The sequence below is a fragment of the Suncus etruscus genome, chromosome 12, assembly GCF_024139225.1.
Source record: "Suncus etruscus isolate mSunEtr1 chromosome 12, mSunEtr1.pri.cur, whole genome shotgun sequence".
Classification (NCBI taxonomy): domain Eukaryota; kingdom Metazoa; phylum Chordata; class Mammalia; order Eulipotyphla; family Soricidae; genus Suncus; species Suncus etruscus.
This window is the reverse complement of record NC_064859.1, coordinates 76,319,109-76,391,197: the sequence shown is the minus strand read 5'-3', so window position 1 is coordinate 76,391,197 and position 72,089 is coordinate 76,319,109. Positions and strand designations below refer to the sequence as shown.

At 43.8% G+C, this 72,089-nt stretch overlaps 1 protein-coding gene across 1 annotated transcript; it reads left to right on the top strand.

The window, feature by feature from the left end:
* The first annotated feature begins 29,009 nt into the window (after positions 1 to 29,009).
* On the top strand, positions 29,010 to 51,573 carry E2F6 (E2F transcription factor 6). The gene is made up of 7 exons (XM_049784659.1): positions 29,010 to 29,474; positions 39,740 to 39,794; positions 44,313 to 44,529; positions 47,250 to 47,405; positions 48,277 to 48,391; positions 50,658 to 50,808; positions 51,494 to 51,573. Exons 1-7 carry the CDS (start codon positions 29,010 to 29,012, stop codon positions 51,541 to 51,543), a joined length of 1,209 nt encoding a protein of 402 aa, XP_049640616.1. The 3' UTR covers positions 51,544 to 51,573.
* Positions 51,574 to 72,089: the final 20,516 nt, after the last annotated feature.

Here is a 72,089-nt window from a genome sequence, read left to right as displayed (position 1 = left end):
TTTCTTACTCAGCTATCAAGTGGGGGGACAGAAAGTTACATTGCTGTTCCTCACCATTGGCTCCACAGGGATAAATCATTCTGGGAATTTGCGAGCTTTCTACAATATTATCGGGGATTAGAAGGATGAGTCCCAGAGCCACGTCTGAACTGTTCCTTTTCACCTGTGGATATGGCCTTTATAAATAGACACAGAGGGGTTAAAATCCCAGCAAGACCTCTTCATTCTCTTCCATGATGATCAAATCATTGAGAGACCTCAACCCCTAGCCCCAAGTACAAAAACACTAACCTACAAAACCAGCAATAAAGTGTAGTTCTGCCTCGTGGATAAATCTCTGGGCTCACGTAAGTGATGACAGCCAGATGTACGAGCCAGGAGTAGAAGCCAAGATGAACATAACTTAAAAGCAACATCTCTGAAAATGAGTTTCAGATATTTAGATCTGTGATATCATAAGCAAATGTTACAGACCCAATGCCCAACACAAACCAGTCAACAAACTTATGGTGAGGGCTGGAGAGAGAGCACAGAGGTCAGGGGCATCTGTCTTGCAATGTTCAAAGACCCAAGCTCAATTCCCAACATGGATCCCCAAGGACTGACAGAGCAAAAAATTGAACTGGAGCAGCATCGGATCACCAAGGCAACACTGAACCATCCAGTCTGGATGAGCAAGTACCATTGGGAGTGGCCCCCAGGCACAGGAGGCACCCCCAAATTCACATGGGGAGGGCTTCTTCCCAAGAGGTCACAGAGTGACCCAGCACAGCTGCCATAAAAACTTCAAGAGATATGGATAAGAGAAATTGAACCAGTTTTATGGGAAAGCAGCAAGTGCCAGATCCCAGGGACAGGCTGAAGGTGATAATGCGACAGTAATGGGCTATAGCTCTTCATGTGAGATACGGATCAAGTGTTGGATTACTGGGTCCTACCCTACTCAGTATTAATTCTCCACCCTAGGTTGTGATCTGGTGATTGAATCACTGGGTCCTACCCTACTTAGTATTCTTTCTCTCACTTAACTTCCAAATGTGGTTTCTCCCTTCCGAATAAGTGCTTCCAGTTTTCCAGTTGCATGAAAATGCTCTTTTGTTTCCGGACTTTCCACTGAGCTTCCTGCTTTTTAGGAGCTGAAGCCTTTTGTGTTGGGATTCCTAAACCCATCTTCTCTCTCTCTCTCTCTCTCTCTCTCTCTCTCTCTCTCTCTCTCTCTCTCTCTCTCTCTCTCATGTCTCTCTCTCTCTCTTCTTTCTCTCTCTCTCAATCTCTCGTGTGTGTGTATGTCTGGATTATTTCCTGCATGATGTTTGCTTCCAGACCTGCATCTCTCCAGTGTCCTGGATTTGGAACCTGTGGCCTAATTCTAACAATCAAGCACCAGACATGAACACACTGAATTTTTGCCAAGTACTGATTATTACTGAGCCCATTTTACAGATGAAGAAACAGATATAGAGATCAGGTGGCTTACTATGTTGTAGTGAAATTCAAACTGAATCTGTCTATTTGGGGGTGGGGGATGGCTACACCAAGCAGTGCTCAGGGTTTACTCCTGGCTCTGCAACTCAGGAATTACTCCTGAAGGTATTCGGAACACCATATGGAGTGCTGAAAGATCAAATCCAGGTCGGCTGCATGCAAGACAAACTCCCTACCTGCTGTTCTATCTCTCCAGCCCCTGGTCTGTGTCTCTGATCTGTACTCCCACATCTCAGATCACTATTATTTGAATAAGTGTCTCATTATCATGGTCAAGGTACTAAGAATGATGACAGCAACTGCACACACAATCAATGGATTCTAGACCAAAGAACCTATACAATGACCTGTAATGTCTATGCATTTCCAGGGCATCTTCCAGAGTGGGGCTTCACAACTTAATAAAATTCATTTGAAAAGGACCAGAGAGATAGTGCAAGGGTGACAGCATATACTTGTCAGGCAGCCAATCTCAGTTTGATCCCTGGCACTCCTGAGCATTGCCCAGAAGTACAAAGAAAATCTCACATAGAGAAGATCCTAAAATGATATTCCTAGGCCTCCCCATCAGAGATTCAGGTTTAAAATGTATGTATGTTGTATGCAGGTGTGTGACCCAACAATTTTCCTGGTGATGCTGATGCAGCTAATCCCTGAGCCACACTAGAGGAGACAGAAATCTCATGACAACTACATAGTGTCTTAAACCTTTGTGATGAGAAGTCACTAAGATGATGAGGAAAGGTTCTAGCACTGGGAGCACCCTTAGATCAAACTGTGCCCCCAATCCAACCTCTAACCCTAGTTTTGTCCAATCACTCACACAGAAAACTGAGTTCCCCACTATCTGTTTCCCATGTGAGCAAGTCTACACTGGCTTTTCTTTGCCTCCACTTGCTCATTTTTCCAATGGGTACAATACTCTATCATAACAAGTAAGGAGTAAGTGAAGGGCCAATGATAAAAGTACTCAAGCTTATGGCAAAGAAAATGACTATTTATTCTCTAATCTTTTCTCAGTCAGATACATGTCCCTAAAGTTCCCAGGCACACCAGTTCAAATTCTACTTTTCCTGGGCTGAAGAGATAGTACAGAGGTAAGGCACTTGCCTTGCATGCAACAGACACTAGTTCAAATCCCTGGCTCCTATCTAGGTCCTTGGAGCATCACAAGGGGTCACTACTGAGCACAGAACCAGGAATAGTTTCTGAGTACTGATGGGTGTGGCCCAAACCCAAAAAACCAAAAGAGTAGTTTTTTCTAAGCTTGATTCATCCCTAGAGCTATTAGTAAGCACAACAGCAATACTTTATATCTCTTTGGTTTGAACAATGTTCCTGGAGGGCAGGGACCATGGTTTCACCCTGTGTGGAGTCTCTAATGCACCTGGCACAGAGGAAGCATTCAAAATCATCTTATCAGGGGCCAGAGAGATAGCATAGTGGTAAGGCATTTGCTTTGTATGTGGCCAACAATGGATGGACCACAGTTCAAATCCTGGCATCCCATGTGGTCCCCAGAGACTGCCAGGAGCGACTTCTGATCGCAGAGCCAAGAGTAACTCCTGAAAGCTGCTGGGTATGACCCAAAAACAAAACAAAAATCTTACCAATCAAACTAACTGATCAAATTTGCATCAAACTAACATTTTCAGAAGAAACGTTTACCTTCAAAGATTTACAGTAGCTCTGGTCTTCTATCCAGGGGTCCTCAAACTTTTTAAACAGGGGGCCAGTTCACTGTCCTTCAAACTGCTGGAGGGCCAGATTATAGTAAAAACAAAAATTATAAACAAATTTCTATGCACACTGCATATATCTTATTTAGAAGTGAAGAAACAAAATGGGAATAAATACAGTATGTGGCCCACGGGTCGTAGTCTGAAGACCCTTGTTCTATGCAATCCAGAACCTCCCTCCCCTATTCACTGCAAACACATACTGGAATAAGACAGGAATAAACAGGAGAAAGAACGGCTGGATAAGGAAGGCACAATCAGGCCAGCATACGGGATCCAACTGGGCAACAGCACCTCTTAGAGTCATAAAAAATCCCAACATGTAGGCCACAACAACAACAGAAATGGATCTTTAAGAAAAGGTCAAAAAGGATTTTAGAGTAATCCTCCACAAAAACGTGTGAGAAAATTCAGGCTCTCGGGACAAAATAGAGAAAAATGATAGAAAGACAAAAGGCTGAACATTCTTCCTCAGATACTACTACAACTAGTGTGAGGGTGAAGAGGGGGGAGGCACTGAATGGAAGATAAAAGAGAAGGCATGTGAAAAGTCATTGGAAACAGAAGAACACAGACTTTTACTGTTGATATTTCTGTTGCAGGGACCATACCCAGTGTTTGGTGCTGGGGATGGAACCCAGGACCTCACACATACCAGACATATACACTATCACTGTAGTCATATTCCTGGCCCACAGATACTTTATACCACTAGATTTGACTCTTTGTTGTTAAATTTTGTGGTTACACAGACAAGCATTCAAATCATGAACAGGTTATAAGTCCTCTCTGGGCTTTATCATCATAGACGATAGACATGAGAAGCCTCAGTCCAAAGAGTAGCTGTGAAGTCCTATTGAGATAACACATCTACCACCCAACATGAACCTGGCCCAAAGTGCTCATGTGACTGATGCTTCCCTTCAACTTTGTCCCTCTTCATTCCTAAGAGAAGAGGAACTGGTTCTACCCAGGCACTCTAAACTAACAGCCAGACATTCTAATGTCATGATCAATTGCTTATATGCAACTAGCTAATTTGCTGCAAAGTTCTAATTCTCTGAAAACTGAACACTTTATACGATCAAAGTGAAATTTTGTGTGACTCAAACAATTTACTAATACAATCCAATTCAATGGAGCACTTAATGAAAAGGCTTAACATTTCCGGACCTGCTTCTCTGATATTTAAAAGCTTTCAGAGAATTAAATGACATTTCAAAGCCTCATTAGGAGTTGCAAGTTCAGATGCTCAAATCTGTTTCCAAACTTCCTCTTGGGGCTTTGCATTTATACGCAGAACTTGTTGATCACCCTTGGGTGAGAAGACTGAAAGGCAATGCAGAAGAATGGGAAGCTGCATGATCTTCATCAGAGCAGGTGCTGGATGAAGAAAATGTAGAGAAAGGGGCCAGAGTGGTGGCGCAAGCAGTAAGGCATCAGCCTTGAGCTCGCTAGCCTAGGATGGACCGCAGTTCAATCCCCTGATGTCCCATATGATCCCCCAAGCCAGGAGCAATTTCTGAGCACATAGCCAGAAGTAATCCCTGAGCGTAACCTGGTATGACCCAAAAACCAAAAAAAAAAAAAAGAAAACAAGAAAATGCAGAGAAAGCTTCCAGACCATTCCTCACTACTTGGAGAAAAAAATCCTGAGAAGCTGCTCCCTTTGGTACGTACCCAGTCTGGAGATTCCTTCTCAACTTAAACCATGTGGATGAGGGATGCAAAAAAACACAGATACTCCCATAAATCCAAAACTCATTGAACTCTTGCAGTCTATCACCCCTAAATTAATCTGCACTCATGACAAATAGGAGACAAGAACATCTGGAATGAACTAGAAGCATGGGGAAGGAAGGGAATCTTTTGTGTCAAGCCAGAAGCAAGGACCATATATCATCACCATTTTAAGGGGAAACTCTGTGTGTGTGCTTTCAACATCCAAATAAGACAGCACATTTAAGAGATGGATGGATACCAGAGTTTCTGCGGTGGGTGTGGAGTAGTAGATATATGTACCAAGTTGTGAGCAATAATTCTGAAACATACAGAACCATAAACTAGTACCTAAAATATAGATGCATAATATCTTAATCCGTGAGAGGAGACTGGAATTGGAAATAAAAATAATCATAGAGCTTATTAGCATGCAGGAAATTTATCTGATTTCCAAATCCTGACAGCTGTGCTTGCTTTGTGAAGGCACCAACAAATGTATGTGCCATTTTCAATACAAACCATCTGCCATTAACAGGAAAGTACCTCATGGTGGATGGCACAGGCTTCACAGAAGGGAATTTACATTGGTCTTCACACAAGGCACAAATTCACTAACAACTAAGGATAATCTGTGTTTGCTCCAACCTTTGCACTCCAGGGAGAAAAGTCTTACTCCAAGGCCAGAGAGATAGTAGTACAGCAGGTAGCACATTTTTCTTCCACACAGCAGACCTGGGTTAGATCCTTGGCACACCATATGGTTCCCCTACGTTTATCAGGAGTGATCACTGAGCACAGAGCCAGGAGTTAAGTCCTAAGCATAGCCAGGTGTGTCCCCCAAACAAAACAAAAAACCAAAATAACCAAAAACTAAAAATACTTTTCAAAGTCACTCCCCAGTTAGTGCTAGGGGCTCCTCTGTAAGTCTAAACACTGATCCTCTAGCTGAAGGCTCCAAACTAAGTGTGCTCTCTGCAAGGATAGCCCTCAGAAACTGAACATTCACCTTCCCTTCTCCTATGGCCCCTCTCTCATGCAGTCTTCACCCCACACACATATAGAGATACAGAGAAGACACAGCAAGAACACAGTCACTTGCACAGCAAGCAAGAGCTCTGCTCAGCAAAACTAAAAGACTAGAACCTCCATCTGGGACTTTCAGCCTCCAGAAGTGTGATAAGAAATAATTTTTCACTGTTTCAACCATTCTGTCTATGCAGTTTCCTATGATGGCTGGTGCTAATAAAGGGGGTGCAAGTAATATTGGATCTCTGCAGTTATGTGTTCCTTACTTTAAAAAATCATACTACAATAACTACATTAAGCCTTGCTAATGGACTGGCTTTCACCACCACCCCACTCTTCTCAGTGCCCATGTCACACGTAGAAGGAAGGGTACCAGGAAATGAGAAACAACCCACAGCGTGGGATGTGGGGAGGTTAGTAAGCACAGTTAGTACCTATGCACCTGCTCTCCCTGAATTATGAGATTTCAAAGCTATCTGTGAACATGCTGTGATCCTGAGTAAGAGATGCCTGAATGAGTTTTTGGTGAGCACAGAGAATGATCACAACAAACCTTTATAGCAACAGAACTTCACTTGAAGTCTTGTGCTATAGGCTCCATGGGGGGACAGAATTTGCCTGTTTTGTTCTTAACTTTGTTCTCTGTAACTACTATTATTATTGTTACCATTATTATTATTATTTTGCCATGATAATTTTGGGGCTACTCCTGGTGGTACTCAGAGCTTACTCTTGGCTCTGTGCTCAAGGATCATCCCTGGTGGGGTTCCAGAACATATGGGAGGCAGAGGGTCAAACCCAAGCCAGCCATGTGCAAGGCAAGCACCAGATCCACTAAGCTATCTCCTCAAGTACTCAAGTACTGTACCAGCAGCACTTAGACTAGTCCTTGGCATACAGAACAGAGTCAATAATTATTTCTATGCTAAACAAAAGATAGAAATAACTTGCTGAGGGCTGGAGAGATAGCACAGCAGTAGGACATTTACCTTGCACACAGCCGATACAGAACAGACCTGGGTTAGATTCCTAGCATCTCATATGGTCCCTCAAGCCTGCCAGGAGTGATTTCTGAACTCTGAGCACTGTCGGGTGTGATCCAAAACCAAAAAAAAGAAGAAAGGAAGGAAGGAAGGAAGGAAGGAAGGAAGGAAGGAAGGAAGGAAGGAAGGAAGGAAGGAAGGAAGGAAGGACGGCAGGAAGGACGGAAGGCAGGCAGGCAGGGAAGCACGGAGGGAGGGAAGGGAAGGAAGGAAGGAAGGAAGGAAGGAAGGAAGGAAGGAAGGAAGGAAGGAAGGAAGGAAGGAAGGAAGGAAGGAAGGAAGGAAGGAAGGAGGGAGGGAGGGAAGGAAAGAGGAGAAAGAAAGAAAGAGAAGAAAGAAAGAAAGAAAGAAAGAAAGAAAGAAAGAAAGAAAGAAAGAAAGAAAGAAAGAAAGAAAGAAAGAAAGAAAGAAAGAAAGAAAGAAAGAAAGAAAGAAAGAAAGAAAGAAAGAAAGAAAGAAAGAAAGAAGAAAGAAAGAAAGAAAGAAAGAAAGAAAGAAAGAAAGAAAGAAAGAAAGAAAGAAAGAAAGAAAGAAAGAAAGAAAGAAAGAAAGAAAGAAAGAAAGAAAGAAAGAAAGAAAGAAAGAAAGAAAGAAAGAAAGAAAGAAAGAAAGAAAAAGAAAGATTTCTGAACGCAGAGCACTAGGAGTAACCCCTGAGTCCTGAGTGCTGCCGGTGTGACCCAAAACCAAAAAATAAAATAAAATAAAATAACTTGCTAAACCATACTTTTAGTAATAATAACTAATAATAACTAATAACTATAGCTTTGTGAACTATAGAAAAAATTTTCTAAGCCTGTTTTCCACTTTGACGAATGAAGATTTTTATGATTTTTCATTTTATTTTGTCAAGCTCTAGAAAGGCCAGATAGTTCTTATAAAGAGACAAATATTTCTGTGATTAGCAGAAAATATTCGGTGCTAGAGAGACAGTACCTGGATAAGTCACTTGTCTTGCAAATGGTTAATCCCAGTTCAGTCCCCAATACTGCCATATGATCCCACAGGCCCCACCAGCAATTATAAACACACACACACACATGTATATACATATATAAACAAGGATAGATGCTCAAAGAGTAGAAAATAAAACAATAATTATTAGACAAACTCTTGCTCCTGAAAGCAGAACAAAATTGCATCAAATCAATTAAATTCTCTATTGTGCTGCTTGCCATTCTGCTCTCCAGTCTAAAACACTCTATATGCATCGAAGACACTTGATTTTGACAACTATGACCTTTTGGTCATAATTCTGCTATATTAAGAGAACTAACTAATCTTTTGTCTCCTAATTTCCCCTATTGGAGGGAAGTTCTTAAAGTAAACTTCCGACACGTTTTCCACCAGCATCCCAATTGGCTCTATCAATTTCTGCAAGCTCCCTAAAAAATCAATAGCTCATTCTCTCACCAAATATTTGCCAAGCACCTACTATGGACCAAACATTGTGTTGTTGCTGGGGTGCCAGAGAGACTGGAGATTTGATCCATCACAAAATTGATGGATGGTGAGTGGGAGAGAAGATACCCAACATAGAAATGGGTCAGGAACAAAGCAGTATCAGGAAAAGGAATCCTTGTTTTTTTAATGCAAATCTCCACTACCCACCTCATTAGAAAGATAATATCTAATCATTCCTTTCCCTAATCTCTATTTTTAATTATAGGGATCATGGTTTACAATAGCATTAATTACAAGGGTTTATGTATGAAATGTCCCAATACCATACCCCCTACCAGAGTGTCCCCTCCTCCATCCCCCACTCCCACACTCCCCTCCATGGTAAGCTCAGTTCTGCAGAACAGTTAAGTTCTATTGCCTTTGCTCGGTTGTCACTCCCAAACTATTTCCTACCCGGTCTTTTTTTGCACCAAGAACAAATAACTGTGAGTAAAATTCATGATCAAGGATCCCACAATTGCATCCCCATGCCTTTACTCCTACACAGACAAGTGTGACATTTGACAATCACAAATATCAACTCAGCCTCACTGTGTTCATGGTCCAGTTGACTGTGCAGTGCTCTTTGGAAGCCACAGTGTAGGGGGCCACCAGGGCTGTCCCAGTAGCGCTTGAGGGAAACAGTGGTCACAGAGTGTCAAGGAGCAAACCTAAAAACTTCTGCAAGTCAGGCCTGTCCCCTGACTTGTCTCCCCAACCTCTTAAACTCTTCTAACATTAAAATGTTCTTAAATTATGCATTTCAAATACATAAAATTTCATGATAGGCCTTCCCCACCCTTTTTTTTGGTTTACTTAGATGCAACTCTACATTAAAAGAATAGAATGATTCATCTGCACATATAAAAACTAAAGCTAAAAGCTTTAGAAGCTGTGTAGGTACAGAGAAGATTAGCTTCAGGAATCTTTGGAAGAGATCAGAGGTTCAAAGACTCTCTAGGGTTTCTGAAGTTTGCCTTGAGCCATATTAATGCTCACCTGCTCCCAAATGGTCAAGAAGGTCTCTTCCAGGTTTGGGACAGAACCACTAAAGCTAGCACAGGAGGCTGATGTAGACCCTGAAATCAAGCTCAGATTGCCCACCTAAAATCTTCATGTTCATACCAGGGCCTTTGTTTCAATGTCCCTTCTTTCTCATTGAGAAAGAGACTCTGCCTGGGGGTTTGGGGGACCTGCCTCTTTCAGTTACAATATATCTTCTCCTCATCTGATTTTTTCTATCTTTTCTCCACTTGTTGCGATTTTTATAAAGGCCCAGGAATCTAAATAATTCAAATACAGAATCCACAAATTGAGCAGTGTTCTTAAAGAGGGGTTTCCGTTGTCATAAAAACCACACTGGTACCAGGATGAACTGTAAATAAGTGAAGCTTTATAAAAGCTTTCTATATAAAACATAGAAACTTTTAAATGGGTAAAGATTATAATTCATTCAAAATGGCAACACTAACATACCGGCATTTGAAATTTAATTTCAAGTTATGCCATAAAACAATAACAGTAGAGCTGGGGACAAAGTAAGGTATTTGCCTTGCACGCCACAGTTTAGAGTTCCATCTCTGCATGTCATAATCCCCAATCTCCACTAGGAATGAATGATCCTTGAGCACAGACCTAGGAGTAAGCACTGAGCACCTCCAAGTATGGCGCAAACAAATCACACACATACACACACACACACACACACACACACACACACACACCAAGTTATTTCCACTAACTAAAATTATTTAAAGCAAAATAAATCATTTTATTCAACTGCAGTAACAAAACAACCACGGTGCAGTTTCACTTTCAGCCTGAACATAAACACCCTTACTTACTCCTTAAAAAAATACTGGCTCCAAAATCAAAATTTCACTCATCTGCCAGGGTCCAGGAAAGTCACAGCTCACAGTGAAAACTTTAACACAAGTGAATGAGCAAAAATATCTTAACTTGCACTTTACTTAATTGTCCCGCGTTTTACCCACATTTGGGTCTTTTTTCCTAAAAAAAAAAAAAAAATAGAAAAGTATTGGAGCAATCCCAAAATTATGCTCTGGAAGCAATGGATTCATTATTTAGAATCCTTCCAATCTGCCCAGGGATTTAAAACAGCCTATTAAGACAAAGATAGAATTTAAATTATATACCTTAAGGGGGGGCAGAGCAATAGAATAGTAGAAGGGGCACTTGCCTTGTACATGGCTGGCCCAGGTTTGATCCGGGGACACCATGTTCCCTACAAGGAGGGTTTCCTGAGTACAGAACCAGGAGCAAACCCAGAGCACAGTCGGTATAGCCCAAAAACAAAATAAATAAATCACCACTTAAAAGTTCCAACAACAACTGGGGCGAGAGCACAAAGGGTAGGGCATTTACACGTTGCCAACCCAGGTTTGATCCTTGGCATCCCATATATTCCCTGGAGCTGCCAGAAAGTCATTTCTGAACACAGAGCCAGGAGTAACCCCTGAGCACCACCGGGTGTGGCCCCAAAAACAAAAAGTTCCAACAACAACAAAATAAAAATCTCCGACAACATCTTCCCCTCTTCTTACAAAGTGATGCTGCACAGCCTGTATATAAAATGAGACTCAGATGCCCACTGTGTACAGCCCAATATTAAATATCGAGATAAAAAAATTCTTACACTGGGAATGAGCTTATTCAAGTTTAAAACCACACAAGTTTTAAAGAGATAACTTTTCCATTTACAAGCCTCAAAGTAACACCTCATTAAAAGTTTATGAAGCACTTAATAAGTTTATCCAAGCAAAGCTTTAGCATGAAAATGAAGGAGTTCTTCTCTGGTTTCCTTATGACCTGGACCAATAAGGAAGGGGTGGTAGGTAGCAAAATGGCCTGGAGTTCTTTGAGAAGCACAACTTGGTGTAGTGGCAAGGGACACAGGTACCCCATCTACACATACCACACGGTCCGCACAGCATGCGCGCGCACAGACAAATGCACACATCACACCACACCCTACATTCACACACCCTCATACCGCCCGACTTCAGGCAAGAAGCGGCCTTTGTTCCCAGTCTCCAATACGCAGATCAGATCCGATGCCAAAAGCGCCCCCTGCGCCCAGAACCAGCCTCTCCAAAGAAACGGACCCCTCGTAGGCATTCCCTTGGCCATCCCGGGCAAAAATTCCCCGTTCCACATGCGTTCCACATGTGCTGGGGCGTGACTCTGGCTTTCCAAAACACACACCACACCCTCCAAACTGTTAACACCGTCTCTTCTTCTCCATGGGGTTTACCTAGGGGAGCTCACGTGGGCCGTGCCCTCCACTTTCCCTCTTACACACGCACACACCCGTGCACGCGAACACAGCTCCAAAAAACGCACGCACCCTCCTGTGCGCACACCCCTGCACACGCACGCGCGCACCTTCATGCCCCCACGCCCGTGCACACACCGCCGCTCACAATCCCATGAGTGCGCACACACCCCGTTTGCACGGACATGCGTTCACACGCATCTGTGCACACAGTCACCCCACGCGCGCGCACCTAGGCGCAAATATACACACGTGCGCACATAGCCATGTAAGCGCGCGCGCTCACATACCCGTGCGCGCAAACACACGAGGTGGCGGAAGGGCAGCACCCAGGATCCTTACGTGCCCTCGGAGCTGCACCCCAAAATCTGGGCATCTCCAGGACCGGGTGCCCAGGTATGCCTGTGCCCGCCCCGCACTGGGCTCCGCGCTCCCACCAGACCCGGTGTGCAGAGCCACCCTTACCTTGGCCCTTTGTCCGCTACCAGCTTGGCCGCCTCCACTGGAGCACCCGCTGGGACCAGGCTACCGTCCACCCCCAGCTTAGGGGGGCTGGCGCTGGCCCGGGTGCTGTCAAAGCCCGGATGTGCGGAACCCCAACTCGCGGCCGCCCGACCCCTGACCCTGGCCGTGCCGCCCGAGTCCACTTCTCCGGGTCTTCAGGCCGGCCGCCGGGGGACCTGGGCTAGGACAGAGTCGGACTGGCCTGGCCGGAGGCGGGACACTGGCTTGAACTAAGACCCCCAGCCCCCACCCAACTCTCCCGCCCAGGGGCACGCCCCCCGCCCCCCAACCCGCTCACCCGATAGAGTCCCTCTATCTCACCCTCTTACCTAGCTCAGTAAGGGTCTGCAGGGCCACCACTGCCCTCTCTCTCTCTGGGCCACTTGGAACTATCGCCCTAGGAATAAGGAACTCCCCACTTGCGTCCCCTGCACCAAGCAGATTGGCCACCTGCATCAGGAATGTTACTTTCTTCTGTTTGCCTGGAGGGATTCCTCCCTGTTTGGCCCTGGCTCCACTCACCTCTATCTAGGCTGCACCCCACACCCCTATACTCGCATCCTCAAGGGACCCCGCCTTGGCGTGTTCTGGACTGTTTGTTGCTCAAGACACAGGCGCCCAAAGAGTACAAGGCACTTGGTTTAATGACCCAGACCCTATGCACCCTGATTGGGCTCCCCAGGAGGTGAGCTAACTACCCCCAAATAAGCCTGAGGCCCCAGCAGTCTTGGGGCCCCTGCCAGGAGTCAACAGAGCAGAAGAAGATTCTGGAAAGATGGCCACCTGCTGGTGGAACCCAGCCAACTATTCCTGGTCTGCAGAAGAACCAGTAAAGAAAGCACTGAAGGGTACTCATATAGGTGGCTGCTGTCTGGTATCCAAGTGGACCCCATCAGGGCTGTGTGGTCAGGAAACAAGCACTGTCCCTCTATGACCACTGACTTCGAGCATATGTGGCTCTCCTGAGCACTTTCAGGAGCCCTGAGCACAGAGGAGTAGCCCCAGAATGCCAGGTGTGGTTCTGTTCCCCTCTACTCCCTCAAAGACCACAAGATTAAAAAAAAAAAAAAAAGGCAACTTAACCATGGACCATAGTAAGTTTACCTACCCCAGTGGTCGGCAACCTTTTTTTTCAACTGAGCCAAATCTCGCCAAAACCACGATTGAAATTTATTTTGAGAGCCACACAGGACGTGCACTGACAAAGGCTAGGAGCAGAGTCCTGACTCCTGGAGCGGCAGCCCGGCATACAGAAGAGCCAAATTAAAAGTGTAAAGAGCCACATGTGGCTCGCAAGCCGCAGGTTGCCGAGCACTGACCTACCCAGTTAGAAGAGGGTCAACCCAAATAAATCCTGTAGCAGGAAAGATATCGTAGAGCAGGTAAGACCCTCACCTTGCATACAGCTGACTCAGGTTTGATCCCTGGCCAGGAGTAAACCCTGAGCATAGGCACATGTCCCCAAACATCTACCCCTACCCCCACAAAAAAAGAACAAAAATGAATGAATTACCTTTCACTCTAACACTTTGAGGGGCTCAGTTCTAACTAAAAAAAATCTGGCTGTGGCTAGGGAGTTAAATAGGCTGGAATTTAATCCCTGGCACCCGATGGTCCCCTGAGCACCACCAGAGGTGACCCCAAGGTCACGTCCTGTGTGGCCCATAAAACAGGAGAAGGAGAAAAGATCTGATGAGAAGGTTATTTTCTTACTGAAGGAACCATCCATTGTTTTCAACACCAGCGCATGAACCAAAATCAATGGGTTCGTTTTTCTTGCTCTCAATATATGTCTCTACTGAACTTGAACCCAAACTTGAAAAAGTAACTTCAATATGTTTTTTGGGAGGGGCACACCCGTTGATGCTCAGTTGTTACTCCTGGCTACGTACTCAGAAATCACTCCTGGCTTGGTGGACCATATGGGACACCAGGGGATGGAACCAAGGTTGCAAGGCAAACACCTTACCTCTAGCGCCACCGCTCCAGCCCTCAATATATTTTCTTACATGAAGGATATCAACCTAGAGTTTGAAATGTTGCCAATGGAAAAATAAATTTTTTAGGGGCCAGAGCAATAGCACAGCAGGAGCGCATTTGCCTTGCACAGCAGTAGGGCGTTTGCTTTGCACACTGCTGACCCAGGACTGACCTGGGTTTGATTTTCAGCATCCCATATAGTCCCTTTAGCCAGGAGCAATTTCTGAGGGCAAAGCCAGAAGTAACCCCTAAGCACTGCCTGGTGAAATCCAACCCCTCCTCCATTTTTAAATAATTTCTGGTTATTTTAATCACTCCTTGTCATTTTAATCACTCCACACATGTACATAGGCGATGCCGGGCATCGAACTTGGATTGGTCCCATGTGGGCAGCTTGCTAGGCAAATACCCTACTGCTATGCTATCACTCAGGCCCCAACCAAATGGAAAAAAAAAAAGGTGAACAAACTAAAACTGACAAAGACACTGTCAAGCTAAATCTCCTTTAGACAGCTTTAGGTCTAGAAGAGGTTACAGGACCAGGAAGGAAATTAGGCACTTTTGTCTCTGTGATCCATGTTGTCTGAAAGAATTACACCCAACACTGTTCTTCACACAACTACAAATGCACATGTACATGCACATTGTCTTTTCCTTCATACTCTGACACACCTTTTCCCCTTCTATGCCTATAACACACACCTCTGCTTCCTGGGACCATACAGCATGCATGCTCATAAATGTGTGTGACTCTCACGTCACACGTGTTGTTTCTACCTCAAACAAAATATTTCCTTCTCCTTCCCTGCCCATGCCCCCTCACACAATGATCTCTTCCCTTAGTTACATTTTCTCTTTTGGAGGCAGGGTGCTCAGGGCTCACTCCTGGTAGTACTCAGGGAACCATATCTAATTCTGAAATGGGAACCTGCGTCAGCCACATGCAAACCAAGAGTCCTACCCTGTGTCTCTCTAGCCCCAGAATCCTTTTTTAACTCCATTTCTGTTTCTGGCTGACCCAATTTTGATCATAACTTGATCTTTCTGATAGGCACATTTTTTTCCACCATGACAGCCAGACAAAAATGTATATTTGCTCAGTTCCCATGTGGACAAATATATACATATGATCCTTCCTTGCTACCAAGTAGCTACATCTTGTCATTCTTTTCTACTACCCAATGCTGGGGGATTGAAATCAGGTAAGCCGCATGCAGAGCAAATGCCCTACCATCTATGCTATCACTCCAGCCCTGTAGGGGCCAGAGAGGTAGCACAGCAGTAAGGAGTTTGCCTTGTATGTAGAAAATCCAGGACTGATGTTGGTTCGAATTCCAATATCCCATATGGTCCTCCATGCCAGGAGCGATTTCTGAGCACAGAGCAAGGAGTAACTCTCAAGTGCCACTGTGTGTGACCCAAAAATAAAAGGGGGGGGGCTCACCCTAATCTTTTCATTTTAGTTTGATTATCATTCCATGGAACCTAACTACAAATCAGATCACATTGCAGGTTATTCTAGGGCCTCAATATATTGATTTGGAGGGGTAAGAATCAAGAACACGATTTGACTCCTAACAATAGAATCTGACAAGCTCAGTTCAGAGTCAACCCCAGAGCACAGAGCACAATTACGGCCCTGCATGTCAAAGTTCTTCATTTTAAGCTTAACTTCTGCCACCTTGTATCCACTCTACCACAATTTTTCCAACAATATTTGTAAATTTTTTTAATTTGGGGATCAAACCAGCAAGGTTCAGAAGGAACCTTAATTTGCTACTAAGGAACCATACTGTTTGGAAAATCGAACCCGCTGCCTCGCACAAGCAAATGCTCTTCTGCGCCAACTCCCCAAAGTGAAACTCCTCCACCTAGTGGAAAAGGTATGGCACTACATGCAGGAAAGGCTAGTCCATCTGGGAAGAACACGGCTGCTTAGCTTCCCCTTGAGAGTGGCAAATATAGCAAATCTTTTCGTAGGACAATTTGGGTCTTTATCGTTTTATTACAATATCTATGTGGAAGAAACAATCCTGTGAATAATCATTAGTTGAGGGAAGTTTTCACACCATGCCTGTGTTGGTGAGAGAGAGGAGAGAGGAAAGGACCAACTGTTGGAAGGACCAACTGTCCAGAGTTGATTCTCATCTTTCAGGCATCCTCAGCTCTGGAAGAAGTTTCACTAACTCATGAGCCTCAACTCCTCAACTCAAATAGGAGTGTTGGAAAATAAATGGACATAAGTGAGCAATTCAGAATGGAGGTGCTTTGGGTCTTTCCTGGCGAGTTTGGTGATGTTTTATAACGAAGACACAATAATTTACTCCAGCCTTATAGACATGCTCACATGAATTTAAAGAGAAGCCTGCACACCCACAGTTCCTGTTTAGTTTTCAGCAATAAACACCTCTGGGGGAGAGCATGATGATCTGTGGAATACTGCAGAGATTTGTTTTGTTTGGGGGCTACACCCAGCAGTGCTCAGGAGTTACTCCTAGCTCTGTGCTCAGGAATCAATCCTGGTGGATTCGAGGGACCATATGGGATGCCTGGGATTGAACCTGGATTGGCTGTGTGCAAGGCAAATGTCCTACCCGCTGTGCTCTCTAAGTCCTACTGCATAGATTTTTGCTGCACCGTTAGGAAACAATCTACAAAATACTTTTTTTTTTTGCTAAGGTTAAAGAAAAACAACAACTAGAAACCTAAATCTAATCCTAACTTAAATCTCAGCTAACACTAAAATTAGTCCTTAACCTAATACAAGACTAACTTTAAACTTGACACTAATGCTAACCATAAACTGACCACTCTCACAAACCCTAAGACTAACCCCAGCCCTCACAGCTCTTACTCTAACTTCAAATCTAACTCTGTTCTTCTGTGGGGTGTGTGTGTCTGTGTGTGTGTGTGTGTGTGTGTGTGTGTGTGTTGTCATACTCACCAGTGCTCCTGGGTTCCTCACATATCTGCACTCAGAACTAGTGGTTCTCCCCCATCTCCAGCAGCAGCCTGCCTCTATGACAAGACACTTTTCTTCTTTTTTTTTTCCTTTTAAGCCTTGTGGTTTGCAATACCGTTACTAAAGGAATGCTGTGTATATCATTTCATCTCCTTCCAGCACCCAGTTCTTGTCTAGAGCGATAGTTTTCAACTATTATTTGTCATAGTGGTTCCTTCTCTGTTCTAACTGCACTCAATCATTTTTATTGTCGTTGGGTATTATTCTCCTACTTCAGTTTACATATATCCTGCAGATGATTATGATCATTTTATGTCTATCCTTATCCCTCTGACCCAATCTAAGTTCTTCTAATCCCCAGCACCATAGAAGGTCCTCTCAGTCCACCAGGAGTGATTCTGGAGAAAAGTCAGGATTAAGCCCTGAGCTCTGCTGATGTGGAAAAAAAAAAGACATTTCTTTGACAATGTGAATCAACAGTTGCCCTCATAAGGGTCGTTACTGAATGGACAGTGATGGAGTCCATTGTGAGCGAGGATGGAAAGGAAGGGGAAGGAATCAGTGAGCAGTTATAATAGTCCAGGAACAATGGCCCTGAGGGCAGTCCTGGGGCAGTGGCAGCCCCTGCAGCAAAGGCTACAAACCCATTTTGGAAGTAGAATTGACAAACCTCCTGCGGCCCCTCCCTTTCTTTGTGGGGCTTTATTGGGGTGCGCTCAGGCGTGCAGACACAGCTCATCTTTCCCACAGCTCTTTTCTGACAGGCTTTCAGGGGGATTTGCCCTGGTGGGTGTGACTGGCCGGGGGTGCTTTTTTTGTGTGTGTGTTGGCGTTTCTTTTCTGAAACAGGGAGCAAATACTGTTGCTAAATGGAGAGATTGAATCCTGGGCTTAGACCATTGCAAGCTCTTCCTGCTAGCATCCTCTAGATAGCTCCCTGCAAAATTTACCAGGGTCTTAGCAGGACCAGGAAACAAAGAATCAGGAGGGACCTTTTCTGCTCTGTTGGAGGAATTATAGGGCCCTCTGGAGATAGGATAGGAAAGAGCGACTGAGAGACTGAAGTTGGGAGAGCCATTCAAGACAGCATGAATGAGAACCTCAGGAATGTTCTTCCTGGAGCTACTGACTGCAGGTAGGGTTGCCCTCTGTTCACAAGGAGAGAAGTGATATGAGGATAGATGAGGGCCCAGAGTGGAATCATACTAGTTCAAGTTCACCTGCTTTTTCTCCCATTCCATTCTCATTTTCTCTCCCCCTCTCTCTTTTTTTTCTCTCTCCCTCTTTCTCACATTCCATTTTCTTTCTTTCTCCCTCCCTCTCTCTTTCTCCCATTTCATTCTCTCTCCTTCTCTCCCTTTCTCTTTCTCCTATTCCATTCCCTCTTCTTTCTCCCATTCTATTCTCACCTTCTCTTTCTCCCATTCTATTCTCATTCTCTCCCTCTCTTCCTCTCTCCCTCCCTCTTTCTCCCATTCCATTCTCTCTCCCATTCTATTCTCATACTCTCCCTCTCTCTTTTTCTTTCTCTCCCTCCCTCTCTTTCTCTCCCTCCCTCTCTCTTTCTCCCATTCTATTCTCATTCTCTCTTTCTCTCTCCCTCTCTCTTTCTTTCATTCCATTCTCTCTCTCTTTGAGGAACTGCACAAGAGGGTGGAGGGAAGGAACCCTTGCATGCAGCTGACAGAAATGTAAATTGTACAACCATCAAGGAAAACATTGTAAATAATCATCAAAAAGTTAAAAGTAGAAATCCCAGAGCAGGAAAAAAAAAGGCTCAAAGGTCTGGAGTTTGTGCTTTGCATGCAGAAGTACTAGGTTTGCTTCTAGCACTGGAGGGTTTCTGGAGCACCATAAGACAGGAGTAGCCTGTGAGCACTTCTGGGCGTGGTTCTCAAACAAACAAAAAATAGAAATTTCACACCACCAAATATCCAATTTCTAGGTATTTAGCTGGGGGGAAAAAATCACACACGAAAGCATCAATTCAGAGAAATATACGTGCTCACCTGTTTTTTGAGTGTGGTTTACGCTAGCCAACTGGACTCACCTCAGTACCCATCAATTGGTGATTGGGTACAGAAGGAGTAGTCTCCAGCACAGGAAAATTCTATCAAGAGAAGTAAGATGAAATCCTGTCCTTGGGCCCGGAGAGATAGCACAGCGGCGTTTGCCTTGCAAGCAGCCGATCCAGGACCAAAGGTGGTTGGTTCGAATCCCAGTGTCCCATATGGTCCCCCGTGCCTGCCAGGAGCTATTTCTGAGCAGACAGCCAGGAGTAACCCCTGAGCACCTCCGGGTGTGGCCCAAAAAACAACCCCCCCCCCAAAAAAAAGAAATCCTGTCCTTGCCAACAACAGGAATTGACATAAAGGGTGTCATGTGTTAGTGAAATAAGCCAGGAAAAAAACCCCAAACATCTGATGATTTCACTCACGTGTGGTAAACATAGAAAATAAACCAGCAGATGAACTAAATTAAAACAAAAATAAACTCTTGGGACCATAAAACAAGATAGTGGTTCCTAGAAGGAAAGGTTTGAAGGTGAGTGGTAAACCAAAGAAATATATATTCAATTACAGTGATGGATCAATGGTGAATATACTATCTTAATAAAGTGAAATGTATATAATCTTTTATTTTCATTTTTATTTATGCTTTTGGGCCACATCCAGTGGTGCTCAGAGTTTACTCCTGGCTCTGCATTTAGGAATTACTATAAGTGGGCTTGGGAGAATCATATGGAATGCTGGGAATCTAATCTGAGTTGGCAGCCTGGAAGGCAAGCACTCTACCTGCTGTACTATGGCTCCAGCCCCAAATTTTTATTTTAATGATGCATATCTGAAATTTATATCATATTATAATTTAATGTTACTTTTTTATTTTGGTTTTGGGGCCACACCCAGCAGTGTTTAGGGGTTACTGGCAGACTTGGAAGATTATATGGAATGCCACGGATCGAACCCAGGTTGGCCACAATGCCCTCGCACTGTGCTATCACTCCAGCCCCTATTACTTAATTTTTAAAGTTTTTTTTAAAGGGATGGAGGTTCATAGAGATAATACTAGGGTTAAAAAGCTAACCTGTATGGCTGACCCTGTTTCAATCCCTGGCACTACATATGGCCCTGGACCCAAGCAGGAATGATCCTTGAACCCTGAGAACAGATAGATATGACCAAAAAATGTATATTTATATTTGATCAATTGTTTTTATTATTTATTTGGATGTTTGAGGGGTCCCACACCCAGTGATGCTGAGGGCTGGTTTGGGAGTTTGTAAGACAAGTGTCTAACCTACTGTGTGATCTCTCTGCCCCCATTGGTTTCTGCATATTTTCTCTTACTGTGGTGAGGTAAGGACTAGATTAGGCCTCACTCATAGAGTTTAGGGCCACTCTGGCTCTACACTTGGGGTTTGCTCCTGTGGTGCTAGAGATCAAACCAGGGTTGGTCACATGCAAGGCAAGAGCTTTCACCCTTGTACTATCATCCCTCAAGCACCTCATCAGCTGTTAAGGCAAACATGAAGTTTTAGTATACAAAAATCAAATCTTTGCAAAAAGAACTTTTAAAAATCCACTCACTAACCTTCTTCTTGCTGTTCCACCATCCCAGGTGAGGCTCCCTCTGCTGTCATTCTCTGAACCTGAAGGGAGATGGAGCCCCTCCCTATCAGATGGGTCCCAGCAGCCTCCACACCGGATCTCTGCCATATTAAGAGCTCACACCACAGCTCCTTCCTGACCTTCTACTGCTGTTTCACGGCCACACAACAGATCTATTCAATAAATTACACTCTGCTCACAGTGATACTTCAGGTAATTCTGTGAAGATGGGCAGAAAAGGCAGAGAGCAACTCATAGCTTTAGCCCTCAGCATTTTCCAGGCTGGAAAGGATAATTACAAAGACCTTGGGGCCTTCGAGATAGCTCTGCAGGAGGGCATTTACCTTGCACGCAGCCTATCCAAGATATACGGTGGTTCGAATCCCAGTGTCCCATATGGTCCCCCCAAGTCAGGAGCAATTTCTGAGCACATAGCCAGGAGTAACCCCTGAGTGTCACTTGATGTGGGGCCAAAACCAAACACACACACACACACACACACACACACACACACACAAAGACCCACCACCAACACAATAGAAAACTAGAAATACAATGGATGGGGAAAACACATAGAAGCCCATCAAGTTCAATGAGTGAAACAATAACACCAAAGATATAAACAGTGACAATATAACAAGCTAACTCAAGGAAACAATAGCTATAGGTAGTCAGCAAAACACAGGAAAGTATGAGTCAAAATGAAAAATAAAATACTACAAGAAATGACAGAACTAAAGAGCATGGTAGCTGAAATTAAAAAAAAAACTGGAGCTGAAGCAATAGCACAGCAGTAGGGCATTTGCCTTGCATGCGGCTGCCCAGGACGAACCTGGGTTTGATCCCTGGCATCCCATATGGTCCCCCAAGCCAGGAGTGATTTCTGAGTGGACAGCCAGGAGTAACCCCTAAGCATCACAGGGTGTGGCCCCAAAAGAAAACAAAACAAACTTATAAAAAAAAAACTGCAGGTGAGGGCCAAAGAGATAGCAGCAGTAGGGCAGAGCATTTGACTTGCATGCAGCCAACCCAGGACAGACCCTGGTTTAAATCTCAGCATCCCATATGGTCCCCTGTGCCTGCCAGGTGCAATTTTTGATTGCAGAGCCAGGAGTAGTAGCCCCTGAGCGCAGCAGGTGTGATCCAACAACAAAAATAAATAAATAAATAAATAAATAAAGTAAAAATGCTGCAGGTGAGCAAAAGATCATGAGACTACAAGATGAGGAAAATACTAGCAAACAGCAGAAGGTGGAAAAATCTGAAAAGTAATTATTGATATACCAGAGAACTATGGAATGATCCAAGAGGAATAACATTAGAATCATTCCAGTCCCTGAAGAACAGAAAGGCAAATGTGATGAAGAAACCATTAATAAGTTTCCTAGAGAGGCCAGAGAAATACATTCAGTAAATACATTCAATAAATTAATACATTCAATAATTCAGGCACTTGCCTTCACACAACCAACCTGGATTGGATTTCTGGCATCCCATACAGTCCTTTGAACATCTGCAGAAGTTATTCTTGTGTGCAGAGCCAGGAATAAGCCTTTAGCACTGCCAGGTGTGGCCCCAAAGCTAACAAACTAACAAAATTTTCTGAATTTTGAGTATTACAGGCACTGAGGTCCAAGAGGTCCAGATGGTTCCAGTGAAAAACCTCAAGGACATATTATCCTCAAAAATGGCAAATCCAACGATAGAAACAGAATATCTCTATAACAGAGAGTTGGAAGAATATAGTACAAAATCTCAATAAATTGAAAACTTCACCAAAAATACTCTATCCAGCTAAATTACTTCAATTTAAAGGGACTATCCAGAGCTTCATGAACAGGCAACAGCTTAGAAAATTCATAGCCTTGAACCCAGTTTTGCAAGAAGTGTTAAAAGGAGTTTCTTTAGAGGGCCGGAGAGATAACATGAGGTAGGGTGTTTGCCTTGCATGCAGAAGGATGGTGGTTCGAATCCAGGCATCCCATATGGTCCCCTGAGCCTGCCAGGAGCAATTTCTAAGCATAGAGCCAGGAGTAATCCCTGAGCGCTGCCAGGTGTGATCCAAAAACAAAACAAAACAAAAAAAAAAAAAGGGGGGGGGGAGTTTCTTTAAAGGACAGGAGAAAGTTCCCAACATGTGGCACTCACTAATAATGCATATGGTTAAAACATAGCAATCAGGGGCCAGAGCAATAGCACAGTGGTAGGGCATTTGCCTTTCACACAGCTGATCCAAGACAAACCAGGTTCGATCCCCAGTGTCCCATATGGTCCCCCAAGCCAGAAGCCATTTCTGAACTCATAGCCAGGAGTAACCCTTAAGAGTCACCAGGTGTGGCCCAAAAACAAACAAAATAAAACAACACAAAAAATAACATAACAATCAATCATCACAAACTGATTTTAATTGATCAATCTTCTGATGATTTGTTTACCATCCCTTTAAGTCTTTTTGGAACAAGTAATATGAAACAAATTAGCTCTGTGCCTGCCAAAAGGCAGGCTAGGGGGTGGGAGGGAAGCTGGGGACATTGGTAAGAGAATAGGGGACATTGATGGTGGGATTGGTGCTAGAACATGTAGTGCTTGGAACAACTATTATGAACAACTTTGTAAATCACAATGTTTTAATAAAATTTAAAAAAAAACAATCAGCATGCTTTCTGTCAATAATGATAACCCTTGCCAACCTTTTCAACCTGGATGCTTTCTTTTCTTCTGTTTTTGGGCCATCTTCAGGCGATATTCCTGGGTTGGTGTTTGGCAGCCACTCCCAGCAGCACTTGGCAGGCACTGGTGCCAAGGCTAGAACATATCAACATGTGCTCAGCCCTGAAGCCATCTCACGTGCCTCTATCTGCTTTCTGGTTTCCAGACTTAGGCCTGGTCCTGCTGAGATCCTGGAGCCATCTCAGCTATTTCTGGGTTTCAAGGAACCTAAATATCCATCTTCAGTCCAAACCAGCCTTTAGACCCTACCTACCAAGTATGTTCTTCCACCTTTAATTCCTGGAATTGTCCTGTTCTCTCCATTTTCCTTGAGATATTTTCCATTGTCAGGGACTGTGACAACCCCTAGGAATCTCCATCTCCAATCTGGCAGTTCCAAAGGCTTGCACAGGCGGGAGAGTTCTCAGAAATTGACTGACACCAGCATTCAGGAGGGCTCAGTGCTGACCACGGCATCTATTCTCAGTCCTCAAGCCCTAAACACTGTGATGAAAAACTGGGCCATGCTTGGGTATCAGGTACTTAAGGAAGGGTGGCAATAGTTGGTCTTTTCTTGCAGAAAATAAGGGGTTAGAATAGATCAGCGCTTGACAGCATACATGCAAATCTTCAGCATTCTTGAAGTAGCAGACCTGAGGATGAGCCAGAATATTTGCATTCTTAGCCAGGGGGAAAATAATGTCGCTGAGGCTTACAAATCTCACTTAGATGGCACCAGCTATAAGATACCCAGTTTTCATTCTTTGTTTGTTTAGGGACCACACTCACTGGTAATTAAGGGCTATTTTTTAGCTCTGTGCTCAAAGGTCAGACCTAGTAGTGCTCGAGAAGACTATATGCCATGGGATCAAATCGGGACTTCTCATGTTCAAAGCATGCACTTAGAGCTCTGAGCTCTCTCTCTCCCACCTCCACAAGTCTCATTTCTGCTGTGCCAACTGAACCACTAGTTATGCGGCTAATTACATTAAAGTAAAATTCAGTTCCTCAGACTCACCAGCTGTATATCAAGTGCTCAACCACCACCTGTGGCTAGTGGCTACCATACTGGATGGTGAAGAACATGTTCATTATCACAGAGAGTTTTAAGAGGAATGACCATTCCTTAATGACCTCCAGGAAGCAGATTTTGTAATGGAAGGAAGGTAAACTATGCTGGAACAAACAGATAATTCTGTATGCCTCAGGCTCACCTGTGCACCTGGTCTTGGCTGCAATTCCTATTTTGAATTCTTAGAGTTCACACCTCCTTCTGCCCAAATGTTATTCTATCCCAGGAAGCATACACAAAAAGAGAGGCTATGGAAGTGGCCAGAATTTCTGTGCTGGTCACTCGTTGAATTACTATACAGTACAGTGGGTTTGGTGGCTGAATCTCTGAGTTCTCACAAGGCTACATAAGTCACTTAACCATCCTGAACCCCTGTATCCTGTTCTGGTTTTTGTTTGTTTGTTTGTTTTGGGATTTTTTTTTGGGGGGTGGTCAGACCTGGTGGCGCTCAGGGGTTATTCCTGGCTCTGTGTTTGTGTTCAGAAATCACTCCTGGCAGGCTCAGGTAACCGGGGTCCATCCTGGGTTGGCCACATGTAAGGCAAATGCCCTACCAATGTGCTGTTCCTCTGGCCATGTATCCTGTTCTGTTGTAGTCTAGAAATCTCTATCTCATATGTTGTATAGTATGTATGAAAAGCTGTTGCATCACATCTGGCGCTCCGAACTTTGACCTGAATCCTGGACCCAAGAAACCAGCAACAATGGTAATATTTCTGCTTTTCAGTTTAATTTTGGCTCTTGTCGGGTGCACTGAGCCCACAACCCTGGGCCACGTGCAACAATTTTCAAAGATGGCCAACACCCCACCTGGGGGTTCAAAGGCCATTAAAACAAGAGAGGTAAAAGCTTGCATCACCTCCAGCCCAGGCCCAAAACTAAAACTTTGTTACAATAAACAAAAACCTGGGCCTCTTCAAAGACTTATTAAAAGTCTAAATTGGAAACGGAGGAGAAAAAAGACTGTATTGAAAATGGACTGATTTTCTGAGAATGACCTTTGGCTTGAATTTGAATTTCGACTTTGGAAATTTCGGACTAAACTTTTAGTTTAAATCACTTGGAACTTTAAACAACCAAAGCGCCCTGTGAAGGTGTGGCCGAAAACTTGCTTGCAAAGTGCGCCCAAAGGAAAAAAAAAAGCTGCGAAAAGCTCCAAGCGGCTGGGCTCGGCTCGGCTGGAATCTCGGCTGGGATCGGCTTGGCTGGGCTCAGCTTTGCCCGGAAAAGCAAAAAACCTGGAATCCACCCTCCAGCGAACCTGCAGCGGGCGGCGGAACCGGCAACCTCATGGTCTACAAAACCTTCTGCGGGGCCTGAAAGTAAAAGGAAGCCACGTGGTAAAATCAGCGTGGGACAAAACATCTGAACTTTAAAAGTTTACAGAAGCCACGTGGTGAGATCAGCGTGGGACAAACCAGCATCTAAAATCTAAAAATTTACAAAAGCCACATGGTGAAATCAACATGGTGAGATCAGCGTGGGACAAATTAATCATTTAAACTGTGATTTTAGGTGTAGAAACTAAGCAAATAGTCATATATTTCACTCATAGTTGGTAATGGAATAAGTTTTAGCTAGTTAGTAGTTAAAAAATAAAAATAAAGGAAGGTAAAACAGCTTAGCCCAACTAAAACATCTTATTTCTAACCACCTGCATCTTTGTCTTAGTCATTTTCTTTATAATTTAAATGTGTTTTGTTGTCTTTCAAAGTTAATATTTGTTATTGCAAAATGTTTTACTGTGTATTTTAATGTACTTAGCCTGTTTTTAAAATGTATGTTATGCATGTATGCTGAAGTACTTGTGTATAGGAAAAATATAGGAACAGTGAAGTTCCCCCAATATAGTTTAAAAATATAAAAACATAAAAGTTCCGAAATAGTGCTTGGTAAAAAAGCATTAATAGAATTTTAGGTTACAGGTGTAAAGTATATTTTGCAAATAATATGTTTTTGAAAAGGGCTGGTATATTAATTTTCACTTTATTACGTTGGCGCATGAAAATATTTAAAAAAGGGGGAAATGTGGTGTACCCCAAGACCCACCCATATCTGGGAGGAGTTTTGGGAACCGGATAATAGGTGTAACTACCTGCAAGACCTCCCATTTCTGGGAGGGGTCTGGAAAAGGATAGATAAACCTCTGAGCCAGGGGATTCGGCCCTTTTGCCGTTTCTCTTTTGGCCCGGCTTGGTTTCCTGGCTTTTGGATGTTTGGGCCGCATGGAGCCCAAAGGAAAGATGGCTAACAGGAGATAAGATGCAGGGCTAGCAAAATAATGCTGTGCTTGAAAGGTTGACATAGGCCACACACCTGTGGTGGCTAGGGCATGAATAAAGATGATTCTTCCTAAAGCCTGCGTGTGAGTGAGTAATTTCACCTGGGCCTGGGACCCGGCCGGCTGGATGGAGTTGCAGAGCCATGTGGCCTGGGGTGGCAGAAAGGAATCCATCGCCATCCTCCACCATCCAGCCCCATCCTTAATTATTTGATGCAACAAAAAGCATCTCTGATTTCTACCAAATTCAGTTGTCCTTTTCTTCCTCCTCTATATGTAGCACATATTCCAATTTAGTGCTAATGCATTCTGGTTACATGGTTCTGTCAAGGGTACTGGATGACTGGGTCACTCTATACTTAGTATTTGTTCTCCACCCTAGGGAAATCTGTTTCTTCGCTAATAAAAAGCCCAGGTCTTAGGAAGGCAGGGCATTTATTATTCAGTCTTCCTTCACTAAGCTACCTTCCTTCTTAGGAGTGAAAGGCTTGTGTGATGGAATTTATGGCTTGAGTGTTGGAATACCTGAACCTGATTTTACCCCCTATCACTGTGTGGATTATTTATGGTGTCAGTGTTTACTTCCAGACCCATGTCTCTCCAGATCCTGGTTTTGGAGCCTGAACTTCATTCTCAGATGGGAGCCCCTGGAGCTTCTGTAAGTGCCTTCCTTGGGCTGACATCTGTATTCAGCACCTGCTCTATTGCCAAGCACATACTCCAAACATGTGGAATGATTTAGTCTCAGGATGAAGCTGGGTACCAGGGATCTAAGCACCTGAGGGATGTGTCAACCTCCAGTCCTCCCCAGCTGTGCTCTTGCTTCATCTGGAGCATTGGCTGGTCCCTGCCTGCCAAACCCTCATTCACCCCCACTCACTCAACCCCAGCTCTGTCTTTTGCAGTATATCTTACCCCCTTCAAGAACCTTCCCAAGGAACCACTTTCTAAGTGGATTTATCAGCTCTGATGTCAAATCCTCTCCCCACCACTGCCTTTCTGGAACCCTGGACTATTTTTCCCATTGCTAATCTTCATTTTCTTGATCTGTAAAGTGGGAAGAAAACCACTGACTTTTCCTTTTGGGTGTAAAACACACATGAGCCATAGCACATGGGATCATATGGACCATATGGGGTGTCAGGGATAGAACCAGGGTCAGTTTCGTGCAAAAGAAGAGCCTTAAGCCCTATAATATCTCTCCAATTCTATTCTAAATGATTTATAGGCCTTGATTTATTTCATACTCATAACATGATTCTCCCTAACAGATGAGTAAACTGAGGTTTAAAGTTATTCAGTAACTTGCTTTAAGTTTCATAGAGCCAAATACAACTCTGGCTTCAGGGTTAGAAATGTCTTATTTATCTTTTTATTGCCTCTGCTGGAATTTAAGATTTAGTCTGTGCCAAATTCATTTATCTCTAGTGCCTACTTGACACAGATGCAGTGGGTCATTTATTCATCAAACGAAGCTGATCTGTGAAGTGCACAGAAAACAAAATAAAACAAACTTAGATTTGGTAAAAAAAAAAAAAAAAAAAAAAAAAAAGGCATGAAAAGGTGTATCCCGAAATCTGCCAGGATACCAGCCATGGCAAATGTTGGTGTAAGAAAGAAAAAAGAAGGTAAGAAAGAAACTGATATTTTACAAAGCATCAGCACCAGGCTGAATATAGAAAGGGAGCTCTAGAAACCAATGACATCTCTGGAGCTCAAAGTTCTCAGGGTTTTTTTGTTTGCTTGTTTTTAATTTTTATTTATTTGATTATTTTTGCTTTTGGGGCCACACCTGGTGACGCTCGGGGGGTTACTCTTGGTTATGCACTAAGAAATTGCTCCTGGCTTGGGGGAACCATACGGGACGCCGGGGAGGGGGGAATCGAACCGCGGTCCTTCCTAGGCTAGCGCGGGCCAGGCAGACAGATGCCCTACCTTCCCGCTTGCGCCACCGCTCCAGCAGCTCCCTTTCCCGTTCCCTCACTTTGCCGAATCCTGGCTCCACCTTTTCCTTTTCTCACGCCTCCCGCTCCGTATAAATCATCTTCCGGGTTTTCCCTCCACCCCATCCCCGGCGCCGGCGCGGGCTGAGCGGCAGCGTGTGGGAACGCGCGAAAAGCGCGCGAGCGAACCGGGCATGCGCACTAGAAGCCGCCGCGCACCGCGCCTGCGCGAACATGGCGGGCCTGGCGTCCTGACACCCGCGCTCTCGGTCCCGCTCGCCTCCCCGCTTGCCCCGAACGCGGGGCCGGTCGGGGGAAGAGGAGGAGGAGAAGTTGGTGCGCGGGGGCCGGGGCCGGGCGCGGGTTTCTCGGAACCGGCCGCGGGCCCCGCTGCGCTGCGCCGGCGAGCGGGTCGCCCGGGGGCGGAGCCGAGCGGAGCGGGCGAAGGCGGGAGAGCCGGCGGGGCGCGAGGCCGCAGCATGAGTCAGCAGAAGCCGCAGCAGCACAAGCAGCAGCACAAGCAGCAGCCCAAGCTGCAGCCCAAGCTGCAGCAGAAGCAGCAGCCGCCGGCGCGCAGACTGCCCAGCCTGCTCGTGGACCCCGCGCAGGAGACGGTGCGCCGCCGCTGCAGGGACCCCATCAACGTCGAGGGCCTGCTGGTGAGGGCCCCCGCCGCCCCCGCGACACACGCGCACCCCCTGACTCCCAGCTTCCCCAACACACACACATGCATCCCTCCACCCCCACAGCACAGACACACACCCTGACTCCCATCCGACTCCCATCTTCTCCAACACACACACACTGGCCTGCTGGTGAGTTCCCCTCTACCCCACAACACACACACACACACACACACACACACACACACACACACGCATCCCTCTCCACCCCCACAGCACAGACACACACCCTGATTGCCATCCGACTCCCATCTTCTCCAACACACACACCCTAATTCCCATCTACACACACACACTGGTCTGCTGGTGAGTTTCACTCTACCCCACAACACACACACACACACACGCACACGCATCCCTCTCCACCCCCACAGCACAGACACACACCCTGACTCCCATCTGACTCCCATCTTCTCCAACACACACACCCTGATTCCCATCTGACTCCCATCTTCCCCAACACACACACACACACCCTGACTCCCATCTACACACACACACACTGGCCTGCTGGTGAGTTCCCCTATACCCCACAACACACACACACACATCCCTCTCCACCCTCACAACACACGCAAACACACACCCTGACTCCCATCTTCTCCAACATGCACACACACCTTGACTACACACACACACCCTGACTCCCATCTGCATACACACACTGACCTGCTGGTGAGTTCCCCTACACCCCCACAACACACACACACACACACACGCATCCCGTTCCACCCTAACAACACACACACACACACACACACGCATCCCGTTCCACCCTAACAACACACACACAAACACCCACCCTGACTCCCATCTCTAACACACACATTGACTCCCATCTGACTCCCATCTTCCCCAACACAAACACACACAGCCTAACTCCCATCGACACACACATGCATCCCTCTCCACCCCCACAACACACACACAAACACACACCCTAACTCTCATCTGACTGGCATCTTCCCCAGCACACACAGACACAGACACACACACAGACACATACACACACACACATACACACACACTCTGACTCCCATTTTCTCTTACACGGGGTCCCTAACTCATTGGGGGAACCGGGCACCCCAGTGTAGATCTATACACTTTTTTGGGGGGGGGTTTGGGGGTCACTCCCTGCAGTGCTCAGGGATGACTCTGGTTCTGTGCTTAGAAATAGCTCCTGGCTCAGGGCACCCTATGGGAGGTCGCCAGGATTCGAACTACACCGTCCTTCTGCATGCTATCTCTCCAGCCCCTATGCACTTTTTAATTAATTAATTGATTTTTTTATTTATTTACTTACTGATTTTTTTGGCCACACCTGACAGTGCTCAGGGCTTCCTTACTCCTGGCTCTGTGCTCAAAAACAGTTGTGGTAGTAGGGCACAGAGGCGTTTGGGTTAGCCAACCTACACTCTCACCACTGTTTTATCTATTCCTCCTGTCCATTAAATAACCAGATTATTATTACTATTATTATTATTATTATTTTGGTTTTTGGGTCACCCCTCCCCCCAGCGGCGCTAAGGGATTAACTCAGTTCTGTGCTCAGAAATCGCTCCTGGCAAGCATGGGAACCATATGGGAGGCCGGGATTTGAACCACCGTCCTTGCTGGATCGGCTATGTGCAAGGCAAACGAACACCCTTCCGCTGTGCTATCCCTTTATTGATGTTTTTTTTTTTTTTTTAAATAAAAAGACCCACCAATCCAAGTGATTTAGTTTTGAGAGAAAGTTGGACTCTCTTTTATCCAAGTTTTTTTTCATAACATTGAGGAATCGAGTAGGCTTGTAGCAATGTGATTGTCTCTAAACGAAAACTATAATGAATAAGTGTTGGGTTTGGGTTTTGTTTTTTTTTTTTTTTAATTTGTTTGGTTGGTTGGTTTTTGGGTCACATCCAGCGATGCTTAGGGGTTACTTCTGCCTCTGCGCTCAGAAATCGCTCCTGGAAGGCTCGGAGGACCCCATGGGATGCCGGGATTCGAACCTTGCTAAATCGGTTGCATGCAAAGCAAACACCCTATCGCTGTGCTATATCTATCTCGTGGCCCCGGGTCTATGCACTTAAACTTGACCCGCCCCCCTCACCATCTGGTCTCTTCTGCTCATCCCTGGCCCGGGGAAACTTGCCCTTGGCCCTTCCCGGTTGTAAGTCGAGGCCGCTGCAGAGCCTAGCAAGCCAACCCCACGTTGCATTAGGAGAAGCCCGTGCTGTGGTCATCTTGCACGGGTTCATGCAACTAGCTGCCCGCCCGCTCTTTACTTCCTTCCTTCCTTCTTTCCTTCCCAGCACCATTTCTCCAATTCCGCCGCCTTTCCTGCCTCCTCCTTGGAATCGTCCTCCTTACCCATCCTCCACCCAGCGATTGCATTTTTTCCTACGCTGCAACCCACCTGCTCCCTATATAGTCCTGTCTTCCTGCAAAAGTGCTAAAGCTTCTTTGCCTCCTCCATCCCCGGCTCTGGATTGTAATGCTGTGTTCTGTCTTTCTCAGTCTCTGGTGATTCGGGCTTCTCTCCCCTGTGCTTAGGGAATCGGTCCTACTGGGGCACAGGAGGTCTTTGAGGTGCCAGTCAAACACCTTGCTTGCTGGACCATTGTGCTCTTCGCCCCCAACTTGTATTTACCGGCGCCGCTCAGATGTTACTCCTGGTTCTACTCTCAGAAATCACTCGCGCTTGTGTTTGCTAACGTCCCGGTGAGGACTTGGTCCTCACAAATAGGACATGAGCACTGTCTCCTCTCCGTCAGACCCTCGCAGAGTCCTAAGAGATTATTGTTTTACAGTTGACAGGATAAACTTGGAGATAATCAGTGCCTTGCCCGCGAATTCAGTAAATTAAGATCTTGGGAGCTTAAGACGGGTAGGGCGTTTGCCTTGCACTATGCTGACTCAGGTTTGATCCCCAGCATCCTCTGAATTCTTCCCGGAGTAACTCTAGAACATAGAGGTAGGGGTAACCTGAGTACCGCAGGTTGTGTCCAATACCCCCTAAAACTAAACAAGCAAAACAAACACCAACACCAAACCTGGAGCTTAACCTCGAAGTGCGTGACTGATTAATGATTGTTAATTATTAATTAATCAACGAAAAATTACATGCTTAATCCTGACTAGTTAATTTGCATGCGCAGTTCATTCCTGTTTTCTGAAAAACAATTCATAGTTCGTGTGTACTCCGGTCTGTGTATATCTTACCTTTTCTCCATCACTGCTAGCTAGACTTTAAAAAAAAAATACTGTTGCCACTTTTCTGTGTTAATTGCACTTTTCGGAGAGGGAATAATGATTCTCGTCAGTTCCAGTGGATCTTTGTCTCCTCTCTTCTTCTGGGGTTTGACCACTGACTCAGAAACTTGCCTTTTTGAGAGAGAAATTCTTCGACACCACCTGGCTTCTCTGGCCTCTTTCTGTGCCTCTCTTTTAACAGTTTCTTTCTTCCTTTACATGCAACTTTTTTTTTTGTTTTGTTTTGTTTTGTTTTTGGGCCACACCTGGCATTGCTCAGGGGTTACTCCTGGCTGCTCAGAAATAGCTCCTGGCAGGCACGGGGGACCATATGGGACACCGGGATTCGAACCAACCACCTTAGGTCCTGGATCGGCTGCTTGCAAGGCAAACACCGCTGTGCTATCTCTCCGGGCCCTACATGCAACTGTTAATCCAAGCTCCTCTCCGTATTTTCATGTGGGATTGCTCTTTTTTTTTTTTTTTTTTTTTTTTTTTTGGTTTTTGGGCCACACCTGGTGATGCACAGGGGTTACTCCTGGCTATGCGCTCAGACATCACTCCTCTTGACTCTCAAAAATTACTCTTGGCCAGCTCAGGGGACCAGATGGGGATGCCAGGGATAGAACAAGGGCCCACCACATGCAAGTCAAATGCCCTCCTGGCTTTACTGTCCCTTCAGCCCTGCTGTTTCTACCTTAATGATACCACACCCATCATATTGCCCAAGTTCATATCCTCACTATCATTCTTTTTTTCCTAAACTGACCTCCTCCTCTAGCCCCCCCTCCAATTTAATGCTTCATCACCAATGCTTGTCACTTCTAACCATCATCTATCTTTCTGATCCTCATTTGTCATTTATCATATCATCTTAACCAGCTTTCCCACTTCTGATCTTGTCTATGACTTTTCTGTACATTTCCCACATAGTGACTCCGCTTTACAGTCTTCTTTAATGTCTATTTCTCACTATGCCACTTGATGTAAACAAGCCACTGCGGCTCCTTAGTGTTATCAGGACAGAGTAAGGACTTGTTTTATTTGGGGCCAGTGGAGTGACCTGAAAAACTTTGGGGGGTGGAGGTATAACACCCAGCAGTGATCCAGGAAATACGGAACAAACTCAATCCTGGGGTTCCCACATGCAGAGCCTGTGTTCTGAATTGTCTCTACCCTCCCCCGACCTCTCAGGATAGGGTTAGGCAGACCCTGCCCCACCTCTTAGGCAACTGCACTTCCCATATTTTCTGGCATATAAGAAGACTTTTGAAACAAACAAAAAAAAGTCAACCGAAAATCGGGGGTCATCTTATACACCGAGCATATCCCGAAAAATGTTTCAATATGCTGCTAAATGAAAATTGTCTGAATATTGCCACAAAACGAATTTTCCAACTCCATCCTGCACCATTCACTGAAAGGCTGCTCGGACCGCCTCTCAAACTCAGCCAATCCAAGCAGGCTTTTTATGCATGCAAATTAGACAATGTTCTGGACCCGAATCTACACTGTCAAAAGCCTGCTCAGATTGGCCAGAGTCAGAGAGGAAGTCTATGACAGTATAACCTTTGAACCTTTGCTTGTTGTGATTGGCTCACTGTGGTACATACAGCTGCAGCACACGAACGTTCTGTCTGATATAGCGAATATAGGCCTAAACCTATGTTTTAACTGCAAAATTAGGGGGTCGTCTTATACGCCAGCAAATACGGTACTCACTTGGCAGTGGTGCTCTTTGATCCCAGGCAGAACATCCTGCCTGTTCTTTATTACATTCCCTGCACTTGAGTTTCCTCTCACACAAAATTTGGTCAAAAGGTATTTGTTGTGTAGACAGCTTAATTGTTTGCCCTGTAAAATGGTGATTCAAACTTTGTTTCAATAATTAGTGGGCAAAAGACTAGAAAAAGTTACCATGGCTGTATGAAGATTAGTCGTGTATTTTATCGAGTGTTTGATGGCTAAATAACTTGAAAATTGTAATTTTGGTTAAAGATGGAAAATATTTTTGCTTCAAGGTAGAATTTAGAATGTGCCTTGAAAAACTTGAGGATAAAGAAGTCACTTAGGAGAATTGTATATTTAAAACAGCAGCAACAACGACAACAAAAAGCTCTTAGAGGGATATTACTCCCCTCCAAAAGCATTTGGTGCAAAAAGATAAATCGCTAACTTATCAGGCATTGCTTGCAATTTTACTCCGCCAAGCCCCTATTATTTTTTATAATAGGAAACAAGCAAACAAAAATTTAAGTACCATAGAGACTGGAGTGATGGCATAGCAGGTAGGCTTGTGGCCAACCTGGGTTTGAGCCTGCCAGGAGTGATTTCTAAGTGTAGACCCAGGACTAACGCCTGAGCATTGTTGGGTGTGGTCCAAATACTAAGATAAATAATTTAAGTACTACAGATCTTTAGACCTGTGATAGTAAAAAAAAATAAGCTCTATGAGCCCACCCACCCATATGTATACAACATGGAGCTACATGGATGTCAGATAACTAAAGGAGGAGAAAATGGGGTTCACAGGAAACAGCTGCCATATTGGAGTGGTGAGAATTTCTTTTTTTGGAGGGGCCACACCTACTGATACTCGGGTGGTGCTGGGATTGAATTTGGGTCGGCCACATGCAAGGCAAGCACCCTACTTACCTTGTCCCCCATTCCATGTGGGTTTCTTGATAATGATTCTGCACTTAGCATTCTCTGGGCTCATAGTCCTGTGCTCTTGAGTCTTAACTTTCCTTTTCGAGAGAGATGCTGTTTTTGTTCTTGTTTGCAGCCTGCTTCTTGTCAAAAAATTCTAATTTGAACCATCTCTACCCATTAGTTCAGATGGCACTGTGTGTTTGTGGTAATACTCTGCAGAACTGGCTGAGTGGCCTCTGGGGACACTAAACTCCCAACTGCCAGGGTCTTTTGGAGCAGCATTCTTCACCCTTCCAACCCCTGCAGGTAGACACATGTCCAGCATAGTCCGAAGGCAGATTGTACTTTGCAGCCTTTCTGTGCCTGCCCACCTGTGGTTGAAGATAACTGCTCTAGAACTACAGACTTCCTCAGGATAAGCTTTCTCTGCCTTGAGCTTCTCTTGGTGGCTTAGGAATAGTGTTCTGAAATCCCTGTAAAATGACTCTACCCCCATAACCCAGATCCTCTGACTTGTGCTCCTAATCTCTTTCAAAGGGCCTTGGGATGACAGAGAAAGGCCCAGCAGACTTAGGCGCATCTTTGAACTTTCTGAGATCTTTCTTGTCCAGTCACCCTCACTTTCTTCTTTAGAATGTTCTGGCAGTGCCTTTGGGAATTGGATCTTTCACAGAGTTGTTGCTTAACTTTTAAGCCTTGGAGAGGCCAGGCACTTTCAAAGCCATTAAGTCCCAGCTGCTTTTCGATTCACAATCCTTTCCTCCACATCCTCTCTCACATTTTGACTCTGAACTGCAGGAAGGAAACATGCTACCACCAACACTGTGTGTGGACAGCTCCCTCAATTCACAAGGCCTGCTTGCTGCTTAATTGCAGCTGGCTGTGTTGCTAAGCACCATCTTAGCATAACAAGGAACCTCTTTATCCAAGTTCTCCATTTCTTTTGAGCCCTCTCTAGCAAGGGCCCTCAGAGACCAGATTTCTACTGTCTTGAACAGGCATTTTGGTCATTATATCATGGTAGTGTGAAAAGATGGCCCTGAGAGACCTTAAGGATTCCTCCGGGGTCTATAGTTCACCTTCTGGCAAGGTACATTGAAGAACATCATGGAACTTGTGTGACAGTTTTTAGTTAACCAGTCTCCTTTTGGGGAGCCCTATAGGCATCTCTGAGTCCTCTGCAGGGTCTATGGGAGGCTTAGGAGCAGTGCTCTTCACTGTGGTACATCCACAGGGTGCTGGTAGCCTTTGTCTATAATTACTTAGAGGTTGCTTTCCAGGAGGGCCCTAAGTGTTATTTTCATTGTTGTTGTGATGGGTTTTATTTATTTATTTATTTATTTTTACCTGTACGTCCTCGGGGGTTGGGTGCTCACTCTGAGGGGCTTCCCTGACTCAAGGTTCAGCATGGGGGTGACATTTCATATACCCGTGTATGTGTGTGCTCTGGGGCTTCTCAGGGCACTTTGCTTGGGAGTTGCTCCTGGCAGTGCTTAGAGGACTGACTGTGTGATGCTGGGGCTCCCATAGGCAGAGCAGGTACGTGCTAACTCCTGGAGCTGTTCCCCAGCCACCCAATTACTCTTTTTTTCTTTTAAGTGGGTCACTCATTTGTCTTCGGAAATGCGGTAATGGGAGGAGTACACATGCCTGACTGGTCTTACTGCTGTTTGTGAGCCTCCAGTTGCTGCCTTGCTGCCTTGTAGAGGGAATCTTCCCCCTCTCTCCTCCGGGGGTAAATGATCATGATTTGGCCATCCTCGCTGTTTTACCAGTTGGATTCATCTGTGCCTATTATGTCTTAGTTTATTGTTGTTGTTTTGACATCCTGGTTTTTTTTTAACTACTCCAGTGGTAGTCAGGCTTTATACCTCACTCCCTTTGTGCTCAGGGATCACTGCTGGCGAGACTGTGGGAACCATATGCAGTGCCAAGGATCAGATCTCTGCTGAGTAAGTGCCTAGACCCCTGTACTCTGCCCTGTGACTCTTAAGTCAGGAGCAGGAAGGAGCCTATCTCTGGGAAGAAACTATTGCTCACCTCTGTTCACGCCCTCAGTGCACTCTTGGGGCTGCCAAGGACTGAATACTTAGAAAACTTCAATTGCAAACCAAACTATGTACAGTAGTTCAGGATATATGTGTGTGTGTAGACCAGTGGGATGAGGATGGATCTTTTTTCCGGCCAGAAATTTTTACTATAATAGACTGTCTCAACCAGAGACGATAGCAGAAGGGTCATATGTAAAAATAGCAATGACAGTTGGTTGGGCTCATCTGCCCTTCAGAGTTTCACTGTTAATACAAGTTTGCAAGTCACCCTGCCAGCAGTATTAAATCGTGCATGCAGCATGCACAGCCCAGCTCAAGGCAGGCAGACATTCCCAAGACTGCACAGGCAGATCTTTATTTTCCCATTAGATCTTAACAGCTAAATTAATTTTGCAGTAGAATTCTGTATGAGTGGAATTAGTCCAGATCAAGTGAACTCACTAATCGATGCAATCATCTTGTCGGAGATGATGAGGATTTGGAGCACTGGAGAACAGAATGGCTGCTAAGCTGGCACGTGCCTTCAGCTTCCCCCCCTCCCAGCCTTTCTTACCACGTTGCTTCTGCTGTTTTGTTTGAGAGCTTGACAGTGTTGTCGCGTTGTTCAGAACTTTGGTGTGACATTAAGCCACAACTGACTTCTGTGCTGAACTTGGTGCTAGGGTGCCCTTCTGTGTGCCAAATCTAGCTAGTTCCACATTGATCATATAAGTACTGTGTAGTTCTGCCTTTTCATGCTTTCTTTCATTGCTTGTCCCTGAAATCTCATCTTTGCCCACCTTCCCCTCTCCAAGCACCAACAGATTCAGGCAACTTCTGACTTGTCAGGGCTCAGCTATCATCTCCCCTGTCCCTTTTCCTCTTTTGGGCAACCACAGTCCAGCTAACTTGTTTAGTTGCCCTGTTAGAATTCACATGTCTGTTTCATTACAGCCAATTTAGGATCCACTTTTGTTCTCTTTAAGTAGGAGCTGACCCTGAGAACAGCCTTGTGGAAGCACCAGGCTTTACACCTCATCCCAAGCATGAGACTAATTATGGGCTTCCATTTGCATGGGTTTATTTAAGGTCTCTTCTTATTTGTAAAAACAATTTGTAAGTGTTGCACTTGTTAACTGCCAGTTTATCTAACCCAGGGGTCTCAAACTCAATTTACCTGGGGACTGCAGGAGGCAAAGTCGGGGTGATCCTTGAGTGCAAAGTCAGTAGTAAGCTTTGAACATTGGGGGGTGTGACCCAAACAACTGAAACAAAACAAAACAAAAAAAGATTCCTCTAGGGCAGGGCTACAAAATGTTGTACGGAGGGCCGTTTCCCGGAGTTTGAGACCCCTGATCTAACCATTCATAGCATCTAGAGAGCTATAATCTAGCCATTGCGAGTGGAGTCTGCTGCCTTTTACACCACTCCTGAGCTCCCAAGGTCAGTGGCAGCATCCTAGTCATTTTTGTGTCACTCTTAATTCGCTGTGCCTGCTGTAGTCAATAAACTAATGTCTGTTTAGTGATGAATTCCCATACTCATTCTTCAGCATCCTCCATTCTCCTTTCCTGCTTCTTTTCCGCTCTCACTTCTGAGAGCCCATACATTTTAGAAATTTCCATCTTAGTATGATCATATGTGGTTTTAGCTAGACTGGCTATGCAGGCATGCCTTTATTGTACTTAGCAGCAAAATGTTTTTTAAAATTAAGATATATGCATTTTTAAAATTTTTGACATAATGCTATAGCACAAAGACTATATTACAGCATACGATTTTTGAGCTATTTTTCTTTCTTTTTTGTGATGCCAGGAATTGAATCCAGGTTTCCACTTATGCAGGGCATGCACTTCACACTGAACCATATTCCCAGCCCACTGCACCATTGTATTTTTAATTTAATTTAGTTTAATTTGTTTTTTGTGGGGGAGGCCACATTTGCTCAGGGATTACCTGTGGCCCTGTGCACAGGAATCATTCCTGGCAAGCTTGGGGTACCATATGCTGTGCTGGGGATTGAACCCTGGTGGGCTCTGTGTCAAGTACCTGCCCTACCCCTGTACTATCTATCGTTCTGGCCCTCACACTATAGTTTAAATATAACCTTTATATTTAAAAACCGAAGAGTTTTAAGACTTGCTTTATTATAATACTTTATTCCTGTGGCCTAGAACCCAACCTTTAGTATCTTCAAAATGTGCCTACTTTCCCCTGTACCCAAATTATTAACACAAGTGTGAGGAGACACTTATCAATAAAGTGCTATTCATTTGCATTACTACTTTTAAATTACTAAATTTCTATCTTCTTCTTTTTTTTCAGCCATCAAAAATAAGAATTAATTTAGAAGATAATGTACAATATGTGTCCATGAGAAGTAAGTTGATTTGTGAATAGGTTTTAGATCTTGTAGTTTGAGTTTTGTGTTTTAAATGATTTGCTAAAAATATGCACTAGGTGATGAGAAACTTAAAGTATATATAAATGGTACATTGAAATGTAGTTTGGAATTGAAGCGGAAGCTTCTCAGGTTGTAGGCTGAATAATGTGCACAAGTACCAGTTAATTTTTAGTTGCTTTGGAAGTATTTTTAAAATGGAAGGCTGTGTTCTCAAAGTTGTGTGAAAGCAGTCCTGTGTTGCTGTCAGCAGCTTTGCAGATACTCTGACAGCAGTTATGAGGACAGTCCGCTGCTCTCTGGTTTCCTCTGAGCTTTGTTCTTCCTTTGGCCCCTGACATGGAGCTGAGCTCAGTGTCCATTACGGGACATGGAATTCTAGTCACTCAAGGATTCTTATCCTCCTATCCCATCCCTAATTTCCCTATAGCTGCATCCAAATCTCGACAAATAGCCCATAGATTTTTATGCACACTTCTTTTGATGAGTGTGTGTGTGTGTGTGTGTGTGTGTGTGTGTGTGTGTGTGTGTGTGTGTGTGTGTGTTAGGGCCCATGCCCATCACTGTTTAAGGGCTGCTCCTGGCTCTGTATTCAGTGGTCCAGGTAGTATGAGGAAAAAAGCTGGGCCTCCTGCAGTGCACAGCATGTGCCCTAGCTGGCTGAGTCATCCATCTCTGGCCTGAACCCTCAATACCAACTCTAAGTTTTTTTCCTCTGCCACAGTTTCGCCATCTTTACATTCACGTTTAGTCAGTTTCCCTTTGGAGTCTTCTGTTTGCGCCATACCACCAATTTACCATGTTTTACCATTTATTACGCACGTTTAAAACCTGGCTCTGTGCTAAGCTCTTTGTGTGGATGATCAGAACCTTTAATATAGTCGTGGATTACTACTCTTACTGTAGAGTGTCTGAGGCTCGTGAGGTTAAATAGTTTAGAGGTAAGCCCCACACCTTTCTGACTTGAGCCCGGAGTCTTAACCACCATATTAGATTCTATGTCTGGTTGAGGCGCTCACTCTCCTCAACTAAAGTATAGGGATAGCTTTCTGAGTAAACTGTTTATTTCCAGGCTTTTCCACACTCCAGTCTCCTCCCTTCTGCTGACGACATCATTTTTTAATAAAAGAATTTAAAAAGATAGTGATAGGAAAGAATGTATGGTGGGTGCAGGGCTGCCTTGCAAACAGCCTACTTGGGTTCAATCCCCAGCACTGCATATGTTATATGTTCCCCAACTTTGCCAGGAGTGAACCATGAACCCTGAGCACCACCAGATGTGGACTATTCATTCCACTCCCACCACCAAGAGGTTGGGGGAGCAAACAAGCAAAAATCCAAAATATTTTTTAAAATAGCTCAAAGTGAATCTTTTCTTTTTTTCTTTTTTCAATTGGGGGGGGGTTCACACCCGGCAGTGCTCAGGGGTTACTCCTGGCTCTACACTCAAAAATCACTCTTGGCAGGCTCGGGGAACCATATGGGATGCCGGGATTCAAACCACCGTCCTTCTGCATGCAAGGCAAACGCCTTACCTCCATGCTATCTCTTCGGCCCCATCAAAGTGAATCTTAAGTAATGCTCTACTACTAGAGAAAATTGTCTTCTTGTTTTACTTACTTGTACTACATTTATAAGCCATTCCTTCTTAAAAGAAGCAAGACAGTAAAAGAATGGATGGACAGAAAGCTGAGGCTCTTGACATGGTACTTGCTCCACTTTGCAGCATTAGAAACTGGTACCTGAGAATTGGCTATGATAGCAGCTGTGTGTTGTTTTGTTTTTGGGCCACACCCGGTGACACTCAGGGGTTACTCCTGGCTATGCTCTCAGAAATAGCTCCTGGCTTGAGGGACCATATGGGACGCCAGGAATCGAACCGAGGTTCATTCTGGGTCAGCTGTGTGCAAGGCAATTCCCTACCGCTGCACCATTGCTCCGGCCCCAGCAGCGGTGTATTCTTTTCTTTTTTTTTGGTTTTTAGGTCACACCCAGCAGTGCTAGGGTTACTCATGGCTCCATGCTCAGAAATCGCTCCTGGCCGGCTCGGGGGACCATATGGGACGCCTGGATTCTAACCGATGGCCTTCTGCATGAAAGGCAAACGCCTTACCTCCATGCTATCTCTCCGGCCCACAGCTGTGTATTCTTGCAGCACATCAGGCTGTTAGCCACTGCTCTGTGTGAGAGCTGGTTTCTGGCCCTCCTGCAGTGAAGGGAGAGAACATTGTCCAGTTAGCTCCTATATCCACTCTCATTAGGAACCTTTCCCATACCGGTTAGACTCATAGAACTTTCATCTTTTCCAGCAACTTGGGGTTTCTATCATAGGGTATAGGAACTGTAATAGAGTTCCTAGGTATACTGTGTACCTTTAATTGCAATTCCTTTTTAAGCATGTTTTATTGTGATGGTAGTGGTGGTGGTTTTTGTTTGGGGGGGGGTGGCATACCTGGTGGCGCTCAGTGCTAATTCTTGGTTTTGTACTCAGGAATCACTCCTGATGTGCTCAGGGTGAGGTGGGGAATCCATATGGAATGTCAGGATAAAACCCAAATTGGCCACATATAAACAAGTGCCTTACCCACTGTTCTATCACTCCGACCCCTTTAATCATGGTTATCTTCCTTCAGAAAATGTCCACCATGCAGGAGTTCATTATTAATGCTTGTTTTTATGACATGAATAATATGATGTGGATGTATTTATCAAGAAAGTTTACAAGTCCTCTTTCTTCTACCCTCATTCCCTAAGATAAATGTTAGCTCCTCTCAAACCCTGTTCGACATTAATGTAGGTATAGTCTCTCTAGAGAGGACATTTAGGTTACAAGTGATAAGCTTTTTTTCTTGGAATGGCCACCAGTGGTCTTTGCACTGAGCATGGCATTGTAAAGGCTTCTCGGTTAAGGGCCTTTCTTAGTGGAAGTAGGATGAATTTTTCTTCTGTTATGTCATGTTAGTCATGTTAGCTGTGGGAGTTCTGAAGCATGTTGTGCAGTGGGAGTAGAGAAAGACAGCTATGTTATTTGTAAAATTACTTTCTTGACACGCCAAACCATAGAATGATTTTATTGATGACATTAGAAAGATAAAAAGAATGCTGTGCATTGAAGTATTGTTAAATTAATGAAGTTGGAGATTATCTGTCCAATATGGGGGATAACTTTAATAAGTAACTCAGGCAGTCACTTATATATTTTAACAAATCAAGATGCTTACAGTACAGAGTAAAAACAGCATGTTGCATACAAAATGCTTTGTTTTTAAAAAATACACATACAGGGCCCGGAGAGATAGCACAGCAGCATTTGCCTTGCAAGCAGCCGATCCAAGACCAAAGGTGGTTGGTTTGAATCCCAGTGTCCCATATGGTCCCCCGTGCCTGCCAGGAGCTATTTCTGAGCAGACAGCCAGGAGTAACCCCTGAGCACCGCTGGGTGTGACCCAAAAACAAAAAAAAAACACATAAAAGGACCGGAGGGAATAGCACAACAGTAGGGCATTTCCCTTGCATCCAGCCAAATCAGGAGGGAAAGTGGTTCAAGTTCCTGTATCCCATATGGTCCCCCGTGCCTGCCAGGAATAACCCGAGTGCCACCGGGTTTGACCCAAAAACTAACAAGCAAACAAAATTGATGCATGTATATGAATGTGTGTACATGTGACAAAGAACATGACAAACCAAAAACTCTAAAACATCACACAGGGTTTCCTCTATATAGAAACATTTTTAAAGCATTTAAAAAAAGGTTGTGGCATTGTGAAGGCACTTATCTTCCTGTATAAAGCCCTGGGTTCAATTTCTTTTTCTTCTTTTTCTTTTTTTTCTTTTTCTTTTTTTTTTTTTTTTTTTTTAGTTTTTTTTGGGGGCCACATCCATTTGATGCTCAGAGGTTGCTCCTGGCTAAATGCTCAGAAATTGCCCCTGGCTTGGGGGGACATTATGGGATGCTGGGGGATCCAACCGTGTTCCTTCCTTGGCTAGCGCTTGCAAGGCAGACACCTTACCTCTAGCACCACCTTTTTCGTATACCACATGTTCTCCAGAATACCAGGAGTGACCATGGTATAACTAAAAATAAACCCCACACCCCCCAAAAAAAGAGAAAGAAAAACAAGTGTATTGTTTTCTGAAGCATTTCTTAACTTAGACCAAATAAGAAATTAAACTACTTATAATTTTATCCTTCAAAATGTTGTGAATACAAAGGGACACTCATCACTTCATATTTGCAAAAGTGCTATTGAGACTTTGGAAGATTCACATGTTTAGTGGAAACTGGTTACATATTTCAAATATTCTGTGTGTGTTGTGTATTTAAATCAATAACCTGTTTACCTGAGATAGGACAGCATGCTTTTATATAGTTTGAAAAATGTAGCTCGTAAAAATCAGCTGAAGTTTTTTCATGCTTACTAGTCAAATAACTTATACTTTCATGATTTAGGAAAGAAATGTTTTAAGTTTTACAAATATGTTTGTTTTATTTCTCAGAAGCTCTAAAAGTGAAGAGACCTCGTTTTGATGTATCACTGGTTTATTTAACTCGAAAATTTATGGATCTTGTCAGATCTGCCCCTGGGGGCATTCTTGACTTAAACAAGGTTGCAACAAAGCTGGGAGTACGAAAGCGGAGAGTCTATGACATCACCAACGTCTTAGATGGAATAGAGCTGGTTGAGAAGAAATCCAAGAATCATATTCGATGGATGTAAGTTGATTTCAACTCTCCATGGAATTTTTTTAGACAGTGATAATTCCATATTTAAGCTGATGTTTTGATTATATAGAATAAAGTAAAATGTGATATCTTACTAGAAATCATTTCTATGCAATTTTCTTGCATTGTCCCAAAATAAATCAGTATTTATTATCTCTCAAGATGAAATTAGAACCATAGACCTAGGATATTGTATTAAATTGAATAATGACATTTGGGGGGTGTTGGACAAAAAACAGTAGTACTCAGGAATGAACACTGACAGTGTGTGGGGGACCATATGCAGTGCTAAGGACAGAACTGGAGTGGGCCCACATGCAAAGCAAACTCCTTCTGTATTATCTTTCTGGCTTGAAGTAGTGATTATTTTTAAGGTTGTTCTCTTCAAGAAAAGACTATACAATTGTATAGGAGGAATCCTTTGAACCTTTCCTTCATTTCAATTGATTATTATGATTTGGGGAAATCAGGAAAGTTTAAGATGGTAGTCCTTACAAAGAAAGATGGTATAATAAGCACCCTTAAGGGTACACAGGTGTTGCCTAGGTACATGGTACCTGAGCACATCGCCTGCATCTTCCCTCCTGAGATGTGACTTTCCTTCTTTCATGCTGGGGCTCTCTCTGCCTTTGGAGAAACCCATGCTCTCTCTTGAGCATGTTCCTCATTACTCTTTTTTTATCCTCTCCTTTCCTTCCTCAGTACTTCCAAATAAAGTCTGCTTTTACTTCAAAAAAAAAAAAAGAAGTACCCTGAGGCCTTCCAAATCAGAAATTATTCTGAGGGTGGACAGGATACTTCAGGCTTAGCGGGTGGGTACCCAGGTGATTATGATACAGATGAACTGAAGTCCTGCTTTACCTCACACAACCTTGGATGAAGGGAAGAGCAATAGGCAACTGATAAAGACTTAATTTGTGGTTTGGGAAGTGTCGTGTGAAAGGGAGGATCTTATTAGATTTGGAGGTACAGATATAAGGAAGCAGTGGGTATGGACTTAGACAACTGCTATAATAGGCCAGTTTGGGGAAGCAGTAAGAAATGGTTCCAGGAAATGAAAACTGCTACCCATAAAGATGAGAAATTTAGTTTTTAGATGTGAGGAATTCATAGAGGAGGTTTTCTTTTATAAAACTTTTATTATTCATTTTTAAATTATAAATGTCCTGGTTTAGAGTTGTTCAAGATAGTTATTTCTGGCTTTCGGTGTTTCAACACCAGTGTAACATTCCCTCCACTACTGTCCCCTTTTCCCACCCACCCAAAGCCTGCTCCTTGGCAAGTACAAATAATTTACTTAATATTGCTAGGGACAACTAAACAGTAATGCAGTTATAGAAAAAGTGGGGGGCAGAGAGATAATATGGCAATAGGGCCTTTGCCTTGTATGCACCAACCTGAGAGGACCCAGTTCAATTCCCGGCATCCCATATGGCCTCCCAGCCAATTTTCGAGTGCAGAGCCAAGAGTGAACCCTGAGCATCGCTTGATGTGGCCCCAAAACCAAAAAAAAAAAGTGTAAAAATTACTATCTCTCGAAGCAGTGTCGTGTCATGTCTGAAGGTTGACTAAGCCGTATGTGCTAGTTAAACATTCTGTTGTTGGTTTTGTTCGATGATCTTAGGTGGCTTCTATGAAAACTTCACATCTAATTTGGGGCTTTCCTCTTGGGAAGTCAGTGTTAAAATTATGAGGATTAAAATTATGTGACTGCACAGTCCAGGACTTTGATAGGTGGAGATAGGCTGATAAGCTAATATGACGGCAGCAGTGGCTCATGGGCACGGCTGCCAGGACTTCTAGAAATACAGAGGTGCTGGGGTGAGGTGGCTACCCTGGAGATGTCGCCACAAAAACGCATACCAGGAATTTTGGTGGCTAGGAGTCTGCAGAGGTTAGTGGCGATAAAGCTGGGCCATTGACGTGGTAGTGGTGAGAGGGTGGGTCGGTGTGCAGCTGCCATGGCTTCAGCAAGATTGAATGTGTTTAATAAATGACAAACATAACTTTAGGAACAAGATTGCATTCTGAATCATTGAATTAAGGGGTCATACCCTTTTCTCTCTTTTCCCTAAAGACTGAAGATAAAAATGGCTATTGGGTCAGTTTTTGTCCAAGTCATTATATTGGGACAGAAAAGAATAATTATAGAAAATAAATATCTTAAGAGAAATGAATTTATTTGGGCCAGAATGATATTACAGTGGGTAGGGAGCTTGCCTTGTATTTGGTCAACCTGGCTTTGATCCCCTGAGCAGTGCCAGGAATAATTCCTGAGTGCTGAGCCAGGAGTAAACCTTGATCACCAGGTATGGCCAAAACAAACAAACAAACCAAGAATAACATTCAGGTACAATATATATAGTAGAGGAAATACTCAGTTTTACAGGGAAACTGTCGTGTAGTTACATCAGTGAAAATAACGTTGATTGTCATGCTGTAAATCAGAGGGCTGGGACTTGAGCGAGGCGTTGAGCATCTCACTCAGTTGCTCAGTTAACTTCATTAAATTTTCTCTGCTGCTAACTTCCCTGGAATGATCATGTGTTTTTGAAATTGTAAATGGGGTGCAGAAACTTTTCATGTCCAGGAGGAATAATGATTATGAAGGAAGGACTAGTTTTTGCTTGTAAACATTTGGAAAAGTTCTAATAACCAGTAATCTGTAATCTTGTTACTGATATTACTTTTAAAACACTTTTCTTTTTTAGAGGATCAGATTTGAGCAATTTTGGAGCAGTCCCGCAACAAAAGAAGCTACAGGAAGAGCTTTCCAACTTGTCAGCGATGGAGGATGCTCTGGATAACTTGATCAAAGACTGTTCTCAGCAATTGTTTGAGTTAACAGATGACAAAGAAAATGAAAGATATCTTTTTTAAACTTTTCCCTTCTTCCAAAACAAGTTACTGTAAATAGTAAAGTTAGCCTAGGAGTTTAATTACTGTATTTAAGTAATTTAAGAATTAGGACCAGAGAGACAGAGGTTAAGACATTTGTCTTTAGTGCAGCCAACTTTGATTTGATTCCCAGAACCATACTGTTCCCTGAGCACTGCTGAGTGTAACCAAACCTTCTTTGTTATAAATGCTACCATGACTGCATCCAGGGGGCTGGAAAGATAGCACAGTGGTAGGGCATTTGCCTTAGACACAGAAGTATGGTGGTTTGAATCCCGGCATCCCATATGATCCCTGAGCCTGCCAGGAGCGATTTCTGAGTGTAGAGCCAGGAGTATCCTGAGTGATGCCAGGTGTGACCCAGAAACCAAAAAAATAAAAATTTATAAATGCTACCATGACTGCAACCAATCAGAATGTTGATTAAAAAAGATTAATCTTAGGGACCAGAGAGATATATACTATACCAGGATGGCAAACCTATGGCACACATGCCAGCAGTGGCATGAGAAGACCTTGCAGCTGGCTCTCGGGAAGGTCCGCAATTAAGATATGTGGCGTCTGCCGCATAGTTTTTAGATACTGAAATCTTGTTATTAAGGCTTCATTGACGTGTTGGCACTTTTGAGGAAATTCTTTGGTTTTGTGCGGCAGTTTGGGCACTTGGGCTCAAAAAGGTTAGCCATCATTGTATGAAAAGCATTTTCCTTAAACGCAGGTTCAGTCCCTGGTGCATTGCTTATGATCCCTCAGGCCCCACCAGGTGTAAGCCCTGAGCACTGATACTTCTCTCTCTCTCATGAATCGAGCTCTAATTAAAATTCCTTGACTGAGTTTTACACTAGCATATGTGACATATCAAGATATCCATAGTATTCAAGCTTTCCACGAACAGATTGTTATTGCAGTTAAAGCGCCAGCAGAGACCAGATTGGATGTTCCAGCACCGAGAGAAGTAGGTACCCCTGTATTTTAAAGCTTTAAAGGGAGGTGGGCCAATATGAGCTCTGCCTTACAGCAGCAGGAATTTACATATTATGTACATGCCCCGCTTGACATAGCAAATAAAGGTGTCAGCTTTATCCTTTTGTAGTTGAGGGGAGCCTATAGCAGAGAAAGATGAACTAGCATATTTGTCGTTGCTGTAAATGGCAGCACTGGAACTTATACTCAGATGGTTCGGTGTCAGTACCATTTCTTTACCATTGTATAATTGTGTCTCTTAATGGGAGTCACCAAAACTGGCCTGTCTTTAAGATCTAAAAAGTAAGAGCTGGGCTCGTTTAAGACTCTAAAACTTGAAATGTCTGTAAGTTCTGATGCTAAATTCTGCGTTTAAAATAAAAAGCAGGTGCCAGAGAGATAGCACAGCACAGCGGTAGGGTATTTGTCTTGCACGCAACCAACCCAAGATGGTCGGTGGTTCAATCCACGGCATCCCATATGGTCCCCCGAGCCAGCCAGGAGTGATTTCTGAGTGCAGAGCCAGGAGTACCTCCTGAGTGCAGCTGGGTGTGACCTAAACCCCTCACCCCCCAAAAAAGTAGAAAGCAAAATTGTATTATAAAATGAAAATAATTCTTTGAGGGGAGGAGCAGGTCCTTTTACCCTTCATCCCCTTCCCCTTAAAAATCAGTGCCTAGGGGCCAGAGAGATAGCATAGCGGTAGGGCATTTGCCTTGCATGCTGAAGGACGGTGGTTCGAATCCTGGCATCCCATATGGTCCCCCAAGTCTGCTGGGGGCAATTTCTGAACATAGAGCCAGGAGTAGCTCCTGAGCACTGCTGGGTGTGACCCAAAAAAAACAAACAAAAAAAATCAGTGCCTAGGCTGAAGTGCTTGAAGTAAGTACTGCCTTGTCTCTGCTGAGCCTGGGACATCTGATGCAGGGGGATTAGTCTCTGGGTCCTGTCTGGCTTGATGAGTTCCGGCTGACTCTGCGGACACAGTCACAGGTCAGTTGTCTGGCTGCCTTTGCTCTTTAAGCACAGCATTCTATAGTGTCAGAGATGATGTGGCTGTCAAAGCCAGAAGGATGCATACTCTCTTCCTTTCCAGAAGATGTTTGCCAGCCCCTAGGTTAGAGGATTTGAAGGAGTCTGCTTCCTCTGCACACATGATTTTTTTTGCTTACATTGCAATGACTGAACTGTTGGAGAGGTGTACTGTTCAAAGCATACCTACCCAGGGCATGAAACTGCTCAAAGCAGATGATAGACTTTATGTTATAACGAGCCTGTTCCCAATCAAAACAACAGAGAAATTTTTTTTTTTTTTTTGTGGTTTTTGGGTCACACCCGGCAGTGCTCAGGGGTTACTCCTGGCTCCATGCTCAGAAATTGCTCCTGGCAGGCACAGGGGACCATATGGGACGCAGGGATTCGAACCGATGACCTTCTGCATGAAAGGCAAACACCTTACCTCCATGCTATCTCTCCGGCCCCACAACAGAGAAATTTTGTTTTGAGCCACACTTAAGTGATGTTTGGGGTTTAATCCTGGCTCAGGGACCATATGGGGTGCCTAGGATTTAACCCGAGTAAGCCATGAATAAGATAAGTGCCTTATAGCAGCTGTACTATCTCTCTGGCCCCAGCAAAGGAATTTCTTATAACTAGAACTGAATTCTTGGTAGAATTCCCTGATAACTGTATAGAAAAAAAATTTTATTACTACTGAGTAAATCAAAACCAAAGAATGTTAATATTCCGTTATCCTTTATACACTTGTGAAATTCTTATCCTGTTTTTTAAGTATAGGAAGTATTATTTTGTGTTGCTCTCATTATCTTTTTATTTATTTTCTCTAAATTACAGACTAGTCCTTTCCGTAACATTATCTGCAAATGGAATATGCCCTTATCATTGGTACCTCAGAGTATTTTGGATTTCTTTGTCATCGAACACTGAGCTTTGATTCTTGTATAGTATTTCTGAGATGAACTCCTTGAATAGGCAGAGATGGACTTGTGTACTCCCAAGTGTTCGTTCAGATTAATGCTTCTCACGCCTTTGCTGATGAAATAGCTATTTTAACAGTGTACATTCATTTTGTATAGTGTGATGTGACTAAAGCTTAGAACCTGATTCTCTGAAATACATGAGGGGAAAAAATGACTAATTTCGGTGTTCAGAAATATTCCAACATTTCTGTAGTTCTAGTAGAGAAAAAACCTAATTAATGAAATCTTTCATCTCAGTGCTTTATGTGTCTTTTACAGGATTCTATTACGGTACATATAAGGAGCACCAACGGACCCATTGATGTTTATTTATGTGAAGTGGAACAAGATCACTCAAATAATAAAACGTCTGAAGGTGAAAGGGCCTCTTCATCTAAAAAAAGCAAACAACCAAAACAGCCCGATAAAGGTAAGCATGCCAAAATTTGTGTTAGGACATGTAAATTTCTAATGGCTTAAAATACATTATTTATTGGGGGGGGGGTTGGGTTACACCAGCGGCACTCAGGGGTTACTCCTGATTTTGTGCTCAGAAATTTCTTCTGGCAGGCACTGGAACCATATGGGATGCCGGGAATTGAACCACCGTCTGTCCTGGATTGGCCGCATGCAAGGCAAACGCCCAGTGCTATAGCTCTGGCCCAAAATACACGTGCTTTTATAAAGGCATATTCCAACCTTAATTTTATTCTTTATTATTTTTACTATTTTTATTACTATTCTAGCAACAAGAACAAGAGGTGTTTTTGTGTTGTTTTTTTTTTTAATTACTTCCCACTATAATTTAGAACGTTTACAGTTCAGTTCCAAGTTGGTTGCTGTCAGTGGGAACTTGGGTTTCAACTGGTCCCTTGTTCCTGATGATTCTTAACTCAGCAGAGGGACGGTGAGCTTTGTCTCTGTGCTATGTTTCTTGGAGATGTTCCCATAGTGTGGTTGTGAAGCTTAAAACTTTAGCCTTAGACCATTGAAAATAGGAATTTGCTTCTTGCACGGGGATCTCTAATTCTTCTTTTAGGGACTTGGAGTTTATTGTTACTCAGCTGCCTCTCAAGCCTCCACTTAGGAGAATTTCTCTCTTGTTATTTTTCCAGAAGAACATCCTCTGCAGCAAAGCGAAGAGTTGCTTGATGTGAGCACCTGATAATGTTTCAGAATTCCTGGACTGGATTTTTTTTTTGGATGCCCTAAAGGGGTGAATTTTGGGTCAGATTTTATTCTAGGGGCAGTAACTCGTTCCCGACGTTTCCGCTGTCTCAGTAGCAGCATTGAGGCCAGTAGCCTCTGTGAGTGGTTGGCTGCTTAGTTGACTGGATTATTCTGGTCACCACATTTGACATTGAACTCTTCCCATTCACTGCTTTCTGTCAGTGAACTGAACCGTTCGTTCGCCTGCTGAAATGACCGCATCGTAGAGTGTCGAGAAAATAGAAGATTCTTCTTGGAGTCACCCTTTCCTTCGAAGATCATGTGTCTTTATCCCAAAAGAAATTGCCTTACACAGGCACGTGCCTGTATTCAGTTACTGTGCGTTAGGTGGTTGAACACGTGCAGCTCTATGTGATGATGTCTTTGTGTATATATATCTGTACAGTGTCTGGATTCCTTAAGAGACATCTAAATGAAGCTTGTATAGCCAAAAATAATGTATATATGGAGAGTAACAAATTCTCTAATTTCTGTGGTATCTATAACTTATTAGAATCCTCTGAAGGAGGGTTAGAGGAGAATTTTTTTCCCCCAGACGTCTACATGTAGAAGTATCTTAGAGATGCTACACATTTTAAAGTTTATTAACTAAATCAGGATGACTCCCAGTGCTCAGATTAGATTTCAAGATTTCTGCAGAGTCACTGTGTCCAAGCAGACCGGTGGCATACCTCTAGGTTTGGGGGAGCAGGGGCAATCATAGAAATGCCACCAGGTAATTTCATTCATTGAAAGAGTTGGATTCAATGGTTGTGAAAGTGGAAGCTATTTTTACCTTTTCGCAAGCCGATTTTGTAATAGGTCTCAGTCTGCAGCCTTGCTTTTTGGATGAGGTTTACTTTAATACCCTGCCCTCTCGCCAGCTCTAGTCTCGCATTTCAAGTACCTGGCTATTTCTACCTCATTGGGTAAGTCATTTACCACTCTGTGCCTCAGTTTACTCCGTAGTTTACCATTAGACTGTGAGCTCCTTGAGGGACTGTGTCTTAACCATTGTTATACCCAACGCCTTGCACCATGCCTGGCACATTGAAAAGTGCTCAATAAATGTTGGAACAAACCAGCGAGTGAATGGGTTTTAAATTAAGCTGATCACACTTGACTTGCCTCCCACATAGGTTTCTTGCAGATTTCATTCAAATCCATATTTTGAGTCTTTCGCTTTCAAAGAACACTTTAAAGCAACTTGAAATTAAAAGTATGTATTAAAGAATTAAAAAAAATAAAAAGGAATCCTGGAGCTGTTGGGAATCAGAATTCAAAATTTTGAAAAGTGACTTCAAATGTCTGGGATTTCCCTAGCTCTGAGCCCTATAGTGTTCACCAGATTCACCCCTGCCCTCTCTGAGTCTCTGTGGCTACTCTAGACCTGGCCACTGCTCTTTCCTGCCTCTGTCTGGTCCTCCACTGTTTCAGAGCAGGGTGTTGTAACTTGAAATATGCCAGATAAAAGTTTGGGTGTCCCTGTTGCACATATCAGATGAGGCGTGGGGTAGCTTGGCCATGTAGGTGTAATGATAGGGCATGCAAAGGAAAGCAGAATACCAGAACACACTTCACAACCAAGTATAGGCTGCTCGCCAGCCACTAGAGGCAGATGCTTGTGAGTCTTCAATCCAGTGCAAAGGTGACAGTTCTGAGCTAGATGAGCTCATCTGCTAGAGTGGAGGAGAGGAGAGGACTCGGGCATATCTATTTTAAAGGGAAACGAAAATTCCTCCCTGAGATGTAAGGAGGTTAAACAAAAACAAACAAACAAACAAAAAAAAAAACAATGGAAGGAGGCAGGATCCCCAAAACTAACGAAGAAAGCACTGCATAGTGGCACTGACAGATCCCTGGGATACGTGAGCATCGTGTTGCTATGCAGGTGAGTCAGGAGCTAGCTGGAGAAGCAAAGGACCTTACTAGCTGGAGATGTGCTTGCAGATTGATACGTATATATTGGTCCGGGTGCCACATCACTGATGGACTGGGCTTACTCCTGGCTCTGTGTCAGGAATCATTCTTGGACTCGAGGGACCATATGGAATGTCAGGATCAAACCTGGGTCGGCCCTGTGCAGGTGCCCTACTCACTAGCCCCAGGAAATGAATTTTCTGTCTTCTTCACCTGTTGCCTGAACTCTGCAGACAGCTTCTAAAGCATTACTGGACCCTGTTTCCCTCTCTGCCTTCTACAAGTCTCCATCCTGAACCTCATGTCCTTCCCTACACTGCCACTTGCTCCTGTGCCACAACCCTATTCAGAAGCTTTGAAGATTCCCAAGTTTCCTTTATGTTCAAGTCTAGTTCTTATAGAAAGCTTCTGGTAAGCCCCAGCTTGGCTTTCCAATGTATTGACTTGTAAGCCCCCGACAGAGAAGTTGGTGGAGTTGCTGTGCCTGAAACTCAAGACACTTTCCAGCTTGCTATCTTAACTCATCCTTCTCCCTGGAATTGTCTTCCTCTTTTCTGCTTTTCAAGATGATTCCCATTGTGATTTTTCTTTACTGACGCTTGTTCCCTGAGCTCTATCAAGAAGTGACAGCTTTAACACCTTCCCATTCAGTCTGTTTACATAGTAGAGATGTCGCAGCTGATGTCAAGTTTAGTGCCCTGAGTCACACAGGAAGGGCTTAAGACAGAAACAACATTTCTCTGTGAGTATTAAGTCTTGGGAAACTGCTGTTTACCTATCATTTAAAAACGAAGGGTGACAGGGTGGGAAGGAGAGAGATTCCTGAGTGCAGAACTAGGAATAACTGCTTAGCATCACCAGTTGTGGCCCAAACACAAAACAAGCCCACCAATAAAAATGGGGTGCCAGCGTTATAGTACAGTGGTAAGATGCTTTCTCTAATTGCAGTCAACCCAGGTTTAATAACCAGTATCCCATATGACATCCTGAGGCTGCCAGAAGTAAGCTCTGAGTGTTGTTGGATGTGGTCTAAAAACAACCAAAAAAACTTTAGAATTGAAATTAAAAACACATTTGTGGCCCTGAGAAGTTCACCTAGGGCAGTGTTTTCAAGTTGTCGCTTTGGTTCTCTTCCAGTGTACCAGGCACCAAGCAATGCCTCCTGGCCTTCGCACCTGCTCTGCCAGCTCTAACTACTGAAGACTGACCAGCCACTTGTCTGCTTGTCCCCACTAGAGCTGCAGTCATGTGGCAGGGAGTGAAGTTGGGACTTCAGCCTGCCCGTCAGAGAGAGTGGGCACTCAGAGAGATGGAGCAGAGAAAAGAGCAAAAGTGAGGAATGAAGGACTCTCCAAAAGGAGGCTAGAGCTCATTTGAGACCCTGATTAGAGTATCCCCTTAGTCTTGACTGCCCACCTCAGAAGAGAAGGGCGTTGCTATGATAATGAGTTTATGAGGCGGATCTGTACCTCGGTGTTAATAGATGGTGCCTTCTAGATTTCTTTTTGCAGCCTTTTTCCTGCTGTCCTGGTGGTTATGATGACACCCTTGAGAAATTCCATTAGTAGAAGTAAGGGATCTGCCTAGTTGAGGGATGAAATGTTAGGAAAGCCTCACCTCATCAACAGATTTAGAAACCTTGATCTTTTTTTTTCCTTAGGCTAGTCAAGTGAAGCAGTGGGAGTGAAGAAGGAAGGAACAAAGAAATTTGTAACTGGCTGTGATCAATTAATTGTAAACACCACTGCACTCGGACCAGCCGAAACCTTGATCTTTTGCTCAGATTTGTGTCTAGCAATTTTGAACATGGAGGGGAGAGAGAAAAGATAGATATTAGGAAAACAGCCCAGACTTTGTATTTTGGCATCATATTAGTATGAGTAAAATTCAACTGCAAGTAACAGAAAACACACAAAGAATGTTTTTCTTTTGGGGGTGGGTGATTCCTCCAAAATTATTTTTCTCATACAAGAAGTTTTAATTGCTATGACTTTTAAGCCATATTTCTTGACTATCAAAGAGTGGAAATCCAATAGAGATATTAGAACCTTAGACATTATGCAATAGCAAGAAAAACTAGGATAACAAGAATGGAGCACTTACAGATACTTAATCTGTGCATTTTGTTGTAGTTCACATCTCTTAGCCGTACTTCACCTAGAAATAACTCCTATTGAGCGGAAGCAAAAAGTACAGCGGTAGGCTGTTTGCCTTGCATATGGCTGACCTGGGATGAGCCCATATTCTATCCTTGGCATCCCATATGGTCCTCCTAGCCTGCCAGGAGCGATTTCTGAGTGCAGAACCTGGAGTAACCCTTTAGTGCCACCAGGTGTGGCCCAAAAAAATCAAAAATAATAATAAAAGAAATAGCTCCTATTCAGGGGGAGGGGGGATACAGCAGCAGTGCCCCGCTAATACCTCAAGTTCTCTTGCTGTTGCAGAAAAGCATCCTGTTAGAAATGAACAGGATGGTAGACAATGGTAGAATTTGATAAAGTTTGATTTTCCTCCAAGACTGGATCTAATGAGATTGCATGATGTTTCTAGCCACCTGGCTATGAGAAATGCAATGCATTGGTCTCCAGTCACCCTTCCCTGCTGAAGCAACACAGAAAGCCCCAGGTTTGGGATAATGCAGCTGCATGATCCTGGAGGCCCCTTGGCTTGGATAGCTGAGAGACTGTAGGACAGCCTCTTCCAGCCTTCATGCAATAGGCACTGTGCAAATTACTAGCATTTCTTTAAGGTTACGTTACTGCTTTATAGCTAAGCCTAGCTATGTGTTTTGGGGACAAGTCAAGACAGCCACATATCCAAACGGTGTTGAAAGTCCTTTAGGCACACTCCACTTTGACTCCACTTTTCACTACATGGTAGTTTATAAGCCACCATGTTGACAGTTAATCCATTTGTTGATTATGACAGGATTGGGTTTCTGGCAAATTTATGTGATGACTGCCATCTAGTGGAAAGGTTGCTCAGATTTCATTTGCTTTTAAATATGCAGATGGGGTATATTTTTGTCTTTGTTTTTCTTTCTGGTGTGTGTGTATGTGTGTGTGTGTGAGAGAGAGACAGGTGAGGGAGGGACGGAGGAAGGTGGAGAGAGAGAGAGAGAGAGAGAGAGAGAGAGAGAGAGGGAGAGAGAGAGAGAGAGAGAGAGAGAGAGAGAGAGAGAGAGAGAGAGAGAGAGAGAGAGAGAGAGAGTGCGAGCAGCTTGGGGCTTAACTACTGACTGTACTCGGCAACTACTAGCAGTGTTTGGGGGACCATATGGGTTGCCTGGGCTCAAACCTGGATCAATCATAATGCCCTACCTGCTGTACTATCTTTCCAAATCCTATATGTTTTTTTGCTATTATATAATTTACAAGGGTCTTATGTGTCAAATTCTCCCTGTTAGAGACATTACAGCTTATGACTGATGCTCTGAAGAGACATCTGTGCTTGGTGCTAGCGCACCAATCGGCAATGGTAGCCATCACTGTCCTCCATTGTCAGGAGACCAGAAAGAGTTAGAAAAAGGAAGATGGTCCCTTCTCTTCCCTCACCTTCTGTTTTCCTGCCAGGGGGCTTCTTTTCAGAGCTTGGCCAGGTAGCCTGGGCAATACTGGCAATATTACTCGCAGAGATGGGATTAAGAATAAATGCCTGCATACACTTGCTATTCATAAGGAGCCAAAGATGTAGAAGGCCCTGGATGACTATGACAAGAGATAATTTGTCATCAGTAGTTTCATTTTAAAAGTCCTATTTTAAAAGCTGGAGTGGTACTACAGTGGTTAGGGTACTTACCTAGCTTACAGCTGACCCAAGCTCAATTCCTGACACACCCTTATAGTTCCCTGAGCACTGCTTCTGAGTGCAGAGCCAGGAATAAGCCCTGATCACTGTCAGGTGTGGCCTGAAAACAAAACCACACCAAACAAAAGTCCTCTGTGGTTTCCATAATCTACGATGCCGAGTCCAAGATAACCTTAACACAACACTGGCACTGTGGTTTGTGCTAATCAAGCAATGGTATCAGTAGTGGCATCAGCGTGGTAAGCCCGTATTGTCTGAGTATAAACATTGTCTTCGAAGTTGTATTCTGATGAGTTGTTCTGTAACAGGGTTTGAAGTACAGTCATAGAAAAGCACCTCATTGCATTTGTCTTCCCCATTGTGTTTGTCTCCTGTACTGTGAGTACAAGAAGTTTGCCAGGGTGATTTGGGGCTCCCTCCACCCCAGTTTCATGCATTCTCTTTTGTCTTGCCCAGTGCATACACTGAGGGGAAAGTGCATCTGCACATTCTGAGGCCGTTGATGAGTGGAGGTAAAATAGTATTTTTAAAACCTAGGAATGGTTTCTACTAAGGTAGCAACTACAACTGTTTCCACTGCCCTGAAACCAGGCCAAGAATGCAGCCAGTAGTTAGCTCATAAATGAAGTGGGGCTGTGGTTAGGCAAGGAAGTCTGTAAAGTGTTTCAGTGTGTGGAGGGCCTGGCACATCATTGATCAGATTTCTGTTTTAGTTAAGACTGTAATTGAACATTTATGCTTTGAGTCTTTAACCTGCCCAGCACAGGGTCTTACCCAGTAGAGGGCACATGGCTTTGTTCCAAAGACTCTGGCTCATCTGTATGTTTGCAGAGGTGACGAATCAGGCAGTTCATAGCAATCAGCCTTCTATGAACAGATTGTGTTGCAGTGAAAGCTCCAGCCAAGGCCAAATGAGTTTCAACTCCCAGAGAAATAACGAGTGATTCACAGGTTTGATGTTCAGCTAAAAAGTGAGACCTGGTAACACATTTGCAGCTAATTTCCTAGTGCTGCTGCCTTAGGGATTTTGTTTTAAGAGCTCGAGAAGGGCCCTCCTCTATATACCAGTTCTGTAAAGAACATTTTATCCATAGCATTATATCCAAGAGATAGATAGATTAGAGCCAGTGTTTATTGCCTTTTTTTTTTTATTAAAAAGATCTTTTTTATTTTTTTGTTTTGGGGGCCACATCTGGCCAAGCTCAGGGCTAACTCTTGGCTTGTGCTCAGGGATCACTCCTGGTGGTATTCAAGAGACTATATGTCATGCTGAGGATAGAATCTGAGTTGTCCTTGTTCAAGGCAGATGCCTTAACTTCTGTACTTTCTCTCAAGCTCAGTGTTGCTTGTTGTTTTGTATAGGAACCACTTCTAGGGAGGCTTGGGCCTGACATGCAGTCTGGTGGGTCAGTGCTCAGAGCCACCAGAACATGGAAGACACGAAGATCACACTCTAGTGTCCTGGGGTCCAGATGGTGGGACTGAAATGCAGGACCTTGAATAGACCTATCATGTACGTTTACCATTGTTCTGGCCCCAAGAGCCACTCTTATATTAATTAATTAACACTCTTGGCTATGACTGTTCTGTAAGTGTCTTTCACACAGTGTCTTTCCTCCATCCCAAGCTTCCTATGATTGGATCCAGTGGCCTTGCTAGTCACACACAGTGTAACTGTGTTGAGGTTTCTGATATTACTTGACTTTCTCTCTCCTACTTAAAAGTGTGGGCTCACCAGCCTCCAGACAGTCTTTCACTGAGTAGGAAAGTGGGGGCGCATATACAGGTATGGTTGTTGGATGCACAAGACCTGGGAGGACTTGGCAGACTTATTTGAATATGAAGCCTTTAGTTAACTTCCTGCAGAAAACTGTGGGGAAAATGCCCAATCTAGGGAAGTAGAACCATGCTAATCATACCTGAATCTAGCTCCAGAGTTCTCGGAGTGCTAAAGAGGAGCTTCAGATAGCAGATAAGTTCATACGGAGATACCTAGCATTATTAGTGATTAGATAAATGCAATTTAAAGCCACAGTAGTTGTAATCACTGTACCAATCAGAATAACTGAAAAAATAAAATAAAACATAAACCAGTGATGGGGGGCTCAGAGTGGGTCGTACAGTGGGTAGGTTGCCTTGCACATGGCCAACCCAGGTTTAATCCCTGGCATCCCATATGGTCCCCCAGGAACTGCCAAGAATAATTCCTGAGAACAGAGCTAGGAGTAATCCCTGAGCACTGCTGGGTGTACCCCCTCCACCAAAATAAAATTTAAAACTATGATGGATGGCCAGAGAGATCAGCAAAGGGCTAGAGTGTAGGCTTTGCAAGTGGGAGCCCTGGGGTTCAATATCCAGGACTGCTTAGTCCTCTGAGCACTGCCAAGTGTGCCTCCAGATGTGAGTCAAAAACATAAAGAAAAAAAATAGTACCAGATCAGGCTTAGAAGTTGAACCCATGCCTATCAGGGCTTGAGTTTGAGCCTGGTCCCTCTATCACAATACTACCTGGTGTGTCCCCTATTATTTTTTTTTTTAAAGAAACAATACTTGGAACATGGCGTTACTCATTACATTTACTGACATTTTAGAGCTCAACTTGCACTTTCTTCCCTGTTTTTGTTTTGGGGCCAAACCTGGTAATGCTCAGGGATTATTCCTGGCTCTGCATGCAGGCTCAGGGGGCCATATAGGATGCTAGGGAATAAACCCAGGTTGGTTGCATGCAAGGCAAGTGCCCTAACCACTGTACTATCTATCCCTCCAGCCCCCTGAAGTTTCTACTAAGACCAAAAAGTACATATGACTCAGTAATTGCTTCCTGGGTATCCAAGAAAAATGGAAATTTGTACCAGACAAAATCTTGTACACAGGAGTTCATGACTACTCTGCTTGTAACAGTTCTAAATGGGAACAACCAGATGCCCTATGAAGGGGAGGAAATGGACGTGCTATGGTGCCTTCGCCCTGTAGAACCCCCTCTCAGCAACTGCTGCTCCTTTTGACAACTTGAGTGAGTCACCTAGAAGTGAGGAATGAGACAACAGCCAGTTCCAAAAGGCTATAGGCTGCATGATTCTACTGTGATTTGCTCTCAGGAATGTTATAGCCATGCAGAAGAGATTAGTGGATACCAAGGGCAGGAGTGGGAGTTGGACTCGAAGGGAACAATATGAGGGACCTAATGTAGGTGGAAAGGTCTGTCTGGACCATGTCAGTGCCCCATCCCAGCTGTGAGATCACAGGATGATAGTGTTGTGGACCCTGGATCTGTCCAGGGGATTTTTCTTACAACTGCATGTACACTGACATTTCTACTAAAGGGTAAAATCTAAATTGAAATAAAAGTAAAGTGCATCTACAGTTGAGTCTCGTTGGAAGGAGAAATAAATGAATCTATAAGGATTACAGAGAAAGAAAAATCATTCTGTCTCCTCCAACCTCAACCATCCTCCATGTCACAATCACTGGACTATTAGAGAAATTTCGAGGAGGACCCACGTGTGGCTTACATGAAGGAGGCCCTGGGTTCCATATCCCACCTCACCCCCGCAGCCTAGCATGATCATATGTGGCCCTATTGTCATATGTAACTCCCATAACAAAAAAAAGAGAGAGAAAGCACCCATCAGTCATATCATATTCTTTGCTTTTGTTCATGCCTGGTGGTACTCAGAGTTTATTCCTGGCTCTGCATTCAGGGATCACCCATGGAAGGGCTCAGGGGACCATATGGGATGCTGGAGATTGAACTCAGATTAGTGTCACGCAAGGGTAATACCCCATGTGCTGTATTCTGGCTTCCAGCATCTTATTTTCTTTGTGTTTACTGTCTGCAATATGTCACTTTTTTACCTATTACCTGTTTATAACTAAATGAGATAACAGAAAATGATTTCTGTTCCTAAATGATGATATTTGCAACCTGGCACTCTACCAGGTGCAGGACAGGGGCAGCCTCTATGAGAGTGAAACCCAAGCCAAAGACTGGTTCATGCTGACCTTTGACCTCTGCAATGAAATCCATACACCTAATTGATTTCTTATTGGTTGTTATACTGGTTGTTTCTTTGGATGAGATGGGGCACACCTGGCTTTTGGTTTCTCACTCAGGAATTACTCCTGAGGTGCTTGGAGGAGACCACATGGGATCCCAAAAATCGAACCCAGGTTAGCTTAGTGCAAGGCAACTGCCTCCTGGCTGTTTCTTGAACTATTTCTGATTGGATTAGGTGATAATATTTAGATGAATAAAACTGGGCTCATTTAGAATAGATCAGACTTAAAAGCAACTTAGAATGGGACTTCATTAAAAAAGCTCATTACATTTTCTTCTCATTTAGCATCCAGTTAGTTATTCATCCTAATCTAGTGAATAGTAAGAGATCATGCACTGACTTACTGTGTCCAATGCAAAGCTAGTGCTTAGCACTTGTCAGCACTGAAGGAACTGAGTGTCATATTCATTGCAGAGTCTTCCAAGCTCTAAGGATAACTTCAGTAGAAAATGCTGTCAGCAGAGAACTGCTCCATCATCAGACCTGCTCACTTTCACACCTCACTTGGAAAAGATAATTAGAATCCTTTCAAAGAACCTGTTCTTAGTTGCACCGCTGAATTCAGTTTGATGCAGAAGGAAAATTGGATTGTGGTGAACATTATTGTGTCACATTTGAGGTCATAATAAATTGTGATCTCAAGCTTCAGCAGGATAGTGTTTTTTTCTGAATATTCTATTTTGCTGCCATAATCATTCTTCGCTCTTAACAGTGACTCCTTTTTGAACTCTCATCCCATACTTTTCACTAGAGTGAGAGATGTAAATAATTTCCTCTTCATGTTGTTCTGGCATGTTGATGTCATTTTCCTCATTTTAGAAAGAGGAAAACAGAGGCTTGAGAGGAGAGAGACATGCCTGCCTGCGTCTACACAGCTAGTCAGTATGAAGTCAGGATTTGTGTGCAAGATAGAATGATGGACAGTCCAGATTCCCAAATTCCCACCTTTTCTAGGCTACATAATTTGAGGTTCACAAATTCATGCCATAGCAGTGAGAAAATGTTTTCAGAAAACTCAGAATTTTGGACAAAAAAAATTGTAAAAGCCATACCACCCTGTTTTTCTTTTTTTCCTTTTTGTTTACATTGATTATTTCTTTTGAGGAGAGTGAGGAGAGGTAAGCAGGGTGTTGGGGTCATGCCTGGTGATTCTCAGAAGCTATTCCTGGTTCTGTGTTTGGGAGTGACAGAGGCTATTCCTGGTTCTGTATTTGGGAGTGACTCTTAATGGTGGTTATAGGGGTTATCGGGGTTCAAACCCAGGCTAACTGCATGCAAGAGAAGAGCTTTTACCTCCTGTACTACCTATGGGATCCCATTGATCAGTTTTTTCTCCCATATAAACAATCTGTTAAATCACTAGCTAAGACCAACATCTGAGTTCAGTTTTATTTTATTTATTGTTTCACTTTGTTTGTTTTGTTTGGGGGCCATATCCAGCAGCGCTCAGGGGTTATTCATTGAGGTATTGCATTCAGGAAGTACTATTGGTGGTTCTTGGGGGGCTATAAGAGATGGTGTGGACCACCCTGAGTCTGTTGTGTGCAAGACAAGGACCTACCTGCTGTACTATCTCTCCAGCCCCATGGCTTTATTTTTATGGCTTTATTTTTAAAAATTTGGGGCCAGAGCAATAACACAGAAAGTAAGATGTTTGTCTTGAATACCAATCTAGGTTCAATCCCCACAACCCATATGGTTCCCCAAGCCCATTGGAAATGATTCTTGAGCACAGAGCCAGCGGTAATTCCTGAGTACCACCATGTGTGGCCCCAAAACAAACAATTTAAATACACTTGTATTTCTTTTTATTGGGAGGGGTGTTAGGTCATGCCCAGCAGTATTCTGGCTCTCTGCCCAGGGTTCACTCCTGGAGATGCTCTGGGGACCATATATGGTGCCAGGGATCAAAATGGAGTTAGCAGCATACAGGCTGCTAACTTGCATTATTGCCCTAACCCTTGGATATTCTCTCCCGCCTCGAGTTTGGTTGTATAATTCATGACTAAGAGAGGCTGGCCAGGCATAGAATTCCTAGGACTGTAATAGGAAGTTTGTATAGTCTTGTGACAGCTATTTCTCTTTATATATTCTGGAGCAACTATTTTGACCTTGATCTCAGAAACGGGAAACATTTATTTTTATACTCAATGAAGAATTTGAGGTATTTTGAGCAGCCTCACCTAAAATAATTTGTCACAGCAACGTTTGAAAGTTGTTGATGTTTTAAACTGTGGGCATTCTTAATTTACAATGCAAAACGCATTAAATAGAATTTCTACATCTTAGGAAAGTATGCAGTACAGTTTTCTCTCTCTATTTTTGTTTAGGGGTAAGACAATCAGGGCAAATAAAAGTAGAAGAACATGAAGGGGAAAGGGCAGCACACAGAATGCCCACTGAGATGAGTGTGTCACTCAAGGCATCTCATTTTAAAAATAAAACAGTACAGCTCACTTTCCGAAAAATGTGGCTTTTTTAGAGCAGGCATCTCCAACTATTTTTTTTTTCAGCAGTGGAACTTCTTGTCCTTTTTTATACTTTGTTCTTTCTGCTCTGCCTTAGGAAATCTTCCACTTGAGTTTTGTCCATTATTATTTCCTGAATAGGCAAACAACCTCCGAGTCTGAGACAATGAGAAAGCACGCCAGTTTTTAAGAAAAACAAGGACTCACGAGGAGCATTGGCGGCATCATTTGTCAAGTGAGTTGGAACTTCTTATGTGGGCAACTCATGTTTCCAATTTGGGACTCGGAGCAAGCAATCATCTGTGTAGAGTTCTCATATCCGTTTGACGTTAGCAGACCCGAGGATCTTTAGCTGCTCTCTGTAGGGTGATAACAACGGATGAGTCGTCCCCATGGCAAACAGCTCACTTGGCATATGTTTGAGGCGGTACAGTAGAATCAAGGCCTTTCTTCTAAAACTTGCTTTTATCGCCACCAACAGTGGGCAAATCTGAAAGGGAGAATTAATGTATCCTCCAACTCTCCCTTGCTTGTGGAGATTATATTATGTAAGGCGCCCACACATAAAAGCACAACTTGCAAAGTGAAAACATGGGCAACATTCTATGCTTTAGCATCTTAAATGGGTGAATCTGAAAAGTAAAATTGAAATACCTTGATAGGATCGTAAAACATTTTAAATACTGTAAAGTGTGCATGAAGTTGACCTGTTGCCGTGTAAGGGAAGCTCCTTACCTGCTGTACCTGATCCAGCCAGAAGGGGGCTTATTTTAAAGACCATGAACCAATGATCAGTATGAGAATAACCTACCCTGACAAGATATTAAGACAAATACTTATCTATCATTAAAAATGACTCATCAAAAGCTACAAGGACTGGGGCCAGAGAGACAGCACAGCGATGTTTGCTTTGCAAGCAGCTGATCCAGGACCTAAGGTGGTTGGTTCGAATCCCGGCATCCCATATGGTTTCCCATGCCTGCCAGGAGCTATTTCTGAGCAGATAGCCAGGAGTAACCCCTGAGAACCGACGGGTGTGGCCCCCCCCCCAAAAAAAAAAAAAGCTACAAGGACTATAGAGCTGGTACAAGTAGGATGCTTCCCTTGAATATACCTGATCCAGACTCAATCTCCAGCACGACAGTCCTGTGTTCAAAAGTGATCCCTGAGTGCAGAGTCAGAAGTAGCCCTGAGTATCAGTGGTTTGTGACCCCAAATTCAAAACAAAACAAAACAAAGCACATCCAATTCATTCTTTGGAGGGAGCCTCTTGAACAATGATCCTCAAAGCATGTGCCATGGGTCCGTTATACCAATACTCACCCCAAATCCTGCAGTTTCCTAGTCTGCAACTGACAAACTAAACTAGAGCAGTGTGCGATGACCCTTTAACCCAAAACAAAGGCGTTCCTCCATCTTTCTCTTTCCTTTAAACCTCTCTCTTCAATATACAAAAGCTCACATGGATCACTTGACTTTCCCCCACCTGCTGAATTGGTATTTGTTTAATAAAGAAAGGCAGTATGGCTTTGGCACTGGACGATACCATAAGGAGAGAACCAAACTGACTCCATGATTCTTGCCTGATTGGCTTGATTTATTAATTCCTCACAGCCACTGTGCCCTTCTTCAGACTCGTCTGCCTGGGGATGGAAATATACATGTGTCGTGATTTCACAATGTGAGGATTTATTTTACAGGGTACGGGGTGGAGAGAGAAATCTGTATATAATGTTTTTCCCAGATTACTTAATGTACACTAAAGTTTAAGGTCCAGTGGCTATTTGAAAACTGAGACTCCAGATTCATTGCTGTATTGTGTGTCTTATAGCCCAGGATGAGTCACTTCTCAGGAGTTGCTTTGGCTGGTTAGGAGACTGATTTCAGGCATAGGCAGTTATAACTGGCATCAGATTCATTGCCATGCTGTATGATGAGTATATCCCTTCACTGTTGTCAGTGAAACTCAGAATGGAAATACACCTCCACAATAGCTGATAAATATGACTCCAAATGTCTCCTTCCAACATGACCTTCAATATGACCTTGCCAGCCCTGCATCCAGAGTTGGGTTCTCTGTCCTCTACCTTGAATCTAAAAGGTAAATGGCTTGCTTTAACCAACAGAATATGTCTGTGCACTGGCATGTAACATCAAAGGTTTGTCTAACACACCACCCCTTTGTTCTCTGGGGTGCTCTCTTTGGTACACTGACATTCCATGAAGACTCCACATCAAGTTATCCTTCCCATGTAGCAGGGCCACATATGACTCCTCTGATCAGTAGCTCCAGCTATTTAATTCAACCATCAGATCAGCCTCTCACTAAGTGAAGGCAGATGCCTGCAGACATCTTCATGCTTCCAGACTCCCACCTGGACGTCTTCCCAGAGAGGGAAATTCTCACAGTTCCTTGTAAATGCTCAAGCTCAGACTGTGGAGTAGCAAAATGGCCATTTCAGTTTTCTTTGGAGGATTAAGATGTTATGCAGAAAGGGTATTTATTCTTCTGTTCTAGCATCATCATCATCATCATCATCATCATCATCATCATCATCATTCTTTTATTTATTTTCTGTGCTGGGACCGAACCCAAATCTCTCACATGCACAACATGCTGTTTACCATTGACTCACAGCCCGATGTAATGCTTTTCTGGATCACAACCACCTGGCCATATGCCTTCTCAGCACTTCACTGCCATGCATGAATTTACATTTTAATCTCTACTAGTAGCATTGCTGTGGTTTATCCTTCTCTTCTGCATAATATTAGAGTGGAAAAGAAAACTTAGTACTTTTAAACATACAACGTTGTCTAATGGTTCTCTTTGGAGTGCTTCAGAATAAGTCAGAAATGTGTCCTGGATCCCATTAATAACATCAGAAAGGCTTAAAAAAGCACCAAGGAAAACTGAACCAAAGTCATTTACAATTACATTTTCATCTAAAAGCAAAGCACTAAATAATTAGTCAGAGCATCGCAATGTTTAAGAATTTTGCCAAGGAGCCTGAGCAATAGTGCAGTGGTAGGGCGTTTGCCTTGCACATGGCTGACCCAGGATGGACCTGGGTTCGATCCCTGGCATCCCATATGGTTCCCCAAGCCAGGAGCGATTTCTGAATATATAGCCAGGAGTAACCCTTGAGTGTCACTGAATGTGGTCCAAAAACAAAATAAAAGAAAATAGAATTTGGCCAAGAAGGGGCTGAAGTGATAGTACATTGGGTTAGGTATTTGTCTTGCACACAGCAGACTAGGTTTGATTCCCAGCATCCCATACAGTTCCTATAGTCAGCCAGGAATGATCCCTGCATGCAATCAGGAATAAGCTCAAGTACTGGCAGGTGTTGCCCAAAACTAAAACAAAACCAAGAAACCATAATTTGCCCAAGTAATTTTGATCAGATCTCTCAGTTTGGAAAGGCCAGTAAAATCATCAAATGAGGCAAGAATTAGGGATCCACAAAAAACAATTCTACTTTGCCTGTGTGATGGTGTGCAAGTTGCCTGGATGTTCTGATCCTCAGTTTCTTCATCCCTAGAGTATATGATCAGAGAAAAGCCTTTCAAGTCCACAGAGCTATTTTGCTGATCATAGAAATGGTCAGAGATGGAAGAGTACTTTGTAATATAGAAAGACAAAATCAAAACAGTAACCTCTTTTTGCTAAGGACTGCTTCAGAAAGAAGCAAGATAAACTGACATTTCAGCTTAGCAATTTAGGAAAGTATCTCCAAAAAGGTTAAACCAGGGCTGAAGAGAAATACAGATAATACACTTGCCTCATATGTGATCAACCAAGGTTTGATCTTCAGCACCACATATGGTCTCCCAAGCACTGCCAGGAGTCATCCCCAAATACAGAGCTTAGAGTAGGCCCTTCGTACCACTCAGTGTGGCCCAAAACAAAACTGAACAAAACAAAAGAGTCAAAACAGAATCGGAAACAGTCCTAGATGGACATCATTTTTGAGTTGCTCTGCTTCTGGTCAAGCCACAGGTCTGAGTTTAGGGGATGAGAAGATGAACAAGGGACATCAGTTCCCAGCCCTATGGTGAAGATTCAGGGCATAGCCTCTACTGTTTCTTTGCTTCCTTCCCAGTGCCCACACTCTCTACACAAGAGTCATTTCTACTCCCATTCTCAAGAGACACCCCTTGTTGTCTGTGGGTCTCAAGCCTGTTCTGGGTTTTTTGTTCTGTAAATTTAAATGCAGACATTCTATTTTACCCTGACCTAGATAGAAGACAGACTTAGAGACCAGCCAGCCCCCTGATTTTATGCACGAGAAAGCTGACTCCTGGGAGAGGCGAGGCTCAGTACCCGTGTCACATCGTCTCCCAGCTTGGAGCTCCTTTCCATAAATAACTCCCCCTTGGTTATTCCTGCACCAAGCATGTGTTCCAGACTCATCTCCAGCTGCCTGCTTGACATCTCCAGATGGATGACTAATAAGTTTCTGAAACCTAACTTGTCCAAGCAGAACTCCCGATTCCACCCACCCACTTAAACTTGTTCTTCTCCCGTCTACCCAGGCCCAGTTAATTGCCCACTTGTCCAGGCCAACATCTAAAAGTAATATTTCATTTCCTTGCCCCCTCACTTTCCACATCAAGTTTACCAGTAAGTCCAGCCACACTATTCTGAAAAAACTCCCCACTCTTCCTTCACCCACTTGGCCAACTCCCACTAGACACTATTATCTCTCGTTTGAGCTTCCAGAGAACCTTTCGGCAGGACACTCTTGCTTCAGAGCGTTTTCTGGAGTCTTCTCCACACAAGAAACCAAGTGAAGCTTTCAAATCAGAAATCAGGTCATGTCACCAAGGGGACTCCAAGGCTAATCATCTCATAAAAACTCACATCCTGGCCTGCAGATATGGCGCAGTGGTGAACGGTTTGCCTGGCCTGTGTGAGGCCACAAGTGTGACCCCCAGCACTCTACTCCACAACTCACAGTTTGATCTCCGCCTTGCTGGATGTACTTTCTGGTGTGTCCAATAAAGAACAACCTACCATAAAAGCAGGGAAAGCAACAATGACAGTAGTCTATTGCAGAAAAACAATAAAAGCAAATATCCTGCTATATTCTAGAAGATCCCGTATAGTGAATCCTGCCTACTCTGACCCCTGAACCCTGTTACTGTTATTTACAAAACTCTCCCTGTCCTAGTCATCTTGGCCCTCCACCTGTTCCTGGAATTCACCAAGCTCAATTCTGTCCTAGAACATGGGCATTTGCTGTTTGCTTTCCTGAAATGTTCTTTGCCCACATCTTGGCAATAATTGTCTTCCTTCATCCAATTACTAAAGAATCTTGACTACTCTCTACCTCACCAGTGACACCCATTCTTTATCCTACTTTATTTTTCTTCTTGAACCATTTCTACCAGAAATGATATATTTTTGACTAATGGCTATTACACTGATGGGCTCTACCAGAAATGACACATTTATTATTACATGGCTATTACTCTGGTATCCTCCTTGAGGATACTCTATGCTTTATCCAAGATCTGCCACTAACCAATGATTCATCAGGTCACAATCAATCACAATATATATACCAATACTTAACAAATGAATGAATTAAAAAAACAGCACAAGAAATGTTATTTAGGGGCCGGGCGGTGGCGCTGGAGGTAAGGTGCCTGCCTTGCCTGCGCTAGCCTAGGACGGACCGTGGTTCGCTCCCCCGGCGTCCCATATGGTCCCCCAAGAAGCCAGGAGCAACTTCTGAGCGCATAGCCAGGAGTAACCCCTGAGCGTCACAGGGTGTGGCCCAAAAACCAAAAAAAAAAAAAAAAAGAAATGTTATTTAAAAAGCATAGCACTTGGGGGCCGGAGAGACAGCATGGAGGTAAGGCTTTTGCCTTTCATGCAGAAGGTCATCGGTTTGAATCCCTGTGTCCCATATGATCCTCTGTGCTTGCCAGGAGCAATTTCTGAGCATGGAACCAGGAGTAACCCCTGAGCACTGCCGGGTGAGACCCAAAAACCACACACACACACAAAAAAATTAAATAAAAACTTAAAAAAAAAAAAAGCATAACACTTGGGGCTGGTGAGGTGGTGCTAGAGGTAAGGTGTCTGCCTTGCAGGCGCCAGCCAAGGAAGGACCAAGGTTTGATCCCCTGGTGCCCCTTATGGTTCCCCAAGCCAGGGGCAATTTCTGAGCACTTAGCCAGGAGTAACCCCTGAGCATCAAACGGGTGTGGCCCGAAAAACTAAAAAAAAAAAAAAGCATAACACTTTTTATTACTTTATGTAAACACTGTCATTTACAAAATTGTTCACAGTGCAGGTGTGTCTGGTATTCACTCTAACTCACCCCAAGCCTGCTACACTTGGCAGGCACAAATATTTTGCTTTATATTGCTTAATGTAATTAAATGGTAATGAAATAATTTTAAAATACCAGTAAAGGAAATTTTGTGAACATTGTTATATCTCACATGGGTTATTAAGTCATTGTTTGAAGTTTCCTAAGCTGTTTGCCGCTAGTTGACCATTCTGTGTTGTGTTTGTTTGTGAAGCTGAGGTAGCTTCTATACGACTTTTCCATCTGATTTGATGTGCTCCTTCTGGGATGTCAGTATTGAGGAGTTTGGAGTTATTATGAAGCTGCATATGCAGCCATGCTCTGGAGCAACAACAGTATCTGTGGAGCTGGACTGGTGAGTTTACATGGCTATAGTTATGTGGTGTGGGTATGACGCCTGGGACTTCTGGATATAGGAGAAATGGGGGAGAGACTCTAATCCCCCACTCCAAGATGGCTCCAGAATCTTTAGCCCCCAAACCGGAATACCTGGAGTTTTTTGTCAGTTTGGTGTCTCTGTAGATTAGTCATGAAGCAGAGAAGTTGTGTTGCTGCCAGGATGATAACTCATGGACTTACCCAAAAAGTATCATACTATTTCTTAGAACCTGGTTCTCATAGAGACATTTTTAGCTGTAATGGACTCTACCACAGGGCTGTGTGGTGCTCACAGAGGACAGATAGCATAAGATATTTTAGGAAAGCATTTTATGCAGAGAATGTAATTTCAGGGAGGATCTATGTTTCCCTGTGGCATATTTATGGACATGTCAGCTCAGATTTAATTGCTTTCTCTGTACTCACTGCTCCTAGTGAAATGGTGGGTCAATTCCAAACAGATGAAGTGCCCCATCTGTAAGCTGTGATTCATTCTCTCCAGCCAGAATCCATTTTTACAGGGACTTGTAGGAATCCCAGGGCTAGACAGACCAGGACCTGTAGGGGGAGCTGATCGCACATGTCCATTCTGGAAGACAGGGCCAACTGGGGTCCACGAATGTAACTGTTCCTTCAGGTTAAGCAGAGTAAATAGGCGGTTGCATTTTATAAACATCCAAGATGATCTTTCACTCCTGCCAGAGCTCAAGAAATTGAAAGTTTTTTTTTTATTTTACTGGACATGTCATGCAGTCAATTGGGTTTGATCAGCTAAAATAATGAAGGATTTTATCTATACACAGCATTTTGGGATGGGGGGGGGGAGTGAGTCAAACCAACCAGTGCTCTAAGGCTTACTCCTTGTTCCATTACTCCTTGTGTCACTTCCTGCAGTTCTTGGGGGACCATGTGGTGCAGGGAATTGAGCCTGGGACTCCAGCATGCAAAGCATCTACTCCAGATCTTTTGTCATCTCTCTAGCCTGCCCACATCCTCTTTGTGATTTGAATAGACAGACTCTCCCTTACCATCTGTGTGTCATGAACTTGGCACATAAATCATCACAGCATCATACAGAAACTTGTGGAATTAGAAGAATTCAGAAACTTCGTTTCTTGCAAATGGAGAGCAAAGCAATGCAACCCTCCTGTCTGTGCTCTAAAATGACTGAACAAAATGGCTATTACTCAGTTAACAGTTTATTTATGACACTTGACTTAGAATTTTTTCTTAAATCTTGCTGATAGTATCACAATGACAACTTTGCAGCTTCTGGTCCTTTTGGGGACAACGATAAAGGTTCTGTTTTGTCTCAAATTGAAGTACTTCACTGCAACCCTTGCAAAGAGAGCATGGTCCTGTCTCCCACTCCTCCACTCCAACATGGCGGCAAGTTGCAGTCAGAGGGAAAGGGGTTGATTCATCTTAGTTGGGAGTTCTGTGTTAGCTCTGGAAATAGTATCATTGGGATCCCAGTGGTTCTGATGCAAAAAGAAGAATGTTTTTGCTAAAAAATATTTTTGGTTTTGGAGTCACATCTGATAG

Excerpts from the sequence above, each read along its gene's own strand:
- E2F6 (XM_049784659.1), top strand. The coding sequence starts at position 29,010 with ATGCGCACTAGAAGCCGCCGCGCACCGCGCCTGCGCGAACATGGCGGG. Across the intron at positions 29,475-39,739 it reads TCAACGTCGAGGGCCTGCTG|CCATCAAAAATAAGAATTAA; the intron begins GTGAGGGCCCCC and ends CTTTTTTTTCAG. Across the intron at positions 39,795-44,312 it reads ACAATATGTGTCCATGAGAA|AAGCTCTAAAAGTGAAGAGA; the intron begins GTAAGTTGATTT and ends TTTATTTCTCAG.